At 64.5% G+C, this 66183-nt stretch overlaps 3 protein-coding genes across 10 annotated transcripts; all 3 read left to right on the top strand.

Moving 5' to 3' along the window:
• Positions 1-1170: 1170 nt before the first annotated feature.
• KLF16 (KLF transcription factor 16) lies at positions 1171-12555 on the top strand. The gene is made up of 2 exons (XM_047842925.1): positions 1171-1770; positions 10341-12555. The coding sequence occupies exons 1-2, from the start codon at positions 1305-1307 to the stop codon at positions 10640-10642; spliced, it is 768 nt and encodes a 255-aa protein (XP_047698881.1). The 5' UTR covers positions 1171-1304; the 3' UTR covers positions 10643-12555.
• Positions 12556-18356: 5801 nt separating this feature from the next.
• REXO1 (RNA exonuclease 1 homolog) lies at positions 18357-40957 on the top strand. 4 transcript variants are annotated; one of them, XM_047848768.1, is made up of 18 exons: positions 18516-21058; positions 22016-22129; positions 22261-22436; positions 30045-31774; positions 32815-32919; positions 33691-33904; positions 35907-36070; positions 36490-36621; positions 36784-36907; positions 37639-37752; positions 37904-38041; positions 38161-38274; positions 38406-38479; positions 38745-38855; positions 39309-39424; positions 39519-39657; positions 39781-39901; positions 39996-40957. In XM_047848768.1, the coding sequence occupies exons 1-18, from the start codon at positions 20964-20966 to the stop codon at positions 40082-40084; spliced, it is 3870 nt and encodes a 1289-aa protein (XP_047704724.1). In that variant the 5' UTR covers positions 18516-20963; the 3' UTR covers positions 40085-40957. The 4 variants fall into 4 exon arrangements, with proteins under 4 accessions (XP_047704726.1, XP_047704724.1, XP_047704723.1 ...); XM_047848767.1 differs by having other exon boundaries at positions 22016-22436; XM_047848769.1 differs by having other exon boundaries at positions 18516-21771; positions 22016-22436.
• A 2397-nt stretch (positions 40958-43354) lies between these two features.
• On the top strand, positions 43355-61903 carry ATP8B3 (ATPase phospholipid transporting 8B3). 5 transcript variants are annotated; one of them, XM_047850628.1, is made up of 28 exons: positions 43355-43675; positions 44854-44912; positions 45376-45467; positions 45908-46021; positions 46871-46969; positions 47193-47254; positions 47677-47749; positions 47853-47923; positions 48335-48417; positions 49679-49837; positions 49926-50014; positions 50474-50664; positions 50790-50998; positions 52704-52735; positions 52825-52981; positions 53363-53554; positions 53642-53754; positions 54252-54416; positions 54506-54617; positions 55473-55548; positions 55780-55897; positions 56095-56485; positions 56592-56815; positions 58852-58935; positions 59092-59331; positions 59533-59671; positions 59963-60090; positions 61216-61903. In XM_047850628.1, the coding sequence occupies exons 2-28, from the start codon at positions 44864-44866 to the stop codon at positions 61801-61803; spliced, it is 4050 nt and encodes a 1349-aa protein (XP_047706584.1). In that variant the 5' UTR covers positions 43355-43675; positions 44854-44863; the 3' UTR covers positions 61804-61903. The 5 variants fall into 5 exon arrangements, with proteins under 5 accessions (XP_047706584.1, XP_047706582.1, XP_047706581.1 ...); XM_047850626.1 differs by lacking the exon at positions 43355-43675 and adding an exon at positions 44047-44150 and having other exon boundaries at positions 52885-52981; XM_047850625.1 differs by lacking the exon at positions 43355-43675 and adding an exon at positions 44047-44150 and having other exon boundaries at positions 53366-53554.
• The last annotated feature ends 4280 nt before the right edge of the window (positions 61904-66183 follow it).

Here is a 66183-nt window from a genome sequence, read left to right as displayed (position 1 = left end):
CCCTCCCCCCCCCCCCCCCCCCAGCCTCAGACTGCTGGCTAGGCTGACCCCGGCCATCTGCGTCCTAGCCGCTGTCGAACTCCCTGGCCTGGACGTCCTCAGGGCTTCCACAGGCCCCACTTTTCCCCTCCGAGTCCCAAGGATCCCTGGCCAGCGTCGGGGAACGATGTTCCCAGCCCTTGTGTACCGCCGGGCCAGAATGCTCTGCCTCGCCGAGGGGTCCCGAGCCCGGCCCTTTGCAACCCCACCCGTCTCCTCTTCCCGATGCCCCGACCCCGCTCCTCCTCCAGCGGACACCGGCCTTCCCCACCCGTGAGCGGGGCGCAGGAAGAGAGACGAATGCAGGTTCACTGGGCGGGGCGCCCCACTCCTCCCTTGTCCAGCCGCGGGGCTCCGGGAAAGGCGAGAGGGATTCCCGCAGAAGGGGGCGAAGGAACGAAGGGGAGCGCGGTCCGGCAGGGCCCAGGTCGGGGGAGAGAAGAGGGGGGGGAAGGGTCGCGCACGTGGCCGGGGGGCGGGGCTGGCCGCTTCCGCACCCCCACCCGGCCACGTGGGGAGCGAAGCCCTCCCCCATCGAGAACGGGGGCGCGCCCGGGGCCGGGGTGGAAGCGTCCGGGGAAGGGGCGGGCTCCCGCCGGCCGCGCGCCCTGGCGTGGGGTGGGCGCGCCCGCGAGGGGGCGGGGCGCGCGCCGGGAAGGGAGGGAGGGCTGCGCCGGGAGGGGGTGGGGCCGTCCGGGGAGGGAAGGAGGGACGTGCCGGGACGGGGCGGAGCGCTCCCGGGAGGGAGGATCATTACGGGGGAGGGCGGAGCTTGCCGGCGTGGGGAGGGGGTACTCCGAGAAGGGCCCGGGGGCGCGCGCCGCGGGTTACGGAGGCGGGGTCTCTGGCTGGGGGCCCGCGTGGGGAGGGCGCGCTTGGAGAAGCAGGCGGGGGCGCGCTCCAGGGCCGGAGTGGGCGCGCCGGGGGCGGCTCCTTCGGCCCGGACCCCGCCCCCGGCGGCCGCGCGCCGCTGGCAGGGCGGTGGAGGGCGCGCCGGGCGGGGGGCGTGGCCGCGCGCCCCGAGGGGGCGTCCTCCGGGCGGGGCGGGCCGCGGCCGCCCCCGCGGGCTCCGGTGCGTCAGGGCGCGTCAGGCGGGGCGGGGCGGGCCGAGCGCGGGCGGCGGCGGCGGCGGCGCGCGCCGGCCTCCTCCTCCTCCTCCTCCTCCTCCGCCTCCCGCACTCGAGCAGCCGCCGCCGGCCGGACGGGCACCGCTCCCGCCGCCTCCTTTCAGCCCGCTCGGCCCGCGCCGCGCGCCTTTGCCCGGCATGTCGGCGGCCGTGGCGTGCGTGGATTACTTCGCTGCCGACGTGCTCATGGCCATCTCCTCCGGCGCGGTGGTGCACCGCGGGCGACCGGGCCCCGAGGGCGCGGGCCCCGCCGCCGGCTTGGAGGTGCGCGCGCCGCGCCGCGAGGCCGCCCCACCCGGGCCCCCGGGCCCGCCACCGCCGCCCCCCGCCGCCTCCGGCCCGGGCCCCGCCGCCGCCACCGCCGCCGCCGCCGCGCCCCACCTGCTGGCCGCCAGCATCCTGGCCGACCTGCGCAGCGGGCCCGGCGCCGCCCCGGGGGGCGCCTCGCCCGCCTCCTCCTCCTCGGCCGCCTCGTCCCCGTCCTCCGGCCGCGCCCCCGGCGCCGCGCCCGCCGCCGCCAAGAGCCACCGCTGTCCCTTCCCGGGCTGCGCCAAGGCGTACTACAAGTCCTCACACCTCAAGTCGCACCTGCGGACGCACACAGGTGAGCCCCGCTCCCCTGTCCCGCGCGCGCGCGCGGTCTCCTGCGCCCCTTCCCCCTCCGGGACCCCAAAACTGCGTGGCGCGTGGGGGGCGGGGAGGGGGGCGCGCCCGAGCCGCCGCCGCGCCGGCCGGGCGGGCGGGGCCTCGGTGGGTGGGGCGCGCGCAGGGGGCGTGGCGGCCACGCGGTCGGGCGGCGCGCGGTTGGCGGGCGCGACGGTGGTGGCTGCAGGCGCTCTCGGGGCGCGCGGCGCGATGGGGTCCGTGGGCGGGATCGGGGCTCCCGGACCGTCCCCTCCCCCCCTCGGCTCCGTTTCTCCTTAATTTCCTGTGGCGTTTGGGTCTGGGGAGTGGATACTGTGGTTGGAGCACGTAGCTCTGAGATGGTTGTGTTTTCCTTTCCCTGTCTCAGTTTCCCTATCTGGAGAGGGAGGTGGAGCCGCGCCGCCGCCTCCGGGGTGGCATCGAGGATTCACCCCCGAGGGCAGCAGAGCGCCTGGCGCGGGAGCCGGGGTGGGGGGGGTGCCCGCGCGTTTTTTTTTTTTTTTTTCCTTATGAGTTTTAATACGGCGGAGGGCGGGGCTGAGAGTGAGGGTTGGGGCCAGAGTCGGGGTGGGGTGGGGAGAGGGATTTGAAAGGGGACCCTTGAGGGAGTCAGGTCCTCATCGCGTTTGGAGGCAGGCTTTGGGGGAGGGTTCAGCGACATTTGTCACCTCTCACAGCCGAGCGGGGGGGGGGGGGGGGTGCGGCGAGGGGACGCCTGGAGGAGTCTGAGGCAGGGCCGCCGTCATCACCCTGTCACCCCCTCCCTTGTCCCCCTCTGGGTCCACCACCCTCGACGCTGAGAATGCTCTCCAGCTGGGAGTTTGGGGTGTCAGGACGAAGGTGGGTCTTGGTGGCTGGCCTGGGCTTGAGTGTGGAAGGCGGTCCTGCCCTGGCGGTGGCCATCTGGCCACCGGCTGTGAGGATGTACTTCGATTGCAGCCCTGCCCCTCTCCAGCACGAGGCCTATTCTGGAGCTCAGTTTTTTCATCTGTGTAAAGGGCTCACGAAAGTCTGCCTTCTGAACGTCACTGTTTCTCGTGTCGCAACACTGGCTCTGCGGACACACTCTCATTGTGGAGAGAGGGCAAGAAAGCAGGGCTGGCCATAGTGGTGTGGTGGGGACATGGTGGGGCAGCCTCAGGCCATTTGCAAGGCCTCGGATGCCAGGCGCCCTCCTCCCTGCTCTGCCCCCCTCCCCGCCTCATGTCTTGTTCAGTCCCCATCCTGTCCACAGGGACATACAGGCTCTGCTTGCTAGTGGGCGTAAGGCAGGACAGGGCAGCCAGGGCAGACTTGAGGGGGGAGGGTCTGTATTTCCTGCAGGATCCTCTGTCCTTTTCTGAGCAGTCCCTGGGTGTTACCTACACTTTGAGGCACTGAGGCGTCGGTGAGGGACACCTGGGGGGCCGTGAACACAGAGAGGCATCTTTATGTGGATCTGAGGGCAGATTCCTCTCTGGGTGGGGGGCTGGGGTCAGGGCAGAGCTCTGGCTCCTGCTAGGTGAGTTTGCCTGTCTGAACAATGGGGGTGCTGGAGCGGGAGACCAGCCAGAGAGGGACCTTGTTTCTCCCACTGTATTCCTCCGCCTGTCCTAGGTAATTGTTGCCTGGCGAGGCTCTGGTGCACTGATTTGCTTTTCCCTTCTGGGTCGGTTGAAGGGGGTGGCCAGGCCACCTCCTACAGCAGCTCCCAAGAGACCCTCCTCTAGGGTGTCCTGGAGTGCTTCAGAGCCTCCATGGGCCCCCAGGCAGTGGCGGCCGTCTCCCTAAGCCCTGGGAGAGGAGGGACTCCTTACTGGGCCCAGGACGCCAATGTGGTCATCCGTGTTTTAAACGAGAAAATTGGGCTCATCTGGGGAGTGTCCCAGGGGAGGGTGGCCTCCCTGGATGGATCCCTAGTGCCAGTGCGAACTGTAACTCCGGGTATCCTCTCCCAAAGCCCTCTTTCATAATTATGGTGTGGGGACCCAGAGAACGCAGCTCCTGGGCCAACCCTGCTATTCCTGAGATTGGAAATCCTGGACTTAGGCACCCCTGGTGTTCTGTTTCTCGAGGGTTCCACACACTTGTCTGCTTAAGACTGTGGGTTCAGTGTATCTGGGACCCCCACCCCCCCCACCCCGGACCACAGAGCCCCGCGTAGCTTTTCTGGCACCTAGTTGGGGGTGGGGGGAGTCGCTGCCGTTATACCTGGCTTGGGGGTGGGGAAGCCATGCCTGTCCCTGGTGCCCCAAGGCTAGCTTGGTGTTGCCCATTCACAGGGGCTGGCCTGGGGACAGATGTGACGAGGAACAATAATTAGAGGTCAGCTGTCTGCCGATTGTCCCCAGAGGCCTGTCTCCCCTGCTCTGCCTGAGGTTCACTCCTCCTCTCAGTAAAGGGAATGAACTCCAAACCCAGCCTAGCTCCATTTTACAGATGAACAGACCGGGATCAGGTGCCTGGCCAGGGTCAAGTGTGGTACCCCCACCGTCCCTGCTCCGCTTGGCTTGGGGGTGGTGAGGCTGGGAGGGCAGTGGAGTCTTTCAGAGGGCCACCCAGCTGCAGGGGCAGGGCTGTCCTGTGCTCCCCCGGGGCCTGGCCTGCAGCCCCGGCACAGAGCTCTCCTGTGTGGGGTGGGCAGGCACTTCGGAAGCTTCAGGAGAAGTTGACGCTGTTGCTATGGATACGGAGATGAGAGGAGATGGGGCGGGGGTGGGAGGAGAGGCTGGCTGGCTGCTCCCTGCTCTCCCAACCTCCAGATCCGGACTGCTCCCCTGCCCCAGAGCCCCCAGCTCTGAGCACGCGGTGAGCCCTGCGCCTTCTGGGGTCTCAGGCTCCTTCCTGGCAAGAGGGAGTCAGATCTGGAAGTGGAGCTTCTAGGCCAAGGTCTGATCCCCGGGGCACAGCTGATGCCATTCTCTGTGGGGCGTCCTGGGCACCTTGGGGAGTTCCGCAACATCCCTGGCCTTGCTCACTCCATCCCAGGAATCCCAGGAACGTACCCGGTTGCGACCATTGACAGATGTCCCCTGGGGGAGTTGCAAGGTCATCCCCCAGGAGAGACCCCCTGTTTTACTCTAAAACCCTCTCTCCTTAAGTTTGAGGAAAATCAGGTAAGGGTCCAGTGTGGTGCAAGGTACTGCGGGGAGAGCCCAGTCCCTGTGCCCTTATATTCTGGAACCTTGGGAGGGGGTGACAGTGGCAGTGATGGAGGAAGAGGCTTCTCAGCTGATAGGATGGGGTCCTGTGGGGCAGGAAGGGGTGTGTCCCCAGAAAGGGGACCACACCCTGGCCTCAGGGGATGGGGGCAAGGGCCCTGGGGCATGAGTTTTGAGGATGAGGTGGAGAAGTGAGGTGGGGAGGGTCAGAGCAGGTGAAGGGTTCCATTTAATCCCAAGGGCAGGGTGGAGGGTGGGCAGGAAGGCAGGCCCGGCTTTGCAGAGGAAAATCCGTTTATGGAGCAGGGATTAGGGTCCCGGGAGAGGGGTTGAGGAAGGCTGTGGTAGGGGAGGGAGAGGGGTGGGCCAACCCACAAACCGGGGCCAAGTAAGAAGCCCCAGGACCCGGAGAGTAGGAGGTGGCTAGGGTGAACCCTAGTTTTTCTGACTGAGCAGCCCAAAGGGGGGCAGGGCAGCAGAGGTGGTATTCTTTGCTGAAGAGCCCCCCCGCACCCAGGGGAGAAGTAGATGGGGAAACTGAGGCCAGGAGGGGAAGCAGGCATCGCCCTCCCAGGGCTGAGCCGACGTAGACCCCACCCTCTCCCCCTGGCAGAGCTGTGAGCTCCTTTAAAGACAGGTGGGGTTCAGGAGACTGGTGGCTTATAGGGGGCAGGGTAGGACACTGCCAGGCCGGAGGGGGTGGGGGTGGCCTGTGAACTCCCTCCTGTAGCAGGCAGGGTGCAGAGAGCAGCTGGAACTGACTTTAGGTGCCCATGCTATAACTGGGGAGCGCGGGAGGGCCCCCAACATTGTGGGGGGTGATAACCACCCCCGCCCAGGCTCCCTGATAAACGTGGCCCAGATGGCCTGGGAGCAGGGAAGCGATACCAGTTCCAGGAGCCAGCCGCCAGGGGAGTGAGGGCTGGAGGGCCGGCCCTCACTGTCACCCTTGCCCAGCACTGTTCTCCCCATCACACATGCTGGGGGGGTGGGGGGTGGGGGGGTGGCTGGGGGCAGTGTTACCCTGTCATCCCCAGGCACCAAGAGCCCCCATGCCAAGGATGCCCGTCTGGGTGCCAAGCGGGTGATGGCAGTGTGGGTCTTCAAGGAGGAAGGGGGGATGAGGGGCTGCACGTGGTTGGCCCTTTAAACAAATGGTAGTGGGAGCCCCCACCTGGGGGGGTGGGGGCAGGGCGGGGAGGAGGGGTGAACCGCATGATGAACCAACAGTTAAGCCAGCAGCCCAAGCTTGGCTGGGAGCTCTCCCAGCCGTAGACTCTCTCCACAGATGCGTTAGGTGCCCATGGCATGCCAGGCCTGTGCCCTCAGCTTTGCAGTCAGGTGAGGGGGCAGATATCACACCTAGGAGATGCTAAGCACAAGGTTATTGAAGCTAAGAAGGGGGACAGTGAAGTGCACCAGCGGGGTAAAAGGTAAACACTTTCGGGTTTGATCCTGGATCAGGGAGTAGCTCTGGGAGTTCGGAGGGCAGAGCACAGACTGGGCGGCTCAGCCCCAAGCCTATGGGCTACTGCGCCAGTCCAGGCAGGAGCTGGAGTCTAGAGCCAGGGTGGGGTCTGGAGATATTGTGAAGGCGTTACTGATGGGATTTGCTGCCCGGTACCACGCAGGCCAAGGTGAGGGATAGAGAGATGACTGGGGGATGCCTGCCTTAGTTTTCGTGGCAACAGCACAGTGCTTGAAAGGGGAACCCTATGGGAGGAGCTGGGACGAGGGGTGGGGTAGGTGGGAGGCCTTGGCTTTTCGGGGGCAGGGCCCGGGGGTGGTTAAAATCACAGAACATGGGGCGTTTTGGTGGCTCAGTCAGTTGAGCGTCTGACTCTTGATCTCAGCTCAGGTCGTGGTCTCACAGTTCCGGGGATGGAGCTGACCGCACAGAACCTGCTTGGGATTCTCTCTCGCTTTCCCTCTGCCTCCCTGTCCCCCTCGCACACTCCCTTTCTCAAATAAATTAAGGAAATAATAATAATAAAATCCCAGAACGGGGCACCTGGCCGGCTCAGTAGGTGGAGCATGGAACTCTTCGTCTCGGGGTGAGATTGAGCTCGGGGTGTAGAGATCACTTAAAAACTATGAAATAAAATCGCAGAATAGACCAGCCTCCCGTGGGCTGGTCTTTGTAAAGCCATAATGGCCACTTGAAGGGGACCCCCTGCCCTGCTCTCCAGACCTCAGCATCTATTTTCCACCTTTCTGCTGTATTTCCAGAACTGCTCTCTGGGCTCTTTCTGGACTACTCAGGGGCTGTTTTCAGGTAGTCTCAGCTGCTCCCCGACTTCTGTAGCTCTTCGAGAGTGCTCCCTCACTCGTCTTCCCCCATTCAGTCTTCCTGGTAGGTGGGCGTTTGTTCCGGTCAGCTGGCAGACACCCCTCCCTACCCCTAGGGATGACCTCAGGAGGTCACGGTGAGGTTAGTTGTCAGAGCCCTGGTCCTTGGCCCCTGGCCCTGCGGGGGGGGGGGAGGGGGGCACCCACCCCACGCAGGCCAAGCCGTCCTGGCTCAGGGACCACCTTTGCTCTGTCCTGTATCAGGTCTCAGGACCTCTTGGCCTCCGTTTTTCTGAGCCTGCACGGCACTGTGGTGGCCCCAACTGTCCCGAGGTCACCCCAGCCCAAGTCAAAAGGTTATGTCCACCAGGGCCCCGCCCACCACATCTTCCTCTAGTCCCTGTTCCAGTCTGCTTTGGGGCAGCCGGTGGCCGTACCTAGGGTCCCCTCCGGCTCTGAGCTTCTCGATTGCTCCCCACCAACCTCCTGGTTAGTGGGCTGTGGGAGGGTGACAGGGCCTGGTATCTTGCAGGCATTCGCTCGACGTTTGTGGGGGCGGCGGGAAGCCTCCGCGCCCAGGTCTCCGCCACCCGCGTGTACACGTGAGCGCCCCAGCAACTGCGTGTGGGGCGGGGCTGGCGGGCGTCCAGCCGGCGGCAAGTCGACCCCGACCCCCCTCCCCCCTCCCCCCCCCCCCCCCCCCCCGCCCTAGAGGGAGCGGGACCACGTGAGCGAGGCCGGCTGGGCTGCGGATGTCCCCGCCGCCACCGAGCTACGTGCGGCAGCTGTGTTCCCGGCGGCTGCATGTGTCCTGCCCCAGTGGGCGCTGGCACCGCTCTTGCAACCTGCTCATCGCAAAGTAGAACTGCCGGAGGAGGGGAGGCTGGGAGGCGGGTACTAGTCCCGCCGCCCGAAATGGGGAAGTGAGCCAACTGCGGGGCGCGCCAGCAGCGGGATGCCCGCCCCCCCCTCCGCCCCGCCTGCGCCCTGCAAGATGGCGACAGGACTGCACGCCCCTCGGAAGGGGCGCCGCTCCCCCTGGCACCGGGTCTGGTCTAAAGCCAGCAGCCCCGCCTCCAAAACCGGACTCCCCTCCCCCAGACTGCAGCCCCGGGGAACTGTCAGATCCAAGCCTTCCGCCATCCAGGTGGGGTAGGGGTCCTTTCCGGGCTGTTTTGAGCTCCGTGGTTCCGTAGACGATGCCCTTGCTGAGACCCCTCCCCCTGCCTTCTGGATTGTTCCAGGGAAGGGTGCAGCCCCAGAGATTTAGGGTCTGCGAGGTCTTGGGCATAGTTGTGTAACCTCCCCTCCCCCCCAGGGGTAGGTGACAAGCTCACCTGGATTCACAGTCTCCTGGGGCATGCGCCGCCCCAGGCGTGAGCCTGAGCCACAGGCAACCCACAAGAAATCTTGGGGGGACCGCTGGACTCCACCTCCTCCTTTGGTGCTGGTGGTAGCCAGGAAGAAGGGGTGGGGGAGGGGAGGTTTTGGTCCCGCTCTTTCCTGGGCCCTGGGAGATGGCAGGAGCCCCTCTGCCTCTTCTGACCCCTACTCCCCTCCCCCATCCCTCCCCAGCGGTTCTCCCCGGGACAGTCCCTTAGCTTTCAGAGCAGAGATGTTCCTGGCCTACCCTGTTCCCCCGACGGCCACAGGTCTGTCCCGTGGGCCCTCCTGCTGGCTCCTGGTTACCTCCACCATCGGTCCTGTTTGGCGAGCCTTTCTCTGATCCTAGACCGTGTACCTTCTTCTGGGTGTGTTCCCTGAGACAAGGTCAGCCTGGGTCACTGCAGGGCCAGCATGTAACCCAGGATGTGACCACCCTGACCGCTCTGTGGCCTCCCCCAATCCCAGCGCTCTACCTTCCTATGTGGGGCTCCATCCAGTGCCACAAAGGGTATAGCACAGGGGTGCGGGCATCACGGATCGGTGCCCACATTCTGTCCACACCCCCACCACACACACACTCCAGAACTCGTGGACAAAGCAACGCCTGGGGAGTCCAGGGTTCCAGGTGCCGGGCGCGGGGCGCAAGGGTGCAAGCTCCAGGATGCTTATCACCCCTTGGCCTGGGGCATGGCGGGGTCCCCGGTGGACCCTGCGTAGAGGTGGGGCCCTCGGCGCTCCCGGGTCGGCCGGGGAGATGCGGACAATACTTGCTGGGGTTCGGGCTGAAGCGTTCTGGGGCTGAGACCCCAGACGCGAGGGGTGGGTGGGGACAGGCGCTCGGGGCTGGCAGCGCCGTTCGGTTCACGGCAGGATGGGCGAGGCCAGCCGGGGAGGTGGGAGGGGTCTGCAGAGGAAGTTGCAGGGTGGCGGCCCGCCCCTCCCCTCACGGTCTGTTCCGCGGGGGCGGGGGCGGGGTGAGGCCAGTGGCCGTGGCCTCCAGGCCCTCCCCTTCCCGGCGGCCGTCTGGGCCTGGGCCTCGTGCCCTCCTCCTCCCTCTGCCCCTGTGTGGGGCTGCAGGTGGCCCTAGAGGCCCTTCACGTGTTCTCCATCCATAGAGGGGCCACAAGGGTCAGTGGGTCGTTGGGCCACGGGAATCCGCCCAGGCACCCCCACACCGACTTTGCGTCCGGGGTGGTCATTTTCAAAAGGAGGGGGCCAACGGGTTGTGAACACCTGAGAGCCTCCGGTAAGCTCCAAAGGAGAGCGGAGGTGGAGGTGGGGACGGCGGGATCCATTTGCATCAGGAGAAGCCCCTGCAAAACCCCGCATGCGTTCCGAGCAGGCGCGCACGTGTGTGTGGCTCGTGCACCGCGAGACCCTGTCACGGATGTCACGGAGGCGGTGCGGTGGTGCCGCGGGGGCGGGCCTGGAAGGGCTCGGGCTCCGCACGGTCTTCTTTTAACGCACGGAAACTGCTCGTGGAATTACTGCGAGTTCATAGGAAAGAAAGGGCAGGAATACTAATTAGGGGTTCTTGAAGTGAGTGGGGCTTTCCTCTGCACATTTCCACGTGTTGAATTCACGCCCGGAGTTCAGCCTCTAGAACGGGGCGGGGGGGGGGGGGAACGAGTTGCCCCGTCCCCCGCCCCCCGCCGCCCCCCCCCCCCCCCCCCCCCACTGACCATGCTGTCTGCCCTCTGCTTCCTCTGCCCAGGTGAACGCCCCTTTGCCTGTGACTGGCCTGGCTGCGACAAGAAGTTCGCGCGCTCCGACGAGCTGGCGCGCCACCACCGGACGCACACCGGCGAGAAGCGCTTTCCCTGCCCCCTCTGCTCCAAGCGCTTCACCCGGAGCGACCACCTGACCAAGCACGCGCGCCGCCACCCCGGCTTCCGCCCGGAACTGCTCCGGCGCCCGGGCGCCCGCAGCACCTCGCCCAGCGACTCGCTGCCCTGCAGTCTGGCGGGCAGCCCCGCGCCCAGCCCCGCGCCCAGCCCGGCCCCCTCTGGCCTGTAAGGGCCCTAGTCCAGCCCACCCTGCCGCACCCCTGCTGGGCCTGGGCCTGGAGCACCAGCAAAACGCCTGCTGTCCACAGCCCGGGGCGGGCCACGGACCGACAGCCGGTGTCCCCGACACTGGGGGGGGGGGGGTGGCCCTTGGGAGGGGTGGCTGGGGCCCCGTGTGTGTAAATAGCCATGTCGGATAACTCTCTTCCTATGTGTTAAACAGGAACCCCAGGTGGGCAGCCGGCCGGCACTCCCCTCCCCCCATCGCCACCTCCCTGCTTCGGAGAGGGTGGGTCTGGGGGAGTGGCCCAGGAAAGGGGCATGTAACCAGTGCTCAGACTTGGCCCCCCAGCCCTCCTCTCCAGGTTGGGATGATGTGTGCAAAGAGCCATAGATGAACCGGGGGTTCCCGCGGCCCCACCCCCACCCCGCCCGGGGCCCCCCACCCCACTGAAAGCCATTGGAGACGTTCAGGGAATTGGGGTGCGGCTCCAGCCGCCCCCATCCGGGTATTCAATCTCAGGTGTCCACAGATTCTGCCCTGCCACCCGGCTCCTCAGCAGTGGGGGCAGGGTGGGGAGGGGGGAGGCCGGGAGGGGGGAGGCAGTAGGGTCCAGGTTTTGCTCCTAAAACTGGGGTAGGGAGGGAGAGAAAGGGGTTCTTCCAAAGAGCATTTTGACTCTCGTTTGGGGAAGGTGGATAACACGGGCTGGGGCAGATGCCTGCTTATTTATTTTCCTCTGTCTCTGCTGGTAGGAAGGAGGGGGGCAGTGAGCGGCCCCCTTCTGGGTGGGTGTGTGAGTGTGTGAGTGAGGACTGCTCCCTTCGGGGTAGAGTCCCCAGCATTGGCCTTCCGTAGCATCACATGACAATCAATCCCTCCTGTTTGGGACCATGACAGTCATTGAGCATCGGGCAGCCCTTCCCTGCAGGTGCCCCTGGACCAGAGGTTGAGGTCCTGCTTTGCAAGGGCAGGAAGCATGAGGGCTGACCCCTGAACCCCATGGGATAGCTCGCTTTTTTGGACCGGATAGAATATTTTTTCAGGCGCCAATCCCTTTCTTGATCTGGGCCCCATGGGTGGTCCATTGTCCTCAGGGGGTGTGGGTGTTGGGGGGAGGTCTGTATGATCCCTACTTATGGTAGGGAGGGGTAAGCGCCATGAGCCCTCCTGGTGTCTTCCCACTGTGGCTTCGGTTGGATTTCATTTTGGGTAGGGACTGAGGGCCGTGCCCTAGAATGGGACAGACCCAGGGTCCCTGTCCCAAGACCCTGAAAGGACCTATCGCCCACTGTTGGCTGCAGGAGGTTTTTGGCACCCACGTGTGTTCCAGAACCCTTCTGTCTCCCCACTGGGGCCTGGGGATCTGGATGGCGGTGTGGACTGGACCTGCCTTGGCAGGATCAGGGGGTGGGTGCCTGGGGTCCTGGGGAGGAGGCCAGGGAAGCCCTTTGGAGCTGGGCTGGGAAGGGTCTTCTGGCCCAGTCTCTGGGCAGATCTTGGCAGGGCTGGCCCATTCGTGCCCTTAAACCCTCCCTGCCAGCAGTGTTGGTGAGATGCCTTAGTCTGTGGGGGCAGGCTGGGGTCCCATTTTCCTTTATGTCTTTATGGACGTCCTCCTGATTGTCCCATCCCTGGCTGGTGCCTGTCCACAGGACGTGAAGTGTGGGTCTGAGGGCCCAGGAGGCCGAGGACGCGTCCCTGGCCCCTCTCCCGTGTCCAGGGGTCTGGCCAGACCTGTGCCCCTCCTCCCCCAAGGAGCTGGAGGTCACTGGGACCTGGTTCCAGCCACTTCGCTGTGGCATCTCAAGGGGAGGGCCCCAAGGGACTCGTGCTGTCAGGTGGCGCCCCCCCCCCCCCTTACCCTGCCCTGCCTGGCCTTTTCCTTGTATTTAATTAAACAAGCCCTTTTTTAAACCCGACTCTGGTGACTGTGTGGTCTTTCTCACCTCTGGCCTTCAACCGGAGAACTCTCTGAGTCTCTGTGTCCCACGCAACAGGGTAGCCCCCAGGTCACTAGCGTCCCGCTGCAGAAAGTGAGGCAGCGGGGCCCTGAATCCCGGGACCTGGTGGGGGCATGGGATGACGCCCCCTCAGCCTTAAGGCCTGGGGAGGGGGCTGCTGGAAGCAGAGCGCGCTGCCGTCCCGTGTCACCCACGCCTCTCGCAGCTGCGCCCCCCTCCTTCCCGCTCGGTTACCCGGCAACCGAGGCGCGGTGACACGGCGCCCGGGGGCGTCCCGCGCCCGCCCCCTTCCGGCACCGGGAGCCGGGCGACAGGGGAGCCTGCGCCGCTGGGGCTGCTCGTGGGCGTGACAGGGCTCCTCCCCAGAGGGTCCCCCGCCCCCGCTGTCTGTGCCCCGCCTGGCCCCTGTGCCCAGGGGGCTGCCCACGTTCCGCACGCCGGCCGTGTGCCAGCTCCCGACTGGAGGCGGGGGGGGGGGGGGGGGGGCCTTGGTGAGGGCTTGGCGTCCCCGGGAGCACCGAGAAGCCGATGAGGGTCTCGGACCCCTTCCTAGGAGATAGACACCCAGATTCCAGCGGTCTCCCGAGCCCCGAGGGCGGGTGTGGCTTGGGCGGGGAGCCAGACCCTCCCCAGGGCCTCCCCGGAGTCCGTCCCCGGGGAAGGCGGAGGCTGCGCCCTCTGGCGGCCGCCCCTGTCATTGCACCGCCGGCTCCCGCCGCGCCCTCCTCGGGGTCCGGGGTCGGGCCCTGGCGGCCGCGCAGGTGGCCCTCAACCTGGGCGCGGGGCCCTCGCCCTTTCTCGAGGTCGGCCTCCCTGTTGCATCCCCCTGGCTCCTGCTTCACTTTGTCCCCCTTTCTACTGGCTTCTGCCCCGCAGGCCCGCCGACGTTGCTCCTTGGACCCCTGTCCCACTGTCCCTCTCCAGCTCTTCTGGCCTTTCTGCCCCTTTGGGCAGAGTTCCTGGAATTCGGGGAACGCAGCCCCTGCCTCCAGTCTCTCTTGGACACCATCCCACGTGCTCCGAACAGCTCGAAGATGTCCCCCTCCTGCCTTCTCGACACTCCCTGGTCATGCGGCCTCGGGGACCCCTGACCCTCCCCGATGCCCCCCACCCCCACCCCAGGCTAATGTTCCCCTCTGTGCTTCTTGTATGCTCACCTCCCCTGTGTGCAGACGATACTCCCTGGTCCGACACCAGGACCTCACCCTCAACTCCAGACCCTGAAGGTGCCAACTCTCACCCCCAGGCCGCCCAGTCCCATCCCCACCTCCGGCACTGGTACCCCCATGTTTCCTGGTGCGGAGGCCCAAATCCTTGACCTTGACTCAGTCTGACTACCACACCCATTTCCATCAGGAAATCTCCCCGGAGTTTTCAGAGCACATCCGAAATCTGCCCACTTGTACCCGGTCCTGGCGTCCTCCCAGTCCACCACCTCGTCTCCTCAGGCAGTCTCCCGCACCCTGGTCCCCGGGGTCGCGCGGTCCCACCGTCGCCCCGCCCCCGTCCGCCCTCCCCTCAGCGGCCACCAGAGGACGGTCGTGAGCACCCGAGTCAGGTCCCGCCCCCTAATGCCTGCAGCCCTCGGAGGCTCCCACCTCCCTCCGCGTGAAAGCCTAAGTCCTCACGGAAGTCCCCAAGGCCCTGTGAGACCTGCCCCCATCCCCTGCATCCCTTCCATTCCTCCGTGTTTCCCGCTTGCCCACTCTGCTCCAGCCACGCGGACCTCCCCTCGGTTCCTCCAACACGCAGGCCTGGTGCTGCCCCCAGGGCCTTTGCACAGACTGTGCCTGCTGCCTGGAATACCCTTCCCCCTCTTTAGAACTGTTCATATCCCACCGTCCTCAGAGGACTACACGGACCACCTCTTAGTCCCCTACCCTGTTCTACTCCCCCCCCCCCCCAGAGCACTTAAATCATGCTATATCATTTACTTATTTCCAATTGTCTGTCTCCCCCACTGAGAACACTACTCCCACCAGGGTCAGGATCTCTGCCTCGTTCACCGATGTTTCTAGCACTGTGTCTGGCAGATAGTAGGTACTCGGTGAATATTTGCTGAATGGATGACCAAGGCCATCCTCGGGCGTGGATGGAGACCAGGCCGGCTCTGGCAGAGGGGGGCCCTCGCTTCACCTCGCACGCGCCGTCAGACCACTCTCAGGGGCTCACCCTTCTGTTATTGGCGATGACAGGTGTTGAGAGACCCCTGCGTGAGGGGCCTCGGGGCCCCAGGTGGCCGCTGGACCCAAGGGTGGCCAACTGTTCATACAGAGGCTGGGACGGCAGCTTTTAGGTAACGTCTCCCCAAGTTTTAAACATGGGCGGCAACAGATTTATATCGTTTGAAAAACTAGTACAGCACTCAAAAAACCTAGTCCCCAAACACGCACATTGAAAACAAACACACGCTGCACAGCAGCACAGAGCACAACGCCCAGAGACGCGGCAGCCAGGTGCCCTTGACAGGTGAGCGGACATGACCGTGTCCACCGCGCACGCGCACATCCCACGGCCGGGAGCAGGAGGGAGGCGCCCACACCCGGCGCCCCGCGGACGGGACCCCGAACACAGGCGCGCCGCGGGACAGACTCTGAACACACGACGCTCAGGGAGGGAACCAGACGCGAGAGGCCACACGGGGTGTGAGTCCTCGTGTGTGAAACGTCCAGAACGGGCTCGTCCACGGCCAGGAGGGGGGCTCGTGGGGGCCGGGGAGGGGGAGGGCGTGCTGGGGGAGGTGATGGCTGATGGAGACGGGGTTTCTTTTTGGTTTCAGAATATTCTGGAATTACACAGAGGTGATGGTTGCACAGAACAGTGAATGTACCAAATGCCCCCGAATTCTCACTTTTTTAAATCAAGTAATTATTTTTTTTGTAATTTTTTAATGTTTATTTTTAAGAGAGAGAGAAAGTGCCAATGCAGGAGGGGCAGAGAGAGAGGGAGAGACCGAGAATCCCAAGCAGGCTCTGTGCTGTCAGCACAGAGCCCCACAAGGGGCTCAAACCCACGAACCATGAGATCATGACCTGAATCGAAATCAAGAGTTGAACGCTTAACCAACTGAGCCACCCAGGCGCCCTATTAATTTATTTATTAAAGTTTATTTAGTTTGAGAGAGAGAGAGAGAGAGAGAGAGATTGCAAGTGGGGGAGGGGCAGAGAGAGAGGGAGAGAGAATCAGAATCCCAAGCAGGCTCCATGCTGTCAGCAGAGAGCCTGATGCGCGGCTCAGACTCACAAACCGTGAGATCATGACCTGAGCTGAAGTCGGATGCCTAACCGACTGAGCCACCCAGGTGCTGAGTTTTCACTTTTAAAATGATTAATTTGGGGGGCACCTGGGTGGCTCAGTTGGTAGAGCATGTGATTCTTGACCTCAGAGTCATAAGTTCAAGCCCCATGTGGGGGGTAGAGGTTACTTAACAATAAAGTCTTAAAAAATAAAATGATTAGTTTTGTTAATGTGAACTTCCCCTAAATAAAAAAGGGGAACGAATCGGGGAAGAATTTGTCCAGGATGCCCTGTTGTCCCATCCACCCCTGCCCGCATTTCTTGTTTTCAGTCACTAAAGTCTTATCCCAGTTAGCACACATCACATACGGTTTTCCGCACCCGCCTAGAACTGAGGACACATTCCTTCCTTGAACATTCATTGATCCATGTTACAGATGTGTGTTCAGGTCCTGTGTCCAGCCGGGTCCTGTGGTCACGGGCCCTGGCCCTGAGGTTCCCTTAGTCCGATAAGGGGTGGGAGGAGGCAGATGTGAAAAAAAATTTGTTCGCTGTCGGGGATAGAAAATGTTGTGAGGCTGCCGTGGCGGGAGACCCTCGGGGAGAAATGTGGTTGTTAATTGGAGAAACCCCACTTCATCCTCCTCCGTGGCTCCCGACCCTTTGTGGCTCCCCATTGCCCTCCTGGTTTGGACAACAAGCACCCTCGCACGTTCACAGCCGCAGGTTGCCTCTTGCCTGGACACTTGCTCAAGAAAGAGTGTCTGTGCTCAGAATCCCCCCCGCAATATTCCGTGCACCCTCCACTGTCAACGCTTAATGCGTTGGAAACCAGGGGCTCTCGGTGATATGGCCAAAGAGGCAAGGGCTCTCCGCCCTCAGGGCCCACTGACCAGCCACCAGACAGACTTCGGACAAAAATCAGATCGTGTCCTCTGGAGAGTCATCTCTGACTCTCTCCACCCCACCTGCCCTCCATTACTGTCCTTCTTAGTCAATTAATTTGTAATTGCGGTAAAAATACATAACAAAACGTTCCCTTTGAACCACTTGTGAGAGTACAGTTCACTGGCATTAAGCAAACGCACACTGCTGTGCAGCCACCCCCACCATCCATCTCCAGAACTTTCCATCTCCCCAAACTGAGACTCAGTCCCCATGAAGCACCGACTCCCTGTCCCCGGGCCTCTCCTGGGCTCCCACCATCTACTCTGTCTCTGTGGACGGGGCTCCTCCAGGGACCCCCTGTGAGTTGGGCCACACAGGATGTTGTCCTTCTGTGTCTGGCTTCTGTCACTGCGCACAGTGTCCTCCGGGTCCGTCCACGTGGTGGCAGGTGGCAGGACGTCCTTTCTTCTTCAGGCTGAATAACAACATTTCATTACATGGACAAACCACATTTTGCGTACCCACTCACCTGTTGGTGGATAAGGGCTGTTCCCATCTCTTGGCTGTTGTGAGTTATGCTGCTGTGAACAGGGGTGTACAAATACCTCTTCAGGACCCTTCTTTCCATTCTTTTGGATATACAACCCGAAGTGAGATTGCTGTATCATAGGGTAGCTCCCTTTTAAACTTTTTGAGGAACGACCGTACTATTTTGGCCGCACCATTTTATAATCCCACCAACATACATAGTATGGATTATAAATATGTTTACATATATACTATATATAAGTTTATATACGTGTGTGTGTGTGTGTGTGTGTGTGTGTGTGTGTATATATATATATATATATATATACTGTGTGTGTTCATATACATATATGAACTTGAACTCAGGACCCTGAGATCAAGAGTCACTCGCTCCACCGACTGAGCCAGCCAGGCGCTGCATTCTTACAATTTTTCATTAAGATGTTGTCCTAACCCTCCAGGCTCCAGGGACCCTCCCCTCCCCACCATATCCCTCCTTTGTCCAGGTCAAGGTAGCATCTAGGGTAGATCTTGGTATACACTAGGCACGCAATTTTATGTGAACACATGAATGAGTGAGAACGGGATTCTTGTGGGTCCGGGACAAGAGTCCAGCGGGGAGAAAGGAAGCACTCATTGACTCAGGTCAGCTGCACACCAGGGCGGAGGTAAGCTTTAGGGGTAAACGGAGCAGGTTCCCAGGCACAAGACGCGCCTGTAGGGCTCGCCTCGTCCGGCAGGGGGCACTTCAGGGCAACGTGTTCCTAAAACGCAAATTAATAGCAAATGCATGACAGCTGGTCCTGACGGACTTCGTTGTTGTTGTTGTTGTTGTTGTTGTTTTTGATCAGGCGCGCAGTAGACAGCCCAGGCGCCGTCGGGGCCTCGGGCTCAAGATGGCTTTGCTGCCATAGCTCAGGGCCGGGCGGCGGCGCCGGCGAAGCCCCTGGAGGCCGCAGGCGGGGCCGCCCGCACCCTCCGTCCCTCCCCCCGCGGCCACCTGTCCCTGCCCACGGGTCCGCGAAGCGCCTCGGTTCCTCGAGGGCTGGAGTTTCTGATCAGGCGCGCTGCGGGCAGCCGCTCCCGGGGTCCCTTGCGTCGGCGTCCCGGGGGCCTGCGGGGGCCTCGGAGCAAGATGGCGGCAGCGGGGTCCGTGAGGCGCGGGCGGCGGCGACCGCGGCGCCAGTGAGCGGCCCGGGGGCCCGGGCGGCTCCGGGCCGGGGTCCCGCTTCGGGACGGACCATGCTACGCTCCACCGGTTTCTTCCGGGCCATCGACTGCCCCTACTGGGCTGGGGCGCCCGGGGGGCCCTGCCGGCGGCCCTACTGCCACTTCCGGCACCGCGGGGCCCGGGGCCCCGGCGCGCTGGTCGGCGGTGGAGCGGCGCCCCCCGCGGCAGGTAATGCCCGACCTGGGCTTGGCTCCCCGACCCGGGGCTAGACTCCACGGCTGGGACTTTCCCGGCTCCTCCGTTCTCGGCCCAGACCCCTCCCCGGACGCTGGTGGGCGTCGTCTCGCCAGCCGGGACCGGGACCACCCACCCCGGGGCCCGGTGCAAGTCGCGGGGTCTGTGCGAGCCTCCGTTTCCACGAGCGTACGGTGTAACCGTGAGGGGGCATGCCGTCCTAGAGCTGTCGCGAGGGTGCAGTGAGCTAGCGCAGGCCGAACGCTGAGCACGGGGCTCGGGAAACGAGCGCGGCTGACACTGGTCCGCAGGCCCAGGACTCCCCCTGCCTTTACTCGCACCCGAGTTTCTCGCTGGGGTGACCATCCCCGCCGCGCCCCCAACCCCAGGTGCTGTGGCAGCTCTTGTTTGCTGCTGCGTTGCGTTCCCCCTCCGCGCCTCCAGTAGTGGGGTCGGGAGGGTCTTAGGAGCACCTACTGTGTGTCGAGCCCTGTGTCAGACGCAGCTGGACAGGGAGTAAGCCAAACCCGAGGGCCTGGGACGGGAGGGCGGATAGGCTCCCAGGAAATTACCTTCTTTTGGTTGGGCAGAGAATGTTAGCGGGCTGCACGTCGTATCCTCGCGGTGATTGTCATTGTCATGGCAGAGTTTGGTGAAAGCTGGGAGCGCTTCTTGCAGGAGGTGTGGGATTTCAGCGGAGACTTTAAGAACGGGGAGGGGTGGGGGGAAGGAGGACATCACAGGGAGAGGCTTGGAGGGAGGATTAAGTGGTGTCATTCCTTCTGAGGGAAACTCAGGCTCCCGCTGGTGATCTCTGTCCTTCAGGACTGGCTGTCCCTTTCCATCAGACCCAGACTCCCTCATTCAGCCTCAATTTCAAATACCCTCTCTGTCTTTCCCCAGGAAAAATGTTTTTTATTTCAGAACCGTCTTCGAAAGAGGAGTGCGCCGGCTGGGATTAAATAACAGGCCTGTTTTCCCATTTTGCCAAGGAAAGAATCGTAGGGTTTTTTAAATTTCTCGCACGAATTTGTTTAGCCCCCCGCACCTGCAGCTGACGGTTTGCAGACAGCCAGATGCGAGCGTTCATTGTCTGGCTCCCCACCTGTTCTGGGCACGGGGCATTCAGAGCCGCGAGCCACGGGCGCGGCCGTCAGGAACCTGCTGTTGAGAACACCAAACAGAGGTGCCCCCTGGTACCTCAGCATCGGGTCATTATCACTCCCGTCTCTCGTGGGGGCCAGGAAGGTGGCGGACAGCACGTTGGAGGCATCTGGGAGTCAGCGCCCAGCTCACGTGTGGAGACGCGGTTTCTTGACTCCGTTTGTTTGCCTCTTGGTGTCCTACGCATTGCTTTGCAAAGAGCCCCTGGGTTTTGGGTTTCTCTGGGTGAGTCCAGAGAGGGCCGGCCCACTCCCTTTTGCCCCTGACGTTCTGACTTGGCCCCAAGTCTGCATGTTGCCTTCCAGCCTTCCGTTCTGGGGTGTTGATTTCTGTCCTCGTGTGTCCCTCCCGTGGTAAGTCACTTTTCAGATTTCTTTCTACGTCAGGAATGGCCAGTTAGTTTCCTAAAGGATCATTTCTAGGAGCCTGTTTGGTGAGGAAGTCCTGTGGCCCCACTTGCTGTAGGGGAAAAATGCAGCTGTCTACCCCTTTCCATGGTGGGTCTGCATTTTCTTTTTGCAGGGAAGGGAGGGAGGAGAGAGGGGAGGGAGGGGAGGGAAGGCCTGCTTTCTGGTAGCGCCGCCTCTCCTGCAGAGGGGCAGGGCCAAATCCCAGCTCAGCCTCTTCCTTGCCGTGCAGCCTCTCTGACCCTCTGTTTCCTTCTCCGTGGCATGCTTCTGGGGTCGCTGCCCTGTGAGGACGCCAGGGGAGAGTGTGTGCCTAGTCCTTTCCCTCCCTTCCAGCTTCCCCCTGCTCCAGATTTTGACAAGCTCAGTTTCCTATGGGTCGGAAGAGGCCGCAGCGGTCCAGATGTGCACAGGGAGGCGCTCTTGCCAGGGTGGGCTGGGCCAGCTTTGCTTGGACTCATTTTTAAGCAACAGCGTTGCTAAGGTGCTTGGTGGACGCAGCCTGCAGGTGGGGCGTTGGGGTCCCCGTGAGGCCCAGCACCTCCAGTCTTGGGCCGCTGGGCGCCTGAGCCTTTTGGCAGAGTCTGAGGCCCGTGAGGGGCCGGGGCAGGGATCCTGTTCCTTCCAGACCTTCAGCTCCAGCCCCGTGCCTCCCAGTGTGGGATTCAGGATCCCCGCCTCCGAACTTCGGTGTGATATTGCCCAGTTTCGGCAGCACGCGCTTGGGCAGGCTCTCTATGACTCTGAATGGTAGGGATGATTGTCCCCATTGTACAGATGAGGAAACTGAGGCCCAGAGATGGGAAGCCACTCTCCTGTGTGCACGTGGCCGGTAAGTGGGGTTATGGGATTGAGTTTGGGCAGTCAGGCCCTCGCCCCACCACCACCTTCCTCCAGTTTCTGCTGCCCAGCACCTGCGTGTCTCGCACACGCCTGGGCACCCACTGTGTGTCAGGCTCAGCGCTCTGCGCTCTGCCCTGGGGCCGGCAGGTCACAGCGAGTCTTGGGAGACACAGAATTGTGACATCTGAACACGAAACCTGAGGACAGGCTGGAAGGCAGGAGCGGTCACGGCCGTGGCAGGGGTGGCGGCTCTCGGGGCAGCCCTGCCCCTGGGCTTCAGATTTAGGCCCTTGAAGGCCCTGCGTGGTCTGGAGCCCCGAGAGCGAGCACCGCTTCTGTAGGGCAGCTCTGAGCCCACAGAGTCCTGCAGAGGAGGGGGCTAGAGCCAGAGAAATAGGGCCTCCCAGCAGAGGGTGGGTTCTGTTTCCTCCGCGAGCGGACTCGGGACAGGAAGGGCACGGCCTCAACGAACAGGCAGCCCCCGAGGCGTGGCCACGCTGCCCCTCTGCTGCTTCCTCTGTGGGCGGGGTGCCGGTGGGTTTCAGGGGGCGACTCCCCCACCACGGAAGTGTGCTTTCCTGCGTCCGGCCCGTCAGCGCTGTGAGCGTTTCTGCGCCCTGAGGCCGCGGGAGAACCCCAGCAGAGCCTGGTGTCTGGAGGCCTGGCCCGGCCGAGCAAGGACCCTGCACCGTTTGCTCGCTGGTGGGCACGTGGGCTTGAGCTGGGCGTCCTGCGGGGTCTGGGTGGGAGCTCTCAAGCTGGTTGGAGGAATAGGAGTCCCCCGTCCTCGGGGCCAGGCCTGCCGTGGGGGGTGTGCTGGGCGCCCCCGGTCGTGACGCCCCTACCCCAGCTGCAGTGACAACAGACGTTCCCCGGTGTCACCCCGTATCCCTTGGTCATGGGCTGATTCTCACTGCAGCCACTTTACTTTGTTTTTCAACTTCAGCCCCTGCCGCTCCCCAGATGCCACAGCCCCCAGGGGCCCAGCCGCGCAGGCCTCCCACGGGAGAAGCCGTTGGTACTCTTGGCGGTGCTTCTGCTGTGCCGTTGCTGGTTTTCTGTGAGGATGGCATTAGAGGAGAGATGTGGGGGTTTTCTGGGCCCCCGGGTGCGCCCTGCCTGTGGTTTCAGGGGCAGAGTCCCAGCCGGTGAAGCCTGCACGTTACCTCTGTTCAAAGCACTTCTTTTCAGGACTTGGGTAACGTTTGTTTTAAAAACATTGGACGATCCCCAAAAATCCGAAGAAACACATGGAAATTGCTGCAAATCCGTGCCTCGTGGCTTGCGGTGTTCCCCCTGGCCTGAGCTGGAGGAGGCCTGCTGCACTGGTGACGTCGGATCGTGTTTTCCAAGGCTCCGCAGCCCCGGTGAGGAGAGGGGCCGTCCTGGGACCGAGTCCCCAGCTTTCCACACCTGGCAGTCCTCTGGATGCCCGAGGAGCCTTAAAAAACCTGCCTTCGCGCCCCGAGCCGGTCTGGAGCCACACACCTATCGCTGCGTCTGCACATAAAGCTGCTTATGGCCCTGTGACCCTGCCCCCAGGGGACTCGGAGTGGTGTCTGGGGAGGTCTGTGGTTGTCGGTTTGGAGAAGCTCCACCCGTTCGTGGAGCGGGTGGGGGCGCCCCTCCCCGCGGTGCTGAGCACCCAGCCCCCGCGTGGGGCTGGCTGCGGGGGGCTCTTCAGGGGCTTCGGGGAGGAGGTGCGGCCAAGGCGGGGGTGCGCCGCCCCGAATGAGGGCATTCCTGGCTCCGCTTTCTGTTGTGCAGAGAGCCCGTCTGGCAGGGGGCCTCCCGCAGGTCAGCGGTACCGCCTGGGCCTCAGTTATCCCTTCCGTGAAGCGAGTAATGACACGGGCCCTCGGTGGACAGAGCTGCGGGAACGTTCTCCCCTCTGCAGCCCGTATCCCCTTTGCAGAACAATCCTTGGGGCTGTCGAGGGGTGTGCGCACGGGGATTCTTTCTGCTCCGTGTGCGTGGGCAGTGGGCAGACTGGTCGGTGTGATGTGGTGCACGACAAACAGCCGGGCGCTAAGAAGGAAATGGACAGCGGGTAGGAGGCATGGGGCTCACCGGAGCCTGGAGCCCCCCGGGCGGACTGCCGGGGAATCAGGGAGACGTCTCCTGGCCACCGCTCTCCTCCTTGGCGATAGCTGCGTCCTCCAGAGTTTCTGCCGTTGGCTTGTGCCTTTTGAGGAAGCGGGCACGTGTGCTTGCCGTGTGAGGGCCTCTGGTCTGGCGGCCCCCCCAGGCGCTGCAGGTTTCTGGAAACGGCCACGCGGAGCACCTGGGGGAACCTGCTTGTTGCTGTAGTGTGCTGGAGAACAGGGTGGGAGGCTGATGGGGGGCCCAGCTCGGGGGGTGGGGCTTGGCCTGGACATGTGCGTACACACGCAGGTCTACCTGGGTCTTGGGTGTCTTCTGTAAAATCAGGAGCCAGCCCCAGGACCCTGCAAGGGCTCTTCCGGATGGATCTGAATTCAGTACATACCTGGGGACCAGGATGGGGCACCGTGGAAGCAAAGGGTTGGTGTCCAGCACAGATAGGGGCTGGGGTCTGGGGAACTGGGGGTTGCAGGGACATCGGGCGGGTGTCCCCAAGCAAGTGGTTGCCGAGCTGGGTTTTGAAGGGTGAGTAGAAGTTTGCCTGGCGGCTGGAAACAGGGGTGGGCATGGGGGTGGGGAGGTGGTAATCCCTGGTTGGGACTGGGAGACAGTGCAGTGAAAGGCCTGGAATCTTCTGTCCTGTGGTTTGGGGGGACCTGGGGCGGGGGAGGGAGGCTGCTCGCCAGCATTGCTGCCATCCCCCGCGGCTCCAGCAGGGGTCAGTGTTGCGACACTGATTCTGACTCCTCCAGCACGGGCCCCTGAGTACTGCTGTGGTCTGGGAGTCCACCCCACAGACTGGGAGGTGGGGGTGGGTGCAGGGGACAGGGGGAGGCAAGACCCAGGAGGTAACAGGGAGGGCATGTCCGGGTAGCACTGGGACCGCTTTCACTCCAGGCACATCCAGGTGAAGCTTGTCCCTATGCGTCCTAGTTGACGGTCACACAACACTGTTGTTTGTCCTGGGAGACCTGTGTGCTCTTCTCCAGCGGAGTGGCCCAGAGGGCCCTCAAAGAGCAGGAATGTGGGTGCTGTTTCAGGAGACAGGGCCCAAAAGCTCTGGGGCCCCCATCCCCACGCACCCATGAGCACAGGCCTGCCCAAGCAGCTGAGTCCCACCTCTTCTGCAGGGACAGTCTCGGAGGGCTGCCTGGAGGAGCCGCTGAGACAGTCCATCGGGCTCTGGGCAGGAAACTGTCCAAATATGCGGGTGGGGGAGGGGCTGGCCCACCTGGGAAATCTGTCCTCATCACTCCCCAACCCCCCCCCCCCCCCCCGCCCAGCACCTTCCTGGGGGGTCAAGTAATAGAAGCTACTGATGCTGATGGGTGATGTTGGTGTGTGGGCTCTTAGGGGACACAGCCGGCTCCCCCTGTGTCTTCAACCCACGTTCCAGGAATGGCCGTGATGGGCGTGGCCTTCCTTCCCTGCCAGCTTCACCTGGAGCATCCAGAGGACACTGTTGCACGTTCTAGGCCTCCCAGGACCTCCCAGGAGCCTGTGTTGTGGAGGAAGGTGACCCCAGGAACATCCACTGGCCAGCGTGTTGGAAATGCACCAGGGCCAGAGGGAGAGAACTGCTGAAATCATGTGTTCGGACCCTGAAAGCGATCTGCGCCTGCCGTGGACCGGCTGTGAGGGCAGAGGGGGGGCCGCAGTGTCCCGTGCCCATGGTGGCCTGGCCGCAGAAGCAGAGGGGGCGCCGCAGAGAACGGGCCACGGTCAGCTGCACCCCTGGGAGGCCCGTTGTTGCCACTGCGGCCTAGTCCTTCGAGGGTGCTGTTCTGTTGCGTTTTTGTGCTCGTTAGGGATTTCTGGGTTCTCTGTTTTTTTGGCCTGTGCTGTATGCTTCCCTGTGTTTTTGCCACATGGTTGAGCCCCGTCGTATTTAGACTCCGCGACTCCACGTGGGTACTGCTGTCCTGGTCCTCCCAGGATCAGGCCCTGGGGAGAGCGCGGAGTGCCGAGCGACCGGTATTCCCAGGTGTGCCTGGGGCCCTGGCCTCGAGCTTGCTTCTGGGCTGGGGGCTTTAGAGCTGAGGGGAGGCTCCAGGGGGCAGAGGGCAGTGAGGAGAGGCCGTCCAGGGGTCGGGCCGTCCAGTGTCATCAGCCCAAGGTGGAGGTGGACCCCAGGCCCCGCTCCCCAGGCACAGCCCAGGTGTCCCTCACGTGCACTCTCAAACACCTGCTTCTGTTGGCTGTCACGGTTCTCTTCCTGCGTGTCCGGGGTGCCACAGGCAGCCACAGGCCTCTGCCCTCTGCTCCGGAATGAGTGAGCGGCCAGGTACTTTTTCCCTGGGCTTCAGGCTCCTGCTCTGTCCAGTGGGGCACTTGGATGTCCAGGAGTGGGGTGTGGGGGGCCCCGGGAACAGAGACTCTGGGCCTGGAGGGGAGTAGTGACAGCCAGCCCCTCTGAGGACCTGGGGACTGCCCTGCCCCCCATAGGGGTGGTGAGCGCTCAGAACCGCTGTGCCTCAGTCGGCTGTCTACCCTGCATTCCAGCCGAGCCAGCCAGGGCTGGCCACCAGCCAGTGTCCTTTCTGCCACCGTGGTCTTCTGGGGATGTCCCCCCTTTCTGCGAGGCCTCGCCCCCTATGGAGTCCTCAGAACGTGGGTGGGTTTAGTGTCTCCACTTAGGCTCCACACAAGCAGCCAGTGTATCCCGCTTATCTCTGGTGCTGTAGGGACCGTCTCCTCCTGTGTCCCCGCCGCCCCCATGTGGGGTCAGCCGGCTGTCACCCCACCGCCAGCGGGGTTGGAGGAGAGGCCCGCTGATGTCTTATCAGAGCTCAAAGCCGGGGTGGGACCGCTGTGCGCTGTGTGCTTATCGGCTTTGGACCTTGGGCCGAGTAGAAGGCGGGGAGCGGCGGCGACGGCCAGCCCTTCAGAAGGTGGCGCCGGCTCTCCTTTCCGGAGTGGGGAGAGGACCCAGGCTTTGGGGTCAGACCTCTCCAGCTGGGCGGGGCTGGCAGCTAGGCTGGCCAAGACTCCGGCTCCTTATCTGTGGAAGGAGGGCTCTGTCCATGCCTGAAGTTCCCGGTGGGGCTCACGGACCTCCCCCCGTGTGGCCTCCGTGCTTGGCCGTCTCGTCGAGTCCGCGTGCGTTGTGGACGGGAGGCTGCGCGGTGTTGTCCGGAGTGGAGTGAGGCGCAGAGGCGCGGGTGCGGCCAGAATTGGGTGTCTCCCGGCAGGGGGAAGGGTCGGGTGACTGGGGCCGGCTGCCCTGTCCTGCTGTTCTCTCAGCCCCTTGTGGTCTCCATAGCGAGCCTTGACCCAGCCCCACGTGGGCTCTTGCACTAAGTGACCCACAGCCCTGGAAAGCGGGGGTCTGGCCTTCCCTTGTGGGGATGGGGAAGCAGGCCTGGTGTCCACCATGCTGGAAGCCTGTCCTAGAGGCTGGTGGTCAGAGAGGGTGTCGGGCCTCCACGGCCGGGAGAGCCAGAGGAGGGAGGCTCTGTCCTTCAGCAGGGCAGGTCTGGTGGACGCGTGGCCTCCGAGGGCACAGAACCGAGGCTCAGGCACCGCCAGGGGAAGACTTGGCCTGTGTGGGCTGGCGGCCGGGGTGGGAAGAGGCATTTGGTGACTTTCCTTTTCCAAAAATCAGCCCAGTTGATCTTGCTTTTCCAGGGGCAAACCCCCACGGGAGCGCTCTTGGCTCCCATCCGGATCAACCCCCTGATCATTGGAAGACGCCTTCCACGGTGCCCTGAGGGCCGGCCTCACAAGGTGCCACCTGCCCAGAGCCTTCTGCTGTGTTCCTGCAGGCGGGTGGGCAGTGCTCCCACAGGCGGGTGGGCAGTGCCCCCAGGGCACCCCGCGGCTCGCAAAACATTTTCTTGGGGAGCTCCTCCAGTTCCCACAGGCTCCGCCAGGGACCTGGCCCTCCGAAGCAGGGCGGGGCAGGGGCCACGTGCCTGGGGAACCGGTAGCTTTTGCTCTCCCCTCCCTGAAGCCTCAGGTAGCCTTGGCTGGGGCTCAGCAGGCGCCTGCCTGCAGGGACTGAACTCTGGGCTCCCTGTGCCACGAGGTTGTAACGGAGCTCCTGGCAGCTGCACTCAAAGCTTCTAGACCTGTCTAGAGACCCTCAGGCTGTTGATGAAAACTTACAGGACCAGTGGGGAACCAGAAGCCCCACAGGGGCAGGCTCTTGGCCTTGACCTTCTTAGGCCCACTGAGGGTGTTGCTTTTTGCTTTGTGCTTGTGAAGGCAGCCTCCAGCTGGGACTGAAAGTGCCCTGTGTTGGCAGGGCTCATACTGAGGGGCTGGGTGCTTGCACTGGGCTCAGCCGGGGGCTGCACCCCCTTCAGAGTCTGAGCTGCTGGGACCCCAAGTGCACTCGCCCCTTCCCGGTTGAGAGGCCAGGATGCTTGGAGGCTAGAGAGGGTGGAGCGAGCCGGTGTGACTGCCCTTACAATGCCGGTACGGGCTCCAAGGTGGAAAACGAGACGGCCTCCCTCCTGGCCTCTCTGCCTCCGGTCCCCCAGAGCTATGGTGGCCTCAGGCTCTTTGTGGGGCCTCCTCTCTCCCTCCCTTGGGGGGAAACCCTTCCTTTCAAAATGTAAAGTGGCTTCATTACTTGGAACCGGGCTAAGGGGCCCCTGGCTGCCCTGCATTGTTTGTAGCCCTTTTCCCTGGGGAAGGGTAGGGAAAAGACCCCCCCCCCCCATCGGTGCCTCCCTGACCGGCCCCTGGGGGAGGGGCATTGCCGCCAGGTGGACCCTAACTCCCATCTCCCCCACCAGGGGGAGGACTCTTAGCCAAAGGAGGGCAGCGTGGGGAGTGAGGTAGGCCGGGCCGGAGGCCCCTTTGAGACCCGCCAGTCCAGCCCCTCCAAGCCCCTGGTGGACGTGCCCATTAATTGCCCCCCAGCTTGTGGCTGGTCTGGGCACTTCCGCTTTGCTGGCAGCCAGGACTTCTGCGGGGAGGAGAGGGCAGGGCACCGTCTTCCCTCTGTTCACTCAGGGGTCGTTAGGCCGGGGCGGGTCTCCCATTGGTGCCTTTGGACTGGTTGGGGGGTCAAGGTGGGCTGGGAGGGAGGCCCCCCTCTGGGTGGTCCCTCCACCTCTTACCAGGGGCGGCTGTGCGCCCTGCCCCCAGTCTCCCTCCCCCGTACCCTCTAGTGTTCAGCCGTGAGGTGGGGGGCATGGAGTGGCTGCTCCCCCCCCCCCCCCCGCCTCTGGTTTTGCCTCCCTGTCTGTGTCTGAAGCATTTCTGTCTGCTCCCTTTCTCCTGAGTACGACTTAAGATATGGGCTCCAAGGCAAAAGGCAAGCCACAGGCCGCAGTCTCTTCCCTCCCTCGGGCCCCAGGTGGCCCCAGCGCTGTCCCCTGCAAAGCTCCCTGTCCCCTGCAGGCAGGCAGGCAGGCAGGCAGCCACACGGTTTGGTTTCCTTTCCTTTCTCAAGTTTCCTGGGGCCACGGTGGCCGGCACCACCCGGCACCACCACCCGGGGCCCGAAAACAACACAAGATTTCCTTACCCGAAGAGGTCAGAGGTGCGAAATGGGTCTCACCGGGCTACATCCAGGTGTGGGCAGGGCTGGTCCTTTCTGGAGGTTCCAGGGGAGAGTCGCTGCCACACGGTCAACCACAGGGCATCGGATCTACGGACATATTCTTCGGTGACGGTGTAGAATTATCTCCGGTAAGGTCTTTTAAGTTTGTGAGGATAGTTGACCTACACTGTTACGTTACTTTCAGGCATACTGCTTAGCGGTTTGAAAAGTTTGTACGTTACGCTAGGTTTTTTTAAACATATTCTACGCTTTAGATGGGATTTCTAACAAAGTCTCTGAATTCTGGAATACGTCAACACGGCGAACTTGAATCTGGTGTATTGTCCCTTTCTTGGAACGGTGGGCTTCATTTGGTCACATTTTATGGAGAATTTCCGCACCTCTGTCCATGAGGGAGAGTCTCTGGTGGGTTTCGTGCCGACGTTGGTGGCACTGGTCGTGCTGGTCTCGTAGACCATGCCCTGGAACCTGGAACAGAAGCAGGATTATCTGTCTCACAGCCGCCCCGGGGGTGGGGGGTGGGGGGTGGGGCATGACTGTTCAGACTGATGGAAACGTTAAAAGGACGTAAGGGGGGCGCTTGGGTGGCTCAACTGGCTGGGGTCCGACTCTGGATCCCAGGCTCGTGGGTTGAGGTGGATGCTGGCTTGCTCTCCACTCTACTTGGCGTTCTCAGAATGCGATGTGACTGTAAATGCTTTTTGCCGCTTTGCTCCGTGGGGCCGCGGCACGGACAGCATTCTGCCTTCCCTGTCCCCTCACAATCGTGTGTGGGTGTCCTTCGTGCCTCCGTGCTCCTTGATGGTGGGTCCCTCGGTGGCTCCGTGCTCTCCTGGCGCGTGCACGGCCCCGTGGACGTAACTGCGGGGAGCAAGTTTGTGGGACAGAGCCCTAGGGGTGACACCTCTGGGGTGGCCCTGACCCAGGGGAGGTGGGCGAGGGCCGTGGCTGCTCCCTGCCTGGCCGGCCAGCCTTCCGCGCACACCCTCCCGGCTCCCGTCCGTAGGAGGCAGCACGCCGTGGCTTCGGTGTGGGCCAGGTCCGTGGGACTCCCGTTCTCACGCCAGCTCCTGGAGCTGGTTGTCCAGTCTGTGAGGTCGCCACTGCCCCACCCCATGCCGGGAGGTCTGTGGACGAGCGGCGGTGCCCCCGGGGGCCCAGTTCTGCCTCCTGGCCAGGCCGGCCTCCCTAGGGCTTTGCCAGAGGCCCCGCCCCCAGTTGGTTCTGCTTCTCTGCTCTTCCCCGGCGGCCTCGGGGGCGAGGCCCCGGCTGAGGCTGTGGCCCGACGTTGGCCCGTGTGGCTGCGGCTTCTTCGGGGGGCCTGCTCACTGCCGTTTTCTCCCGCTTCCCGTTTCAGGGCTTGGATATGACCCGTACAACCCCGAGCTGCCCAAGCCCCCCGTGCAGAGGGAGAATGGCGCCCTGGGCAGCGGCGGGGAGCCCCGCTCGGACATCCTGGAGCTGGAGCTGGTCAACCAGGCCATCGAGGCGGTGCGCTCGGAGGTAGAGCTGGAGCAGCGGCGGTACCAGGAGCTCCTGGAGACGGCCCGCGAGCACCGCTCGGCCGAGGCCCCTGCCGTGGCACCCCGAGGCCCCGCCGCCAGTCCCGCCGCGGGCCTGGACGAGGACGCCTTCCCGCTGTCCTTCGATTACAACCCTGGCGGCCGCCCGGGCCTGCTAAGCCCCGATGCCGGCTACCAGCCCACTCCCCTGGCCACCGCCGCCGAGGCGGCCGGCAAGTACTCGCTGGCTGTGGATCGCGCTCAGGGCCACGGCGGAGGGGCTGGCGGCGCCTTGGAGTACGTGCCCAAGGCTGTGAGCCAGCCCCAGCGGTACAGCCGCCCTGTCCCCAGCGGCAAGTACGTGGTGGATGACTCCAAGCCGTCCACGGACCTGGAGTATGACCCTCTGTCCAACTTCTCTGCCCGGCTGCTCAGCAGGGCCAGCTCCAAAGATGACCGGGCCCCCAAGCGGCCCCGGGGCTCCCGGGGTAGCGAGCCCTACACGCCCGCCCTCAAGAAGCCCTGCGACCCCTTTGCCGGCTGCGACGCCAGGTTCTCAGACTCGGATGATGACGCCGCCGCTCCGGGTGATGGGCCGGTCACCACGAGCCCCCCGCGAGCCCAGGCGGGCCCCGAGGGCAAGGCCCCCGGGAAGCCAGCCTCCAGGGAGGGCCAGGAGACCGAGGAGGGCAGCCTGCGCGAGACCAAGGAGATGGCCGTGCAGTATGACGTCGAGGACCTCGGGCAGCCCCCCAAGGGTCCCGGTGGGGAGCCCGGGGCCAAGCCTGTTTCCCCGGCCAGGGTCTCGCAGGACCCCAGCGGCCCCAAGGAGGGGAGACCCAAGAAGAAGAGAGGCGGGGCCCTGCCCGCCCCTGGCCGCAAGGACGGTGTCCGGAGGAAGGACCGGGGTAAAGATGGAGAGCAGGGGCGGCCTGCCGGGAAACCCTGTGCAGACCGGCGGGGCGCGCGGGCCGGCAGCCCCCGGCACAGGGCCAAGCAGCCGGAAGGGACCAAGAAAAAGCCATCTTCGGCCACCCCGGTGGCCAGCTCAGGGAACAGCCGGCCCGACCGCGGGGGTGCCCACCAGCTGCCAAGCAGGACGGGCGGGAAGACGCCGCCGGGGAAGCTGGCCGAGCGGAAGGCCCGCTCGCTGGACGAGGGTGCCTCCCGGGATGCCCCCAAGCTGCAGAAGCGGGCGCTCAGCCACGCGGACCTCTTTGGGGACGAGAGTGAGGATGAGGGCCTGGGCCCGGGGCCCGCGGCACCCCCCGCCCTGCCCTGCCTCAGCTCCAGCTCGGACTCGGACTCGGACTCGGACTCGGACTCGGACCGCAGCCTGGGCTGCTCCCCCGCTCAGGGGCCGCGCAAGCGCCTCAAGGCCCCGCAGCCCCCCTGTCCTGCCCCCGCCCCCGCCCCCGCCTCCCCCTCCGCCTCCTCCTCCTCCTCCGGGGCCGCCGGGGATGTGGACTACTCAGCTTTGGAGAAGGAGGTCGACTTTGACTCCGACCCCCTGGAGGAGTGTCTGCGCATCTTCAACGAGTCCACCAGTGTCAAGACAGAGGACAGAGGCCGGCGGGCCCGGCAGGTGGGCCCTGCTGGGGGGGTGCTCCCCTCCCTCCCCGTCCAGGAGCCCCTGCTGGCGCCCTGCTGCCCCTGCACCTTGTCCAGAAACAGAGCGCCAGGTCCCCCAGGCAGGGCCCGTGGCCACCGAGGCCCCGAAACCAGGGAGACTGGGCAGAGTTGGGGGGGGGGGGCAGCTCCCCTCTCCCTCGCCCTTCATCTCCCGCCCCCCTCCTTCCCGCGATCTCTCTTCCCCTCCCCCCACTTCCCTCTCTCTCCTTTCCCCCCTTTCTCCATTTCCCTTCCCTCTGCCTCCCTCCCTCCCTCCCTCCCCCTGTGCCCCTCTCATCCCCCCTCCACCTGCCTCCCTCTCTCCACTTTCCCCAGGCTACTCCTGTCTTCCTCCCCTCCCCACTTCCCCCCCTTTTCTCCTCCTCCTCCTCCTTTCCCACCTCTTTTCCACTCCTTCCCTCCCCCCTCCCTCTCCTCTCACTCTCCTCCCCCACCCCCCAAACTCCAGTGCGCCCACGTCCCGCCACCAGAGGGTGCTTGCTTTGAACAAAGCCAGAGGGGCTAGTCCCTGCTCGGAAACCTGCAGCTTCTGTGCGGGTCACAAGATCGGGCCGCCTGCTTGGTCCTTCAGTGCTCTGCTCTGTTCACAGACCTTTGAGGTGTTGCTGTTCAGATTTTTTCCCCTGTCCCCACATTTCTGAGTTGCCCCGTGTGAGCTGGCGAGGGAGGGGAGCAGGAGGCAGTGGTTGGTGCCGAGACCACCTTGGCCGGGGCCTGGGTCACACTCGGGCTGGGTGCGTCTGCAGGAGTCGCGTGCAGGACTGGCCGACACTGGGGTTTCCCCATCTGTGAGTGGGCAGAGCACGCCTCCCGGTTGGGGGTGTTTCCAGACCCGGTAGGCCCTCCCTTGACTGTGTTCCCGCTTTCCCACCTCACTCTCCGTGCCCTTTCTGAGTTACATATTCGCGGCGGGGAGGGTAGAGGAGTCGCCGCGCTGGTGTGGGGGTGAGGTCTGAGGGAGGAACCTCATCGAGGGTTGAACGTGTGTTTCAGCCTCCCAAGGAAGAGAAGGTCGAAGCCCAGGGGCATTCGGGCCTCACCACTCTGTTCCCGGGGCAGAAGCGGAGGATTTCTCATCTCTCCAAGCAAGGCAAGGAGGTAAAGCCCACTGCTGGGCCCTGAGGGGAGGCTGGTGGGAGAGAGAAGGCCCCCGGCCTCTGCCGACGGCTTCCTCTGGCAGGCGCGTGCCTGGCACTCCCCATGTGGTGGCAGAGACGTGCTTGGGGCCCACCTCCACTCTTCGGTTCGGTGCTGGGGGGTGGGGGGGGTGGCGCGGGGCACGGAGGGGCACGGGGGGGACTGCTGGCTGTGAGCTGTGCTGTGTGATCTTGGACCGGTGGCCCGACCTTGCAGAGCTGGATCCCACCCCAAAGAGAGAAACAGCTGTCGGTGGCATAGGGAAGGCTGGGGCAGAGGACCGGGCTCTCTGCCAAGCACCTGGGAGCTCTGGTGGATTCTATCACCAGACCCTTACCCTGGCTAAGCTGAAGGCCAGAGAAAACGGAATCAAGTGGGATTGGATTAGCGTGCCAATCCAATCAGGGGCCTAATGAGTCCCACCCACGCCGCGCCTATATCAGGGCCAAGGGCAGGGCCTAGGCATTCCGAGGCCAGGAGCCAAGAGAGCAGGGCAGCCGAGGTGCCCTGGGACAGCGAGGCAACATGAGTTTGAGGGCTAATGCGTGGAGCTGGCTGGTTCCTGCCAGGGTATCTGAGCACTCAGAGGAGGGCGCCGGGGCCGCGTGCCCGGCCCTGGCCCCGGAGCCCCTGCCTTCCTGTCCGTGGCCCTACCGTCAGCCTTTTGCCCCGTGTGGCCTGCTCTGGGTGCTCCCAGCATACAGACCCCCCCGGGAATTTGTCATCACCCAGGCAGAGCCCGGGAGGAGAGGCCCAGCGCCCCCTGCCCGGCCTCCCACCGCCCAGGAGGTGTGCTACCGGCGGGCCCAGCAGGCCCAGAGGGACTCCGCCGCCTGGCTCCAGGCCACCCAGCAGCCGGCCGAGAAGCCGTCGTCCTCCGTCCACATCTCGGCCCCCGGCGAGAAGAGGAGGATCGCCCACGTCCCCAACCCCCGCCTGGCTGCAGGTGAGTCCCGGGGCACAGGGGCTCGGGGGTGTGACAGGAGCCCAAGGCCAGGCTCTGCTTCTGCCAGCGATGGTGAACTCCAGCAGGGCCCAGCTGGGGCCTCAGTGTGCTGGTCTGTGGAACGGGGATAAAAGTTTCCCTCCACTGTTAGCAGGAGGCTAACTCAGGCCTGATGCAGTGCCCAGCGGCTCCGGGCCTTTCCCGGCCTTGGTGTTGGTAGCCTTGGGCTGGCTCTGGGGGGTCTGCGGGGTGCCTTCTTCCCACCCCTTGTCTGTCTAACAGACCCAGAGAGTCTGTCGTGCCGGCTTCCTGCCTCCCTCTGAGGCCCTGACCCAGGGATCTCCCTGTGACTTCCACTCTGTCCCTGCCTGCCTGGTCTTCTTGTCCTTGCCTCCCCCGGGCTCCTGAGTGGGGGCACCAGGCTCTATACCGTGATACCGGGAACGGGGCTGGCCTCGGTGGTCTGTGGGGCTGGGGTTAGTGAGGCTGTGGCCCCGGAGGCGCTCAGCTTGGTCGAATTGAGCCAGCTGGTCTGGAGGCCCCTGGGGCTGTGTTTCCTTCTGTCTTGTGGGTGCTTCCCCCGCTTGGTCTTGTGCGAGAGTCAGGTCAGACCTGCGTGGTCTGACCGGCAGGACACTCGGTGGCAGCTGGAGCTGGGGAGGTGTGAGGGGGGCCCCTGGCTACTTGGCCACCTGGAGGCCCCGTTCAGATGCACGTTCAGCTTCTCTTGGGTTGTAGAGGCCCCCTGCCATCTGACCAGCTTCGGGGGGCACGGGGGGCGTCCTTGCTGCTGGTTCAGATACTCCCTGGAGTCACCAGGGCCTGAGGGGTGGGCCCCACGAGCCAGCCCTCCCCTGCCCTCCCCTGCCTCTCCCTGCCTTAGGATAAACTGTCTGGATCCTGCTCCTTCCCCTCCCCAGAGCTCCCGAGTTAGAACTTGAGGGCAAGAAGCGTGCACCGTGGATCTTCAGCAGCGGTTTAGCTGCAGGGACAGGAGAGGACCCCGAACTGTGTGGATCCTGGGTCACCCTCCGTGGCTCGGGACAGTCCTTGCCACAGTCCTCACCAGACACACTCGGGGTGGCATCGACTCGCAGATGGCCCGGCACCCTTAGACCTAGTGGCACGCTTCCCGAGCTGCGGGGGGTCACCCGAGGTTGAGGAGTCCCCCCCCGGTGCCTCGTGCTGGCTTTCCTCCCCATGCACACCCCGGGTGCTGCACAAACGGTCCGTGTGTGAATGAACCTAAGAGCTGTCTTTCCGTTCCGGAAGGGCGCGCGCTTTCCGCCCACTCTGCAGAGGCCGGCCCTGGCGCGGGATGGGCCGCGGCCGGCTTGTGGTGCCATGGTCCCTCCAGGAGGCCGGGGACCTGGGCCCCGTGCTCTGCTCACCCGCTCCCGTTCTTTTGTCGGCACAGAAGCCCCGTGCGGGCGCGTGCGCACGCCCGCACCCCGGCCTCCGGCCCCCACCGCCTCCCCGGAGCCCTCGGAAACAGCCCGGCAGGCGGGTGCCCTCCTCCCCGGGGAGGCGGGAGACTGTTTGGTTTGTGACCTCATCAAAGGGAGAGGCAGAACACACAGGCAGCGGAGGGCCGGCCCCGCTGGTCACAGTGACTGGGCCGGGGCCATCCTGTACTCTCTGGTCTGCAGCCCAGGAGCGAGGGCCTTTCCTCAACCTCATAGGTCAATGCCTCGGAGTCGGGGGCCGGAGCATGTGGCAGAGGCTTCCCACGCGCCCTGCCACTCGCCGGGCCGCCCCGGCGGAGACATTGCCTGAGCCGGCCTCCGAAGCCCCATTTGCGTTCCCCCCTTCTCGATGGACTTGCCCGAACGCACATAGAGCCTGATGTCATTCCGTAGCCCGTGCCCCACAGCCCGTCCCGTCCCCCTGTGCTCCGAGATGCACGTCCTGCTGACGCTGAACGACCGCGGCTGCTGGGTGCTGTGCAGCTCGGTCATGGGTGTGCTCTCTTCCTGCTCTCACGTCCCCTGTGCCCCGCCAGCCCCCACAGGTGCCAAGAGGACCCTCGCCGCCAGCAGCGGCCAGCCTCCCAATGGCCCCGAACCGGACGGCCAGCCCCTGAAGGCGCGCACGCTGTCCGGCATGGCGTCCAAGACCACCGCCACCGTCACCCCCAAGCGTGTTGCCCACAGCCCGTCTTTACAGGTGAATTCCCGCCCCCCCGCCCCCCCCCCCCCCCCCCCCCGGGTCCCCTGCCGCGGGAACCTGGGCGCCTGGCTTGCCGACGCCCCTGTGCCACGTGGGTGCTCCTCCCCTTCCGGCTCCCTCTGCTGCCTTTGCTAACAGACTCCCCTCGCCCAGGGCGGCTTCAGTTCGACACTGAGCAGCGGGCACGGTGCCATGTACCCCCCCGCCCCCCGCCACGCCTGCCCTCAGTTTCCCCTTTGGCCAACGCTGCCGTGGCCGTGCTGGCCTCAGTGAGCCAGGGATGAGCTCTCTCAGGCCCCGAAGCCCAGAGTTTCCAGCAGGGTCCATCCTGCGTGTCGGTGTCCCGTGGGTTCTGCGATACACATCAGGGGACCAGGCACGGTATAGGCCGTCTGTGATGGGTCTGTCTTCTCTAGAGTTTAAAGAAGCCCATTATCCCAAAAGAGTTTGGGGGCAAAGTCCCCACCGTCATCCGCCAGCGGTATCTCAACCTGTTTATTGAGGAGTGTCTCAAATTCTGCTCTTCAAACCAGGAAGCCGTAGAGAAGGTGCGTGACCCTGGGAGGTGGCCGTGGGCCGGCTGGGGGGACAGCGGGCTGGGGTGTGTGTAGGGGTGGCCAGGTCCTAGGCCGAGGGGCCGGGACCTTCCCCCCCCCGCCACCCCCCGCCGAGCACAGGGCCACACAGGGCTGTGGTGTGTGTGTCCTCAGGCGCTGAACGAGGAGAAGGTGGCCTACGACCGCAGCCCCAGCAAGAACATCTATCTGAACGTAGCTGTGAATACCCTCAAGAAGCTCCGGGGCCTGGTCCCCAGCTCCACACCTGGTCTCAACAGTAAATCGGGGCGGGGCGGCCAGGGTGTCACGTCTGCGAGATTCGGGTCTGCGCCTCTAGCAGAGGGCCACGGGCTCCCCCGACGTGCTGGGGCTGCTGCCCACCCGGGCCGTGGGAGCGGTGGGGCGGAGACCCCAGCCGCCAGCTCTCTGCCGCTCCCGGGGCCGGGTGGGGGGCAGACGGGGACGAAAGCCTGCAGGGAACGTTGGTGGCGGGTGCAGGCTCCCGCTTGTCGGGCCTCTGTCGGAGACGGCCTGGTGCCGTGCCCTCAGAGCAGCCTCTTCTCGCTGTTGACCACGCTCCTTAGAGAGCCGGGTCTCTCGAGCCGAAGGCCACCAGCTAATGGGGCGGCCTCTTCAGAGGCGGAGCTCGGTGGGGCCCGCTCTGTGCGTTAAGCTCGGGGTGGGGACGGGGAGGACGGTTCAGGACTGCCTCTCGCGGGCACGCTGCAGTGTCCGACTACAGGCCTCCCGGCTCTCCTGCTCTTGCCTTGGCTCCGGCCCCGGCCCCTCCACCCCCTACAGCTCCCCCTGGGCAGGTTCCAGGGGCCCCAGGAAGCCCGGGACTTCCAGGCCATCTGCAGCCCGTCCCAGAAGAGTTGCGGTCACAGGAGGTCAGGCCTCTCCTGACCAGCGAGGAGCAGGCCAGGGGACGGGGCAGTATGGAGGGAGAGGGTGCGCTTGGGGGGGACGAAGGAGGCTGAGCGTAGTTCTTGTCCCTCCCCCTTCCAGGAACCAGCGGCCGGAGGGTTGTGTCCCACGAGATGGTGCTGGGGGGCAAGTTGGCCACCAAAACCAGCTTCTCACTCAGCCGCCCGAGCAGCCCCCGGGTGGAGGATCTGAAAGGTGACCTGCCTGCCCCTCCCACCCCACCCCCCACCCCCGGGCCACCTGGGGGCCCAGCAGTGGCTGCCGAGGCCGAGCTCCTGCCCCCCCATCCCCGCCACGGCCGTCCCGGCCTCCCTGTGGGCTGACCACCTATGCCCGCTGTCCCCAGGGGCCGCCCTGTATGGCCGCCTCAAGGAATACCTGCTCACCGAGGACCAGCTCAAGGAGAACGGCTACCCCTTCCCTCACCCCGAGCGGCCGGGGGGCGCAGTCATCTTCACAGCCGAGGACAAGAAGCCCAAGGACTGTGAGTGGCCTTCAGCACCACCTGTGCTCGAGGAGGGGTAGGGAGACGGTGGTGGCTCCGGGAGGGCCGCGTGGGGACAGGGAGTGGCAGGGCCTGATGCTTCCCCTCCCGCCCCGTAGCCGCCTGTAGAATCTGCTGCCGCTGTGGCACCGAGTACCTCGTGTCCTCATCCGGCCGCTGCGTGCGCGAAGAGGAGTGTTACTACCACTGGGGGCGGCTCCGCCGGAACCGAGGTGAGCCCCCCCCCCCCGCCCCCCCACCCCCGCCCCGCCCCGCCCCAGCCCCGCCCCAGCACAGCGGGTGTCGGGGCTGTGCCTGGGGCACGGGGGAGGCCCGGCCCTGACCGCTGCCACCTCCCTTCCAGTGGCTGGCGGCTGGGAGACTCAGTACACGTGCTGCTCGGCTGCCATCGGCTCTGCCGGCTGTCAGGTCGCCAAGGTAGGTCTCCTGGGCCTGCCGATGCTCCCTCATCTCGGGAAGGGCCCCCAGCCTGCCTGGAAATGAGGTGCAACCAGGGCCGGCCCCCTGATCCCCCGTTTCTGTCCTTCGATCGGTCCGCCCCCGACTCTGGCGGTGGCCTTGGAAAGAGGGGGACATCCCCTGGAGAAAGCCCCGCACCAGCCTGGCCCCTCGAGCCTGCCGCCCTCACCCACCCTCCCGTCCCCTCCCCTCCCCTCCCCTCCCCTCCCCTTTCCGCCCTCAGCAACACGTGCAGGACGGCCGGAAGGAGAACCTGGAAGGCTTTGTGAAAACTTTTGACAAAGAGCTTTCGGAAGATGCTCACCCGGGCGTTTATGCCCTTGACTGTGAAATGGTGAGCTGGCTGCCGTGGGTGTTCTGTTCGGTGGTCGTCCTGCTGCTGCGCCCACAGCTTTGAGGTGGGGGTGGGGGTAGGGGTCTTAGGATAGAGAGCAGGTAGAGGGAGGAGCCGGGAGCAGAAGGGGGGTCCTGCCAACGCCCCCCCCCCCCCCCCGTCCCGCCCCCGCCGTGTGCCGGGCTGCGTCCGTTGCCACTCCTCGAGGCCTTGCCGGCAGCTTCTGAGAGAGGGCTCCTCCCCCCACCCCCACCCCCCCCCCCGCCACCCCCCACCTCCAGCCAAGTAGACGCTCTGATCTCCCTCCTCAGCCCACGCTGCGGGCCATATGACACGGCCCTTGCTGGGTAGTGGAACGCCGGCCACAGGCCTCGGGGACCGGGGCGGCCTCGTCCTGAGAGCGCTGGGTGCGGGGCGGGGCGCACGGTCACGGGAGCCCTCTCGGCCCCGCAGTCCTACACCACATATGGCCTGGAGCTGACGCGCGTCACCGTGGTGGACACAGACATGCGGGTGGTCTACGACACCTTTGTCAAGCCGGACAACGAGATCGTCGACTACAACACCAGGTGTGGCCGCCCCCCCCCTCCCCAGCCCCCCCCAGGAGCGGGCACCCGCCTCCCTCCCTGGCTACCTTCAGGCTCCCCGCTCCGCCCACGCCAGGTTTTCAGGGGTCACTGAGGCTGACCTTGTGGACACGAGCATCTCGCTCCGGGATGTCCAGGCCGTCCTGCTGAGCATGTTCAGCGCTGACACCGTCCTCATCGGACACAGCCTGGAGAGCGACCTGCTGGCCTTGAAGGTACTGCCCGCTCCCGGGGGTCCTGGGAATGGGAGCTGCGGGGGCGGGTCTGAGCCCCAGGCACCTTCCTACCCTGGCCCTCCCGGGGCCCTGGACCTGTGGTCTCTGCCCGCCCGCCCGCAGGTCATTCACAGCACCGTGGTGGACACGTCCGTGCTCTTCCCGCACCGCCTGGGCCTCCCCTACAAGCGCTCCCTGCGGAACCTCATGGCTGACTACCTCAGACGGATCATCCAGGACAATGGTGAGCGGCCGGTGGGGAGCGGGGGCGGGGGGGGCGGGGGGCGGCGGCCGGGCCCGGGGGCGCACCCACTCTGACGCGTCCATCCGCCCCGCAGTGGACGGGCACAGCTCCAGCGAGGACGCCAGCGCCTGCATGCACCTGGTGATCTGGAAGATCCGAGAAGACGCCAAGACCAAGCGGTGACCGCCGCCTGCCCGCCTCTCCCGCAGCCCCGGCCCGGCCTCTACCCCAGGCCTCTTCCAAAACAGTGCAATAAATCTCGAGAGCTAACCCTGTCCACGTCGCCGAGACATGGAAACAGAGAGAGCGGGACGAGCCGGCGGCACAAGAGCCCCAAGCCGAGACCACCTGGAGCCCTGACACCCACCCCCCGCCTCCCGACCTGGCCCCCTTGCGCCGCCCCCGCCTCTCCCCCCACCCCCCCCCCCAACTCTGTCCTCCGGAGACTGCTGCTCATTCCCAGACGGGACCGGGACAGACCCCACCCGGCACCCAGAGGGCCCTGCGGAGTCCCTGGCAGCCAGGCCTCCCGCCCCTGCCCCTTCTCCTGCCGGGCAGGCTTTTCACGGGTGTGTTTGAGACAGGGGTTGTCTTTTTTTATTTTGTATTGTTATTTTTATTATTTGTAATTTAAACCTGGCGATTCGCACAGTTGTCTTTCCCCACCGGAAAAGGAAGACCCTGGTGCTGCCTTCCCCGTTGGGGGCGGGGGAGCGGGGCGGGGTGGGGAGAAGTCGGGGGGCCGGAAGCCGGCACCTTGGCAGCCACCAGGACGGAGAGTCCAGTCTGGCCCGGCCGAGCGGGTGGAAACTGGCCTCCCCAGACCCACCTGGACTCCGTGACCTCTGGGAACGAAGCCAGCCCCTCCGCCACCCCCCAGGGCCTCGCCTTCGGGACCCCTCCAGGGCCCACCAGCCTCTGGACCCTGTCTTCCTGCTGGAGCTCCGCCCTCCCCCCCCAGGGGCTGTCTGTAAAGGCCTGCAGCCCCCCCTAGGGCCCTGACCCCTGGTCCCCTGACCCGAGGCAGGAACAGAATAAATGTTTGTATGGATTTTAGATCTCATGGCGTCTGGTGGTGTTCTTGGTGCCTGGTGAGGCTCCACACTCAGCTGCCCCCAGGGCCGGGTCTGCCCCTAATTGGGGAAGTGGAAATGGAACCTCGTTCATCTTCCCGAAAACCATCTCCTGCGGTCCCCGGGCCCGTCACGCTTCTGGCCCCCTTGGGGCTCTGCGATGGTGGAGGTGGTGACCCAGTCCTGTGAGCGGAGCTGGCTTGGCTGGCTGTCTTGCTTATCTGTGGGGTGGGGAGCGAGGAGCCCTGGAGAGCCACCGTGCTGTGTCTGAGGAGCTAACGCGGACAGGGAGGGTGGCCACCTGCCCCCTCCCCAAGTGCCGGCCCGCTGCTCCCGGGAGGTGCTTGTGTGCACGGGGCTCAGTGATGCACTCGGCCTGTCACTTGTGCCTCTTGGGGGTGTTGAGGTCTCCACGGTTAGTCCATTTAAGACACAAAGTGCAGCCAGAGATGAGCCCGTGGAGGGGCAGGTGGGGGGCGCCCTATGTGTGGAGGCAGGAGGGCTTTTGGAGGAGGGCCCCTGCCACTCCCACTTTGGCTTCTGCTAAAGGCCAAGAGGGCAGGGTCCCAGGCTGAGGACACGGCAGCCTCTACCCCCGAAGCGCCCGGGGCCAGCGCTGCCGAGGACTGGGTGCCCTCCAGATCCTGAGGGGCCCTCACTGGGGAGTGGTGACTGAGTCGGGGCCCCCGGCCACTGTTGTGTCCCCCTGAGGCTGTTCTGACCATTTGACTTTCTCCCACCTCTTCTGTAAACAAGTAACTTTCTAAATAAATGGTGCAGGGCCATTTCTGTTTCTGTGTGGTGTCGTTCCCTTTCCCCAGAGCATAACGAGCCCCCCAGGGAGACCCAGAGGAGGGGTGCAAGCTTTCAGCTGGCCGGCCAATGAGGCTCTTGGGGCTGCAGGGAGGGAATGGGTTCCCCTGGGTCCTTCTCATTAACCACTGGGTACGGGCTGGGTGTTTGTTGAGTGAATGAATAAGAGGTTTACCAGTGCCCATCCCCCCGCCCACCCTCAAAGGCCAAGGAGGGTGTGCAGACCAGGCTTCCTAGGAAGAGGGAGTGGGGAGGTTGCTGCTCTGACGGGGGGGTGGGGGGGGGTGGTCACAGCCTGTGTGCTGTCCTCACCACCCCATCGCTCCCTCATCACCAACATTTGCTCATAGGTGATGCTATGAAGGGCCCCAGTGCCAAGTGGAGAGGGGAGACTGGGCATGGAGTCCAGCGCAGGGCAGAGGGGGGAAGGTGGTGACAGTGTGAAAGTGCCCAGAACCAACTACCTTCCTAATTTCCATATTTCCCAGAGGATTTCTAAGAGTGAAAATATGAAAGCGTTCAATCATCTCTTGTGTCCCCCCAAGTTTGCCCCTCTCCCTGAGTCCCCACTGCTGGGGACCCTAGCTTCAGCAGTCCCCCCACCCTGGCTCAAGCCCCCCCCCCCCCGCCCAGCTCCCCCAGCCTCGTGGCTGTCTCCCACCCCTGTCACCTTCAGGAAGGCCCTCAGAGCCCTGGTTGCCCGCTGGGTGGGCTCACACCGGGCCAGAACTTCGTGGGCTTCCTCTAACGGTCTCTTTTACCTCCCCCAGCCCAGCACCTAACACTGCACCTGAGCTTAGAAGGTGCTCATTAATGGGTGCCGGATGAGGGAGTGAAAACCCAGGACGCAGCTCAGACCTGTGATTACCTGTGCGTCCTTCCTGTGTCCCTAGCCCCACTCTGGTCCCGTCCAACCTCGGCCAGGACCAATCCACTCTACGGAGGGTCTGCTTTACAAGGTTCCGCCCCTAAATTAGGGGCCGATTAGTACCCAGGCCCGAATCGAGGCCCCCCTATCCCGCCCTGCGGTGCAAGGTCCCGCCCACTGATCCTCCCCAGTCCCAGCCTGCCCCTATCTTGACTACCCTCAGCTCCTTGCAAAGACCCAACCCTGGATCTGGGCCTGCCGCTCCCCACCCCCTCACCGCCGCGTGCCACCACTCCAGAGCCGCCCCCCCCCCCCCCCCCCCCGCCAAGCCTCCATCTCTGCCGGGTCCCCACCACCCTGGTCCTCTCCGTAAGTCTCCGCCCCGCCTCGCCCCCACCTTGACTTCTGTCTAGGTTCGCCCGGTGAAACCCCGCCTCACCTCCTGCTCTCTGCAAGACCCCCACCAGCCCTGCCCCCGATCCCGCGGGCCCGCCCTGTTTCTCAGGACCCCGCCCCCCCGGCCCGCCTCGGGCCCGCCCAGCACGACAAAGCCCCGCCCCGCATGACAAAGCCCCGCCCCCAAGCCCACCCGGGCCCGCCCCTCGGGCCCGCCCAGCGCGGCAAAAGCCCCGCCCCTCGGGACCGCCCAGCGTGACACGGCCCCGCCCCCGGGCCCGCCCCCGCGCCGCCCCAGCCCCGTCCCGCGCCCGCGCCGCCCGTTTCAGGCCGGTTGGCACCCGGCTAACAGCTCCGGCACGTCCGCCGCCCTGGCCGCCCGAGGACCACCCGCCCCGGCCCGCGCGGGTGAGCGGCGGCGCTCCCTCTACCGTGCGTCCTCGGGTGCCCTCGCACCCTCTCTGGACTCCGCCCCGCCTGAGGGCGTGAGGTCGCGGCGGCCGCGGCGGGGCGTCCCTGGAGGTTCTCGCGGAGCGGAGCCCAGTGGGGGTGCCGGAGCGCCCGGGGTCCTGTGGAGGCCCCGGCGTCTGGGCCGCCGCCGCTGCGGGATGCTCGAGGCTTCCGGTGAGCTGAGGGTGGGAAGGAAGGGGAAGCCAGCCCTGGTGGGGGGCGTCTTCCTGTGCCCCCCCCCCCCATAAACGTGGGGTGGATTCTGTCCACCTCAGCTTTCCTCCGACCCCGTCTGCCCTCCCCTGGGTCTCCCGGGCTCTGGGTCCCACTGGCTAAGCCTCGCTCGCCCTGAGCCTCACTTTTCCCCATCCGGTGAATGGGCACTGGCCCCGCTCAGGCTCCCGGGAGCAGCAGAACTGGTTGTGAGCCAGGTCCTCCCACTCGGGCCCTGGGGACACGGTTGGCTCGGATGCCAGCCGTCTTTGCCCTGAGAGGTTCTGAGTTCAGCAGGCGGCCCAGACAGGGAGGGAAGCAGAGGAGGGAGGGGGAGCAGGACTGGGATGGGGGACGCCCCAGGTAGAGGGGGAGCCCAGAGGAGGCGCCTGAAGAAGTGCGGACGGTCTGAGAAGTACGAGCTGAGACCAGAACGGTGAGGACCCACTGACCGCGCATGCGGGGAAAGCCCCTCCAGGGGGGACAGCCAGCCCAGTGCCCGGAGGCGGGGGGCTGCTGAGTGCTGGTGGCTGCTGTGGGTCCCCTGGGCAGACTCCGATTCCTGGCGTCTAAGGGCAAGGGCAAGCGTGAACTAGACGGTGGGAAGGTTCCAGGCTCCGTGGGAGGTCTGGGGTCGCCTGCATCTCCCCCGTCAGGGTTAGCCGCCCCGAGACCATGCTCAGACCTCTCTGGGTAGCTTGGCCCTCGTGTACGTGAGATCTAACATATAGCCCTGGGGCCCCATTTAGTCACTCAGCAAACACTGGTGAGCACCTCAGTGGGCTGGGTGTGCCGGGCGGGGATTGGGGCAGGAGGGGCGGCAGGAAGACCCGGGAGGACGTGGGTGTGGGCCTCCCAGGAGAGCTGACGGGGGCTGGCGGGGAGCAGCGGCCCGAGGTAGAACCCCTCACCCCAGCGATGGGCCGTAACGGGGGAAGACGAGGCGACCTTGGGTTGCTAGCGTGGGAGCTGCTGGGTGTGAGGCTGTCGCAGGTTTGGGGGGCAGCCGGGGCCCCGCCAGGCCTGAGGACGGCCAGAGAAGGACACGTCCGGCGGCTGGAACGTCAGAGCCCTGGGACGGGGCAGAGAAGCGGGCACCGTCCGGGCTGCTGGTGCGACCTGGGGCCCTCTCCCCGCAGCCCCACCAGCATGGGCAGCCTCGCCTACCGAGAGGACCTCGAGGAGGAGAAGAACTCCGGTGCGTGTCCTGGGTCCTGGCGAGGGGGCCGAGGGCCATCACGAAGTGCAGTGGCTGAGGGGGGCACCGAGGAGGCCCAGTGTGGGTGCTCGCCGGCTGACGGTCCCAAAGCCGATGACCGAATGCTAGACTCAGGATTCGGGGCCTGTAGCCTTGGACACCTTGGAGCCCGGTGCTGGCCCCCAGTTTAGCGCTCTGAGGAAGGAGTGGGTGTGAAGGGGTCTCCCAGAGCCTGTTCTCTTCTTGGCCTAGGGACTGGCCCAGGGCGGCGGGACGAGGGGCGCTCCCCCTGAGTTTACTGTGCGCGGGGGGCCGCGGGCCGTCCTGTTTGTTTACCAGCTCCCTGTCCGTGAGCTGAGTGTCCCCAGGGCTGGGTCCCCCCGGGGCCCCTCGGGCCCTCCTCTGGGGTGTCGTTAGCCTGTGTTTGCTGCCCTGCGTGATGCCCCGCTCTCTCTGGCTTCAGCGTTCACCTGGGAGCTGGAAGCCAACAGCAGGGACTACAACAGCCAGTTCAAGGAGAAGTCTTTCCTGTGCTGGCAGAGGAGGAAGTATAAGGTGGGCGCCCCGGTCTCTGCCCCCCTCCCCCGCAGCACCCGCCCTGAACTTCAGTCCCCAGGACTGTAGCACCCCCAGCTGGGTGCTGGCGCCACCCCCCCCCCCCGCCCCGCCTTATCCCACCCCAGTTTGGGTTAAGTTATATTAATACGAAACTTCTAAAGTGCAATATGTTCACGGGGCCCCACCTAAAACCTCTTGCGTGCGCCTCGCTTTGGAAAACCCTGAGCTCACGGCTCTGCTCCCCGAGTCTTTGCGCCCAGGAGGGGCTCGGTCAATGCTGGCTTAAGGCTTTGCCTCCCTTGGGCACTCAGTAAACTCTGGCTCAAGACCTTGCATTCAGTAGGTGCTCAATCAATGCTGGTAGCGGCCAGAAGGCGGGGCAGGCGGGCGAGGGGCCTCCCGGCCGGGCAGCAATCCCACGCTGGCTGTCTTTCCAGAGCAATGTCATCCACACGGCCAAGTACAACGTCTTCTCCTTCTTGCCCCTGAACCTGTATGAGCAGTTCCACCGCGTGTCCAACCTCTACTTCCTTTTTATCATCATTCTCCAGGTGTGGAGGGGTCAGCCGCCTGCCCGCATTGCCTCCTCCAGGGAGCCCTCCCTGACTACCCTTTGTCCCATGGCTCTGTAGACCCAGGGCAGTTTCACTGTGCATTTGTCTGTGTGGTTTGTGGAGCAAGGTCTGTCCCCCCACGCTCATTGCTGGGTCCCCACTGCACAGCCCACGGCCTGGCACAGAGGAGTGCTCGATACATGAGGAATTATGGGAGGTGTGTGCGTGGCTCCTTCAGGTCAAGGAGGGCACGCCCCCCCCCCCCGCCCCGCCCCCGTCAGGATGGACAGCTTCAGACAAACCGCCTTTGGCCCCAGCCCTCCGAGCTAAACCCAGAGGGCAAGGAGCAATCAGGGGTCAAAGCGCGTTCTCAGGACCTGTGGGGGCCCTTCCCACTGTCTGGGCCGTCTGGGTGGGGCACGAGGGGGGCCGGCATCCAGCCTGGACACCTTCCTCTCTCGGTGGGTGGGCAGTTTCCAGGGAACCCTGACCCAGCATCTCATTCTGTTCCGAGTAAAGATCCAGTAAACGTTTATTGAGCACCTACTGTGTGCTGGGCACCGGGGACCCAGCAGTGGCCCTGACGCGTGTTTTCAGGTGCCTCGGGCAGGCAGGGGTGACATCAAACCATGGGGTAGGGACCAGTGATGGGGGCCGGGGCCAGAGGGACAGGAGGGTGGTTGTCCCAAGGTCTGGGGGGAGAGGGGCCTGGCCCTGGGCTGGGGTGGTCAGCAGGTGGACACGGGATGCCAGGCTGCAAGGCTGGGTGTGCCGGGTGGGAGGGGAGCGGGAGGCGGGCAGGGTGGGGCCTGGGGGGCGGCCGGCATGACCCGCCCTCCACGTCAGGGCCTCCCCGAGATCTCCACGCTGCCCTGGTTCACTCTTTTTGTCCCGCTCATCTGCCTCCTCGTCATCCGGGCCACCCGAGATCTGGTGGACGACATCGTAAGTGGCCGGGGTGCCTGGCGAGTGGAGGGGGCCGGCTGGGTCCTCAGAGCCCTGGGTGTGGGGGGTGCTGGGCTGTGGTAGGTCGCATGAGAGACCGCCAGGGGCGTGGTGTGGGCAGGCAGAATCTGCCTTCCTGCCCAGCAGCCCTTCCCCCCGGGGTGGCGTGGGGGCCCGGCTGGGGGCGGGGCCGTCCCTCTGACCCGCTCCCCTGTCAGCCCAGGGGCGACACAGAAGCGACAGAATCATCAACAACAGGCCTTGCCAGATCCTGGTGGGGAAGAGGTGAGGCCTCGTGGCCCCGTGTATGTGTGGGGTCCATCCCGGGGCAAGAGGCCCCCAGCACGGCTTGTCGGGACCGGGGACAGGCCAGGGAGGAGCGCCTCGCAGAGGGCCCGGAACCTTCTGTGTTCCTGGACATCCTGGCTGAGCCTGACAGCGGCCCAGCCGGCACTACTTAAGCGCCTGCTGTCTACCAAGGCCGGGACGGGCCCTGTGATGGGGGTTCAGCTGAAGACGGGGGCGGGGAAGATCTGAAAGGGCCTGGGACCCGGGGCTGGGGGACCAGGAAGGCCGGACCTCCAGGAGGACCGGGGGCGGGCGGCCAGGACCTGCAGACTGGAAGCCCCGCTCTCCCGGCTGGGGTGGCCAAGGCTGGGCCTGGGAGGGACCCCCCCTCGCTGCCACCCCCGCCCCCGCCCCTGCAGCTTCCTGTGGAGAAAGTGGGAGGACCTGAATGTGGGAGACGTGGTCTGCCTGCACAAAGACAACATCGTCCCGGTGAGCTGGTGGCCGACCGCAGGGGGGCGGGCTGCCTCCTGCTTGCCTTCCTCCTGTGTCCCCCCTGAGCAATGCTGTTGCCACCCACCCCTCCCAACCCCAGGCCGACTTACTCCTGCTGGCCAGCACCGAGCCCAGCAGTTTGTGCTACGTGGAAACCGCGGACATCGATGGGTGAGCCGTGGGCCATCCCTAGGGGTCTGGGGCTCTGGATGCCAGAACTTCCCCAGCGGCCGAAGAGTTAGGTCATCCGCCCCGGGCACGGTGGCGGGGTGCCTGCGAGCCAGCTGGGCCAAAAAGTTGGGCCGGAGCAAGGGACCTACCTTTGTGCCGACATTTCTGGAGGCCCTCGTGTGCGCCAGCCTGAGCGTGAGAAGGCCTAGGGCGTGGCCTCAGCCCTGCGGCAAAAACGCTGTGCGTCCTTGGGCGAGGCCCTCTCCCTCTCTGGGCCTCGGCGTTCTGGTCGGCAGCCGGCACACCGTCGGTGCTTAGCGAGAGTGTCTGAGGGACTCTGGGAAGGGCTGCGGGTGCCTTGCCCTGGTACCGTCCATCCGTACCTTCACCTGGTCCCCGTCTCATCACCAGGGAGACCAACCTGAAGTTCAGGCAGGCCCCGCCGGTCACCCACCACGAGCTGACCAGTATAAGGAAGATGGCATCCTTCCAAGGTGAGAGGCAGCAAGCAAGGAACAGCAGACACCCCCGCCCCGTGTGGGCCTGCCCCTCTGGGCAGCGGGTGCAAAACTTCTCCACCTCGCTGGGTTTTGGGGCGTGGCAGTGGGGTGTCTAGGGGGCGTTGGGGGTCGGGATTCATGTTTTCATGGCCCCTCAATCAACGTGACTTTGGGGACATTCTCTCTATTGTCACGATACGCAGGGCGGCATCTTTTCAGGCTTTACGTTTTATTTATGAAACACGGCCGCTTCGAGTCAAACAGTTTTGGTGGTTTAATTGAAAAGGCGGCCTGCGTACATGGGCTCGCGATTCGCCTGCACGGTGGCCCAGCAAGGGGATACTTTATTTTTTCCTGTCTCGTTGCAAAGGCAGGCTGCTCTGATTGGTTCGGGAGCCGAATCTCTGTCCTGAGCCACAGCCCCTTCGCTCCTGACATCCACGCACCGGCTGCCTGCCTGATACCTGGGGGAAAGCCTCGCTCGTGGGGAGGGTGGCTGCACGTGTCCCCACCGCTCCCTCCAGGCCCTGACCTGACTGAGCGGTGCTGCAAGGCATGGCCCCATTTTTCAGAGGAGGAGACTGGGGTCAGAGAGGTGGCAGGAGGCGTGGGCTTGCTCCCTGCCAGGGTCCCGGTCCACACCCCACGGCCATTTTAACCCTGCGCTGGTCCAGCCTTTCATCCTGCCTTGATTTCCTCGCACACGAGCGGGACTGGCGGTGGGAAGGACCTCTCCCACCACCTTCTGGAAAACGACGGTGCCTGCATTTGTCCCCTGTGGCTTCAGGGAGTTGGATGTCGGTGTCCCTTTCTTCTTTCCCTCCTTACACATTTATTGAGCACCTGCTGTGGGCCAGGCGCGAGGCTGGGCCCCGGGGCCTCAGCGTCACCAAGACCAGGCTGGCACCTACCCCCACAGAGCTCAGGTTGATGATGTCGTCCCAGGGTTGTAACCACGCGGAAGGGGGCTCAGGGAGGGAGGGCTTCTCTGAGGAGGTTGAGTCCGGGGGGCCGGGGGCCGTGCACCCAAGACCCCCGCGGCTGGAAGGGGCCGGCTCTGGAGCAGGAGGAGGCTGCCTGGGGGTGGTGCAGGGGTGAGCGGGGCCGGAGTGGGGCAGGGCGGGCCCCGTGGCGGGTGGCTGGGGCCGGAGGGGGACAGCGGCGTCCCCCCCGCCCCAACTCAGAAAGGGCAGGCCGAGCCCCCCCCCGCAACGAGCCTGTGGCTACCTGACCTCCCCCCCCACGTGGCCCCCAGGCAAGGTGGTGTGTGAGGAACCCAACAGCAGGTTGCACCACTTTGTGGGGTGCCTGGAGTGGAACGGCAGGAAGCACCCCCTGGACATCGGCAACGTGCTCCTGCGCGGCTGCAAGGTCCGGAACACGGACACCTGCTACGGGCTGGTCATCTACGCCGGTGCGGCCCGGGGCGGCCCGGGGGGGGGGGGGGGGGGAGGTGCAGGCCAGGAGGACGGGCGGGCGACAAGGAGACGCAAACCCCACAGGTTTCGACACCAAGATCATGAGGAACTGTGGCAAGATCCATCCGAAGAGAAGCAGGATAGACCGTCTACTGAACAGGCTGGTGGCCCTGGTGAGGCACCCGAGGCCCCCGCCGTCCTCTTCCGGGCCTCCGTTTCCCTCCTGTGCAAAAGCACGTGCGTCCTGATCCTCAGACGGGTCTGTGGGCCGGAGGATCTCTTGTTAGGATGAGGGCCAAGTAGTGACGTCCTCGTGGCCCCAACTCTGACGCCCTCCAGGCCCACAGGAGATAATAAGATGGCCTGCGCTCAACTTAGGCGGCTTGCGGGTTTTGCCCGATTAGTTCTCTTTTCTGAAGTTGTTGTAATAATAATTGAAACAACAGCTCACGAGGCCGACAAAGAGCCTGCAAGTTCCCCTCCCCGGGTACGCACCCCGCCCCCCCCCGCAGCGCCCCTGCCCCGGGGACCCGTCCCGCCCACCCGTCCCCACTGAGTGCCCCTGTCGGTGAGTCCCCGGGGCGCCCCTGTGTCACCCGGGGTCACCCGCATGCCCACCACTTGCCTTCCAGATCTTTCTGTCCCTGGTGCTGATCTCCGTGGCGTTGAGCTTGGGCTTCTGGTTCAAGGCGAAGGAGTTCAAGGCCAAGCACCACTACGTGTCCCCCAGGCACGTGCAGAGCGTGGCCGCCGAGACCTTCCTCACCTTCTGGGGCTTCTTCATCCTGCTCAGCGTCATGGTGCCCATGGCCATGTTCATCATGTGAGGCCCTGCCCGTCTCCCCCCACCCCCGCCCCGCCCCGCCCCTTCCTGCCCGTCTCCCCCCGCCCCTTCCTGCCCTCCCCTCAGGAGCGGGGGGCGGAGCTGTGACCCGGAGTGTGTCGCAGGGTCGAGTTCATCTACCTGGGCAACAGCATGTTCATCAACTGGGACGTACAGATGTACTACGAGCCCCAGGACGTGCCCGCCAAGGCCCGCAGCACCAGCCTCAACGACCAGCTGGGCCAGGTGGGGTACGTGTTCTCGGACAAGACGGGCACGCTCACGCAGAACGTCATGACCTTCAAGAAGTGCTGCATCGGCGGCATCGTCTACGGTGGGTCCCACCCCGCGGGTCCCGGGGACGCCGGCCCCACGCCCTGTGCTTCTGGGCCACGGAACTGTGGCCACGCGGCATCGTCCCACGTTGCCCACAGAGCGATACTGTGGGCCTCTCGGCTCACCCGGCCCCGGTCGAGACTCGGGCCGGCCATTGCCCCGCGACAGCAGCCTGCGTGTGGACGCGGGACGTGGGGTGTCAGCGTCTACACGTGTCACGGAATAGGATTCTTTCGTTTTCACAGACAGACCTCTCCTTGGGGACGCTGAATGTGCAATTTCTTTATTTTACTTTTTTAAGTTTATGTATTTTTGCGAAGCAGGGGAGGGAGAACAAGTGGGGGGGGGCTGTGGGGGGGGGGAGAGAGAGAGAGAGAGAGAGAGAGAGAGAGAGAGAATCCCAAGCAGGCTCAGCACTGTCAGCACAGAGCCCAACCCGGGGCCCGAACTCACGGCCTGTGAGATCACGACCTGAGCCAGAATGGAGAGTCGGATGCTTACCCGACTGGGCCAGTCCTGATTTTGGAATTTCATTAACATTTTCACGTGGCACGAGATGATCGTCTTTCGATGTTTTCCCAGAGATTTAGAAATGTGAGAAACATTCTCTCTCTCTCTCTTTTAAAAAAATGTTTATTTAATTTTGAGAGAGAGAGAGACAGAGAGACAGAGTGTGAGCAGGGGAGGATGAGAGAGAGAGGGAGACACAGAATCCAAAGCAGGCTTCAGGCTCTGAGCTGTCAACACAGAGCCTGATGCGGGGCTTGAACTCATGAACCCGTGAGATCATGACCTGACCCGAAGTCGGACGCTCAACCGAATGAGCCACTCAGGCGCCCCTCTCTCTCTCTTTTTAAAAAATATGTATTTATTTTTAGGAGAGCGAAAGCAGGGGAGGGGCGGGGCGAGGGGGACAGAAGATCTGAAGTGGGCCTCGCGCTGGCAGCACAGGGCCCGATGTGGGATTTGAACTCACAAACCACGGGATCGTGACCTGGACTGGGGGCAGGTGCTCGACCAACTGAGCCACCCAGACGCCCCAGAAATGTGGAAACCATTCTTGGCTCGCAGACCACGCAAAAAGTGGTGGGGCAGGGTCCTCTTGGCCGTCATAAAGTGGGGGACGTGGTTTTGGGCAGGACGTGACAGAGCACCCACCGGGGTAGTAACGGGAAGACGGAAATGGGCCCATGCCCTCTGGGAAAGCCCACCCCACCCTCAGCCGGGGTCTCAGGGGTGATAGGGAGCAGCGGGGCCTGTGGCAAGCAGCATTGGCCCCAGGCCAGGTCTTCTGATGTTTCTAGAAGGTCTGTGGACCCAGGGTGTGTGTGTGTGTGTGTGTGTGTGTGTGTGTGTGTGTGAGAGAGAGAGAGACATCACCCCAATCTTTCAAAGTAGGCAGGCAGGTCCAAGTTGTAAAAAGACACCGTGAAGAGATCAAACAAAACGCCTGCATGAGGCTGGGCTCCACCCCGGCCGTGCTGCCGGGACCTCTGGAAGCCATGCCACTCTTTTCTCTCCTTCGTGTAGATGGCAAAGCTGTGGCCGGGGGGGTCCTTGGTTGTTGGGGTGTCGGGTCCAGAGGCCCGGGCCCGCTTGTCTGGCCATCTCCAGTGGCCCCGGGAAGCCTGCCAGTGTGGGGCGGGCGCTGCGGGATCCCCGTGGGCGCGGCGGCTGGGGCCTGAAGCTGGGTCTTTCCCCAGGCCCCGACGACGAGGAGGCGGCCCCATGTAAGGTGAGCCCCGGCCGCCCTGCAGCGCGGGATAGGGGTGGGGGTGGGCAGTGGCCCACCCAGAGCCGGCCTGTCCCCTCCCCACCCCTCAGGGGAGCCCCTACCTCTGGAACAAAGTTGCCGACGGCAAGTTCCCTTACCGGAACGCGGAGCTCCTGCGAGCCGTTCGGGGCCGCACGGACGAGGCGGTGCGAGAGTTCTGGCGTCTGCTGGCCATCTGTCACACTGTGATGGTCCAGGAGAAAGACCGTGAGTGCGCCCACCTCCTGTTCCCTGCCTGGGGCGGTGCTCCGGCCCTGGGGCTCCCGAGACGCTCCAGCCCACTCCCCAGGGCTCCCTTCTTTGGGCTTGGAGGGTGCTTAGGCCCTGTCCCAAGCCCCACCTCTTCTGGGCCTAGGGGTGTCCAGGCCGGAGCCTCGAGATCTGTTGCCGTGGGAAGGGGGGGGGCCCTTCGGACCGGGGTCCACGCACCTACCTCCCTCTGCCGGGCTTAGAGCTCGTACCGGCCCGAGAGACCACCGTCCTGTGAACGTCTGGTTTCCTCCTTTGCGCTCTGGAGATGGGTGGCGGTCCCGGTGGAGGAAAGCTCTCGGGGGACACGCCCGCCCCAGCCGCGGTTCCCTCCCCCAGCAGACCAGCTGGTGTACCAGGCGGCATCCCCGGACGAGGAGGCGCTGGTCACGGCGGCCCGGAATTTTGGCTATGTGTTCGTGGCGCGCACTCGGGACAGTATCACGGTGATGGAGCTGGGGGACGAACGGGTGTATCAGGTCCTCGCCATGATGGACTTCAACAGCATGAGGAAGCGCATGTCGGTGCTGGGTGAGTGCTTGAGCCCCGTGCGGGGGCGGGGGGGGGGGGGCGGGCAGGGGAGAGTGTGTGTGGGCAGCCTGGCCTCTCCCTCTGCAGTCCGAAACCCCGAGGGCGCCATCTACCTCTACACCAAAGGCGCCGACGTGGTCATCTTTGAGCGCTTGAGCAAGAAAGGCATGACAGAGTGGACCACGGAGGAGGCCTTGGCTGTGAGTCCCTGCTGGGTGGGGGGGGGAGAGGCTGTTGGGGTAAGGCAGGGGGTGAGGGGCAGGGAGAGGCCGGCAGAGGAGGAGAGTGTGCAGCAGAGAAGTGGCAGGCACCCAGGCTGGCCACGTGCAGTTGTCCAGGTTGTGTGCGGTACGGACATTCCAAAGCCCAGGGATCAGGGGAAGGGTCAGGGGCTGTCGGGGTCCCGGGGAAGGGTCTGGCCGGGCTGTGCTGAGGGTCTTGAGGAACAGTTAGAAATGGCCATGCGAAGCCAAAGCAAAGGGGGGGGCGGGGTTCCCGACAAGAGGAAGGGCAGGTGCAGCGGTGTGGAGGCAGGACAGAGCTGGCTACGGGATGGGGGTGGGGGGCTGAGCCAGAGCAGCCCCCCTGGGGGTGGGGGGCAAGGTTCGGGGACCCCAAGCAGGGAGCAGGGCCGGAAGAGTGTCAGGGAGGCAGAGTGGCGACGGGTGGTGCCAGGGCCCCCCCACCCGGCCCCCAGTCCTTTGCCGAGGAGACCCTGCGGACCCTGTGCCTGGCCTACAAGAGGGTGGACGAGGACACATACGAGGAGTGGCGTCAGCGGCACCGCGAAGCCAGCCTGCGGCTGCAGAACCGGGCCCACGCCCTGCACCAGGTGTACGAGGAGATGGAGGAAGGCCTGCAGGTGGGCGGAGCGCGGAGGGGGGAGGGGCCGGGCCGGGCGCCCCGCCTCTGCCAGGGCGCTGACCACCCCCCCCCCGGCCCCGCCCCCAGCTGCTGGGAGCCACAGCCATCGAGGACAGACTCCAGGACGGCGTCTGCGACACCATCCAGTGTCTCAAGCAGGGGAACATCAAAGTGTGGGTACTCACAGGGGATAAGCAAGGTGAGTCCCCGGGGCGCCGAGAGAAGGGGATGGATGGGTGGGTGAGCGCCCCTCACCTGCCCGGACAGGCCACCGCCCTCCTGTCCCATTTGTCCGGGCTCGGCGTTGCCCTCCGCGTCAAGCCGGGAAGGGAGGAACGGGCACGATTAATGCTGGGGTTCCCCCCCCCCCCCGACACCTCCGTCGGGCGGGCTGGCCCTGTGCGGAGGCTTCCTGAGTGGCCGGGTTGCCCCTGTGTGACAGGTGGGCGGAGCTGGGCTCAGAGGGCTGGGAGCAGGCGCTGGAGGTTGCCCAGTGACTCGGGGGCAAAGTGGCGTGGGCCCGCCGGTCCCTTGGTCCTGGAGCCCCGAATCTCCTTCACTGCCCTGTGGGTTCTTTGTGGCCCCCGGGGGCCGCATTGGGACTTACGTGGGCACCAGGCACATGCACACAAAATACTTGAAATGACGTCTTGCAGCTGCGTTGGGATCAAGACAAATATCCGAGCTGGATCACAGTCATTATCATTATGTTTTCCTCTGATTTTAAAAGAAATTAAGTCATTTGTGTGGGTTCCAAGAAGGGCCCGTGGGGTCTAGGCAGGCTATGCCCAATGACCTCTTGGCCCTGCGCCCCACCCTCCCTTCCTCCAGGAGCCCAGCCCCGGCCACGCACCAAAGCGGAGCTCCCTTTGCTCAGAGCGGCAGCCAAAAAACTCAGGGCTGGCTGCCATTGGCCGGCCTGAGTCACGGGCCCTCTTCTGAACCAATCCCCGTGGCCAGGGGGCGGGGCATGCTGATGTGGTTGTGGGGGCCCGGGTCCACGCAGCAGGGTGGGCGTGGCCCCCAAGGGGCGCTGAGCTGGGCTGGTTTGCAGAGACGGCCGTGAACATCGGTTTTGCCTGCCAGCTGCTGTCGGAGAACATGCTCATTCTGGAGCAGAAGGAGATCACGTAAGAAGTGGGGGGCGGGCGGGCGGGCGAGCCGGGGATGGGGAGGGGGCCGCACCCACGGCATACGAGCGGCCCCGGGGGGTCTGCGGAGTGCCCGAAGCCGCTGCCCGGCGGGACTCCCGGAGCGGGGGACCCCGGCACGAGGCAGGGGCGTGGGGGGGGGCCGGGGGGGGCGGGAGGCCGTGCCTTGCGGCGGCTGACCACCCTCCCGCCCCCCCCCCCCCCCCGCAGTCGGATCCTGGAGGCCTACTGGGGGAGCAACGATGGCCTGCTGGCCGGCCAGGGCCCCCTGCAGAGCCGCTTCCTGCAGCAGACCAAGGTGGCCATGGTCATCAACGGGGAGTTCCTGGTCAGTGTCCGCTCGGGGCCACGGCAGCGCCCCTGGTGAAGGGCAGGGGGCTGGGAGGCGTACAGGCCGCGGGAGCTGCTGGACGGGGCGAGGCGGAAGGGGCCGGAGCAGGGCTTGGGGCCGCGGGGCCTTGCCCGGAGCGGAGGGGTGCCGGGTGACGCGCCCCCGCCCCGCCCCGCCCCGCCCCCGCCGGCCAGGACCAGCTGCTGCTGTCCCTGCGCAAGGAGCCGCGGGCGCTGGTGCGGGACGAGGACGTGGACGTGGACGTGGAGGAGGCCTGGCAGGAGCCTGGCGAGCGGACGACGAACTTCCTGCGCGCCCAGAGGGTGTCCCTGATGTGGCGGACCCTCGGGACCCAGCTGAGGGGCACGGGGTTGGGGCCGCGGGTCAAGGACTCCGGCGCCCGCGACGGCCCCGAGGTGCGGCGCGAGCGGGCCTTCGTGGAGCTGGCCGCCCGTTGCCAAGCGGTCATCTGCTGCCGCGTGACGCCCAAGCAGAAGGCTCTGATCGTGGCGCTGGTCAAGAAATACCAGCGCGCGGTGACCCTGGCCATCGGGGACGGCGCCAACGACGTCAACATGATCAAGAGTGCGTGGCGGGGCGGCAGGGGGGCGGCGGCGGGGGCGGGGGCGGGGTGGGGGTGGGGGGGTGGGGGGAGAGCCCGGGCTGACCGGCCGCGCGCGCGTCCCCGCAGCCGCGGACATCGGCGTGGGGCTGGCGGGCCCGGAGGGCATGCAGGCGGTTCAGAACAGCGACTACGCGCTGGCCCAGTTCTGCTTCCTGAAGCGCCTGCTGCTGGTGCACGGCCGCTGGTCCTACGTGCGGGTGTGCAAGTTCCTTCGCTACTTCGTCTACAAGACGCTGGCCAGCATGATGGCGCAGGTCTGGTTCGCCTCCTACAGCGGCTTCACCGCCCAGGTTTGCAGCCACGCGCGCCGGGCGAGGGAGGAGGGGTCCTGCCCCCGCTCTGTGCCCAAGGGCTCCGGGGATGCTTGGCGAATTGGAGCTTTGAAGCCGGGGGTGGGCGTGGGGGTGGGGGTGGGGGGCAGGTGCTCCAAAGTCCTTCCTTCGAGGGGAGAAGAGGAGGATTTGAGCCACTGAGAGGTTGGGGGCTGGGTCCCTGACCGCAAGACTCTGGAGCTTTGGAAGGGGAGTTTTCCCTGCGTGCCAGGAAGCTGTCTCAAAATAGACGGCCCGAGAGAGGGAAGGAGCTCCCTGTCCCCCAAACCCCAGCGTGTGAGACGAAGCTTTACGGGAGGGCGCCGTAGATGAGTAGATACTGCTTGGCTGCTCCACTTTTTCGTGTACAGGTATTTCTTCGATGCTTCTGTAAGCTGGAATGGTCTTAATTTGCTTTGGGGATTGCTCACCCCAGCAGGTGTATGGAGACAAACTTTGCTGGTCTGTTGGTTGATTCTAGGAGCTTCCTTGTGGATCCTTGGGGAGTTTCTGCATATAGGATTGTGTCCTCTGCAAAGAGAGAGTGTTACTTCTTGCTTTTCTTCCTTCCTTCCTTCCTTTTTCTTCCTTCCTTCCTTCCTTTCTTTTATAATTTTTTAATGTTTATTTATTTTTGAGAGAGAGAGAGCGCACACACACACACACACATGCATGCACACCCCAGTGGGGGGAGGGGCAGAGAGAGAGAAGAGAGGGAGACACAGAACCCGAAGCAGGCTCCGGGCTCCGAGCTGTCAGCACAGAGCCTGACACGGGGCTCGAACCCTCAAACCGCGAGATCGTGACCTGAGCCGAAGTCGGACGCTCAACCGACTGAGCCCCGCAGGCACCTCACTTCTCCCTTTTCTGTTCGAGTAACATTTATTTCCTCTTCTTGAGGAAATTGCTCTGGCTAGGACTTCCAGCCCAGTGTCGAACGCAGGCTTCCTCTTTTGTTCTGGATCTTCGTGGGGGCGGCGTTCACTTTTTCCACATTTGTTCCTTCTCCTCTGTTTATTCAGTACGGGCGCCTGTCAGTGTAGACTCGCGGATATTGCTTTCTTGTATATTTTGTCGCTGACATCGTCCCCAATTTGTCCTTTTGACGTGCACCTGGTCTTTTCCGACTACACCCCCTCTTTCCGGTGCTACCAGAACTGCCCTGCTCATTTCCCCTGCCCCGACCCTGCGATCAGCGGGTTCCATAAGGAGCCCCGGTTCTTGGTAGTTAGACGCCAAGATCTAAGTGCTTGGTGTGCTCGTCGGTCCTGGGATGCTGCAGGATTACTCTCTCAGTTGACAAGAGCGGGGAGGAGGACACATAGCGACCTCGTAGAGAGGCGCCTCCGTCTCTCTGTCTTGTCTGTGTCTATCCCTCTGTCTTTGTGACCACTGGAAACGGAGTCCACAGCCATATGTTTGAGTCCAGTCCCACGGGACCGGGCTCCGCTTAGCCTTTTCCACGGACCCACTTTGTGATTCTTTTCTGCCCCAGTGAGAGACTTGGTTCTTGTAAAATGTTTGCTTGTTACTTATGCGTTCGGTTCCAGCACGCACACGGAGCGGGTTTTGGAACTGAAGCCCTGATTCTGTCAACTGGATTGGATTGGTCATTAGGGGGGCTACTTGTCCCTGAGGGCTCTTCCACGCGGTGATCCCCCGAGACCGGGAACGGCCAGAAAACACATTCTCTAGCCGTTTCCAACCCCCCCGCCCCCCGTAGTTCCGCATCGCAGCCATCCAGCTAAAACAAGGACTCAAAGGCGAAGTTTCGAAACAATCAGACTATGTTTTCCTCTCTGCCTCGTTCTCTTCCGGCCTTTATCAAGCCTCCTGTGACCCATCCCTGGCCTTAGCACCAACCTTCATCGTGCCTTGACTTCCCAGCTCACCTGGCATCCTCCCCAGGGGGTCCAGCCAGCTTGGGTGGGTCTCCTCGGGTAAAGACACGTTTCTGTTTCTGGCCATTTGGCTCCTGAAGGCTGACCACGTTCTCCCTCCCCCTCCCGTGCCAGCCTCTGTATGAAGGCTGGTTCCTGGCACTCTTCAACCTGCTGTTCAGCACACTCCCGGTCCTCTACATTGGTCTCTTCGAGCAGGTGAGCCAGTCAAGGCCTCGCTTCCTCCTTTCCGGTAGATGCCCCTGTCTCTGCCCTACGTTCCTCCCCCTGGGGGCCGGGAGCGGGGCTGGGGTGGTCCCCCACGCGCCACCGGGTCCCAAGAGCCTGCCCCTCCCCCCCGTGCCCCACCCCCAGGACGTGAGTGCCGAGCGGAGTCTGGAGCTTCCCCAGCTATACATCGCGGGCCAGAAGGACGAGCTCTTTAACTACTGGGTCTTTCTCCAGGCCCTTGCCCATGGCACGGCCACCTCCCTGGTCAACTTCTTCGTGACCCTGTGGGTCAGCCACGACTCGGCCGGGCCCACCAGCTTCAGTGACTATCAGTCTTTCTCTGCGGTCGTGGCCCTGTCGAGCCTGCTGTCCATCACCATGGAGGTAGGCGGGGCCACCGGCCCGTCTCCCCCCCCCCCCCACCCCCAGTGGGGCCTTGGACGTGAGCCACTGAGATGTCACTGCTCAGGTGACCCTGCCAAGGGCCTGCTGTTCGTGGGCCCTGGGGACTCAGCCCCCACCCGCCTCCGCGAGCCCTGCCCTGAGCCTCCTGCCACCACCCTGGCTTGATCTCTCCCTGTTCAGGCCATACTCATCATCAAGTACTGGACAGCCCTGTCTGTGCTGGCCATACTCCTCAGCTTCGGTTTCTACATGGTCGTCACTTGGGGCTGCCAGAGTTTCTGGCTCTTCCAAATCTCCCCTGAGACCTTCCCGTTCCTGTGTGAGCCCCCGGCAGGGGATGGGGTGGCGGGCCCTGGGGGACGGGTGCGTCCATGTCAAAATGTCTGCTTCGTGCCTCTGTGAGGCACTGTCTTCTCGGCTGTGTGTGTGTGTGTGGGGGGGGGGGGGGGTGTCCCGTGCAGGGGGAATCGGTGCCTTTTGGGAATCTGCACAAAGGTGTCCGGGGGTGGAGGGAGAGGAGGGAGAGGTGGGGTGACAGGAGGAGGGGCCACCAAGCAGGCTCTGGGGAGGCTCCACCCCGGGCCGGGCTGTGACCCTGTCTTGTCCCCAGATGCTGACCGCAATGTGCTGTCCCACCCCTCCATCCTGCTGGTGATCCTGCTGAATGTGTCACTAAACACCCTGCCTACACTGGCCCTGCGTGTCATTTACCAAGCCCTCGAGAAGCCACGCCCCAAGGTGAGGGCTGGGGTCCCCATCGCACATTCCCGGGACCCCACCAGGCAGAGCCTGTGCCCGGAGCAGACACTCCCGGACATGCGGGGCTGGGGGTGGTGGGAATGGAGACCCAGGTGCATGGCCAGGGCCCTCAGGGGGACCAAATGACAGGCCCCAGGCTCCCCAGGGAAAACCACCCCTTCCTAGGGTGGGGCTGGCCAGGAGCACGACGAGGCGCACTCCAGCATCACCGGACTTCTGCCCAGATGACTGGGGCTTGGGGGTGGAGATGACAGAGGAACCAGGAAATGGCTTCGGGAAGAGAAGGGACTTAGAAACAACCCTGGGTCCACGTGTGGATGAAGCGTAAACACAACGTGTCCCTCCACACGCTGGAATCTCGTTCAGCCTGAGAAAGTTAGGACATCCTGCCACCATGTGGATGGACCCGGAGGCCACCGTGCGCAGGGACAGGAGCCGGACACAGAAGGACACGTCCCGCGTGACCCCACGCACAGGGAGTCCCCAGAGGAGTCCCGTCCACAGGGACAGAGAGTGGATGGTGGGAGCCAGGGGCGGGGAGTCCGTGCTTCATGGGGACAGGGCCTCAGTCTGGGGAGATGGAAAGTTCTGGAGATGGATGGAGGGTGGGTGCACGACGGTGTGACTGTGCCTGACGCCTCTGAGCTGTGTGCTTGGAGACAGTTAAATGGGTACATCTCGTGTTATGTGCATTCTGCTACCGTGCAAAAAGGCGTGCGTGGGAACTTAGGGGCTCACGTGACCCTAAGAACCCAGAAGGGCAGGCTGCAGCCGGGATGGGCCCCAGAAGTGACTGGAATAGCGACCAAACAGGCGGGACACCCGGCTGTCCCCGGCTCACCTCTCCTGGCTTTGCCACCAGAGGGCACCTGAGGCACCTGGTGGCGGCTGGTCCAGAGTGGGGTGCCGGGGAAGGAATCTGATGGGTTGGCCCAAAGTCAGCCTGGGAGGGGACTCTAACCGGCTCTGCTCAGGGAGGGAAGGCCTGGTCGATGGGTGGTGGCCGAGGAGGGGCTCTGACTGCCCCCACCGGCAGCAGGGACCTGAGAGCAGTGGGCACGGCGTGGGAGCCTGCTGACCGCCGCTTTCCTCTGGGCCGGGCAGGAGGTGGAGGAGGCCCCGAGCGAGGACATCACGGCGGTGGAAGCTGCGCCCTACCTCCGCCGGGAGTCGCGCAGGCGGCGCTCCAGCTACGCCTTCTCCCACCGCGAGGGCTACGCGGAGCTCATCACGCAGGGCACGATTCTGCGCAGGGCGCCGGGGGTCGACAGCGACATGCTGATGGGCCAGATAATCCTGTGCCACGAAGAACTGTCCCCGAGCATCCAGGAGTCCCCCCGGTGCTCCAGGAAGATGTCGTTCCTGGGGAAGACGGGGCACCAGCACCGGGGCAAGGTGTCCTCGAGGGACGGGGGACGAGCAGCCCGCCGTCCTCAGATCCCCGCCGGCTCCCCGCGGGGGCTGGCGGTCCGGGGCGTCCCAGGAGAAGTTGCGGGGGGAGCGGGAGGACTCACGGTGGTCCAGGGGGAGCGCGCCGGGGCCGTCGGGGGCTCCCCCGCCCCCCCAGCAGCCCGCGGACGAGGGGGGCAAGGTGTGCCCTGTGGGGTGACTGCCGGTGCCCGGGGAGGGCGCAGTGGCGCCCGAGGCGGCGGGGCAGCCCCTCCCCGACCCCCGACCCCCGAGGAGCAGTGACCCGCCCCGCGTCGCACCCGCCCGCAGGCCTGCGCGGCCTTCCCCGGGGGGACTAGGCTCCACGTCCCTTTCTGTTGCTAATAAACCAGGGTCCACCTTCCCCAGGGCTGCGCCAGGCTCTTTCCTTTCCTGCACCTGTCGCGTCCGCGGTCCCGCGACCGGCTTTCCCGCTAAAACCCCGAATACCGACCTCTAGTGGCCCAGGCGGGATTTGCAGGAGGAGCCCCGCCGCCGCCCCGGGGCGGGGGTGGGGGGACGCCGCGCGGCTGGGGGCGGGGGGGGGCTTCCACGCCCTCGGGGTTGGGGGTGCTCCGTGGACCCGCGAGCGTCCGGCCCCGGGCAGCCTCGTCCCCAAGCAGGTGTCTTCCCCTCTGCTTCGGGGCGCGTCCCCACGGGGCGGCTGGGGGGGGGGGGGGGCGGCCCAAAGACAGACTTCCTCCCCTCCCCGCGCCCCACGCCTCCCCTCCCTGCCGCCGACACACACGTCCAGGTGAGTGAGTACAAAATAATTTATTGGAGAAAAACAAAACAACAAATCCAGCACAGCAGTGGTTAACAATGACGATGATTTTTTTTTTTTTTTTTAACTTTTAAGCCTGTCACCTGAGGGTGGGAGGGACAGGGCTTCTGTTCCCTCTAGCATCTAGCATGGGGAGGGGGGGGAACTTTGGATGATGCAGGTGGTGGCCTCCCCCAAAGCCGCCCCAGTGTCCAGTCTTGATTAAACACTCAGGGCCAAGCGGCCTCTTGGTCCTCCCTCACCCCTGGCTGAAGAGAAGGCCCCCCCAAAACCAGCCCTCTGGGGAGGGGGGTGTCTGCCAGGACCACAGTGGGGAGCCGGGACCGAGGGGCAGGTGTGGTTTACTCTGGGAAATGGCCCACGTTCCAGCCGGCGCTGGGCTGGGTAGGGGGAGCCCTGGAGTGTGTGTGCCGCACCCCTGCCCTCTGATCTGGGGCCTCGGGTCCTTGGGGTGAACCTCCCTTCGCTACCCCAGGCCCCCTTCCCCCGCTGTCTTGGGAGGCGGGCTCTGTCCTGGTGTGAGCTCAGCCCAAGTGGAGTCACAGGCAGGGATACTGCCCCGGAGCCCGCTTTCACGATTTTTGGGGGGGCCTCTCTGTTCTCCAGGGTCCCGACGTGGGCTGGGAGGGAGGGCTCCACAGATGTGCGCCCCCCCCCCCATTTCAGGCCGGAGGGAAGGGGGCTGAGGAGGCTGAGGGTGTGGGAGGAGTCCGGCTGGGGGCCTGCCTGGGGGGCAGCGGGTGTCTCGAGAGGGCCCTTCGGATATCAGAAGTTGGGGTACACCCCGGCCCCGCTCCCCCTGGGCGACAAGACTCGAATTGGCTGATTGTCTCTCTCCTGTGAACAAGACACTTGGGAATTCATGCTAGCGTGAAACCAGCCGGGCTGGGGGAGGGGGCAGCGACACCCTCCTGCGCCCAAGAACCAGGAGCAGGAGGCCCAGGACACCCCCCCCCCCGGCTGGCACGGGCAGGTGACATGTGGGCTGCGGGAGGTGGAGACGGGGGTCTGGGGGTCCGCTGCCTCCTCCACCTTCCCGTCCCCCTGAGGCCTCGTCCCCCTCCCGCCACTGGACACAGATCCTTAGAAAGGGGAAAACGAACACAGAGCAGCGCGAAGAAGCCCCGACCGAACCCGAACTCGGCACGAAACACAACCATGCGACACGGAATCTTGGGGCCCTGAGCGGCCCCCCCACCCCCCGCCCCACCCCGAGCACAGTAGTCATGCATCAAATCAAATTCCACTGTCTTTTTTTTTTTTTTCATTTTTCTTCCTTTTTTTTTTTTCTTAAAGTACATTTGAACACAGGACACATAGAATAATAAATACTCTTATAAGACATGACTCCAGAAAACGAGAAACAACACACCAGAGAGAAGAAAGGTGCACCTTCTCTCTTCCTGCCTTCCCTAAAGGACTCGTCTGAATAAGAAATCTGTAAACGCCGGTCCGCGCTCTCCGCCTGCCTCCCACGCTTGCTGCCTTGCCCTTGGCCTCTGACCGCCCGGCTCTCACTGCCCTGACATTCAATATGTCTCCCACGGAACTCTTCAAAGAAACGACATACCATCGTCTGCAAAATTATAATTTAACGGTATAAAGCTTCAAGTCACGTATTCCAAAAACTAGCTAAGGATTTTTTTTTTATCACATAAACTATACATTAAATATTTTGAGGTATTTCAGAGAAAATTGTCAAAGGCTCAAAGGAGCTGTGCTGGGTACGTCATTCCCTGCGTGGAGAATGGTCTTTGGTGACAACAGCTGGGCGTCAGGGGGAGGGTGGGGGGAGGGCCCGCTGGAGGGGGGGCTACTACGGAGCTGGTGTGTGCGTGTGTGTGTGTGTGTGTGTGTGTTTGAAAGGGACCCTGGGATCTGGGGCTGCTTCTGTGACCCGGGGCTGGTGGGACTTGACCCGATCTGACCACAGGTCACCGCAGTGAGAAAGTTCCACAATCAGAACGGTCCCAAGCCGGTTCCTAACTTTCCAACAGGGGACAAAACAGAGACAGACCTCTGGCCTCTGATCCTTGCTTGAGCAAATGACTTGCCCAGCACAGAGGGTGGGAGAAGCCCTGTCCCCTGCCAGCAGGAGGTCTGTCCAGTGGGGCCCAGGTGATAGTGGGCACAGAAGGAAGGGGTCACGTCCACCCAGACTCCAGTGCCCAGCGCCACCGCAGAAAGGACAGCGGTGTGCGTGCGTGCGTGCGTGTGTGTGCGCGCGTGAGTGAGTGTGTGCGCGTTTGGGGGGACGGTTGCTGAGCGGGGACAAGGACTCAGGATTCTGCCCCAACACCCAAAGGTTCTAGAAGCATCACTCGGATCAGTTGCTTCAAAAGCCGGGAGAATAGTGAGTCGATAAGGACAAGAGAACATTTCACACACATCTTTGGCTCCAGAAAAAGGCACTCATCGACCTCAGTATCCTCTCTCCCTCTTTCTTCTCTTCTCCCTGTCTCCCTCTCTCTCTCCCTCTCTCTCTCTCCTTGTCTCACTCTCTCTCTCTCTCTCTCTCTCTCTCATTGCTAGGGAGCGGGGCGCACCTGAGGGCACACCTGGTCCCAGGCGGGGCATTTCAGCGTCCAGCACAGGTCCTTGGGGGGGAATCTTTGGTATCAGGCGTGATTTATCCAATCACAGACAAGAACGTTTGAGTGAGGTAGCCTTTACCTGGGGGGGGGGGGGGCATTTCACTAGAAATGTCTTTTGCATTCTCAAGGGGGGAGGGGGTGACTACCTCCCTGGGAGGCAGTGGCCGCGCCGGGGTTTGGGGGGCGAGGTTCCTTCTAGCCTCCAGGTCCTGAACCGTGGGGAGTGGGGTTCTTGGGATCCAGCTGCCGGCCAGCCTTGGAGGTCACCTTGGAGGTCACCAGGAAGGGAAGAGAGACGAGCTGGGGGTGGGAGGGGGGGGCTCATCTTCATTTCTGACCCTTCCTTCCCCCTTGTCTGTCATTTTTTTTTTCTTTTTGGCAAAAACAGGAGCAGGCAGGACCCCACCTTCCTCAGCATCGGCTTCAGCTCCTTGGAGAGAGAGTCGCGAGCGCGGGCCCCGCCCCCTGCCTCCCCTGCAGGCCCGGCGCCGCCCGGCGGGGATTCCGTGCGTGCGGGTGTCTCCTCCGTGGAATCGGTTTGGTTTTTTTTTTTTGTTTTCCTGTTTCCCGGGGTCTGTCTCTCCCCTGCGTGTCATCAAGGTGCCGAAAGGTAAAGTGAACTGGCGGGGGGGGGGCGCCGGGGAAGGGAGGCGTCTGGAATGTACCCGCATGTTTGAGCTCGGCGGCCCTCCTCCGGGCTGGGACGGGGTGGGGGAGGGCGCCCGCCCATGGGCGCCGGCGGCCCCCGCTGCTGCGACCCCTCCCCAGACGTTAAGGCAGCGATTCTTGGCACAAGGAACCCCGGCCGCCGGGAGGGGGTGTGGGGCGAGCAGCGGGGTTCTCGGCTTGGGGGGGCGGTTCTGCCGGCGGAGGGGGGCTGGTCTCGGTGCGGGTGGGGGGGTGGCGGGGGGCGGCGGGGGGGGGGCGGGGAGGACCCAGCCCCACGGGCTTTTGGCGACTCGGGAGGGGGCGGGGTCCGGGGCGGGGTCGGTGGGGGGACGGCTGGGGAGGGGGGGGCTCCGCCGGGCCTCCCCGCGTGGGGGGCGGGGGCCGGGGAAGGAGGGGGGGGGCTTATTCTTCGAATTCCTTCTGTTCAATACCCGGTTTATTCTAGTATGTGCTTCTTGACCCGCTTTGGGGGACGCCGCCGCCGCGAGCCTGGTTTTCCTCCGCGGCCCTCGGGGCGCTGGGGCGGGGGGGGGGCTGGGGGGGGGCGCGGCGGGCTCCCTCGGGCCTGGAGGGGGCGGGGCGCAGGGCGGAGGGGCC

Source organism: Prionailurus viverrinus, chromosome A2 (assembly GCF_022837055.1).
Source record: "Prionailurus viverrinus isolate Anna chromosome A2, UM_Priviv_1.0, whole genome shotgun sequence".
NCBI lineage: Eukaryota > Metazoa > Chordata > Mammalia > Carnivora > Felidae > Prionailurus > Prionailurus viverrinus.
This window is presented reverse-complemented; position numbering and strand designations above follow the sequence as displayed.

What these genes read in the sequence shown, in the direction of transcription:
- ATP8B3 (XM_047850625.1), top strand. Translation starts at nt 44,062, where the DNA reads ATGGGGGACGCCCCAGGTAGAGGGGGAGCCCAGAGGAGGCGCCTGAAG. An exon ending in ACTCACAGGGGATAAGCAAG is followed by an intron (nt 54,618 to 55,472) that starts GTGAGTCCCCGG and finishes GCTGGTTTGCAG; the next exon opens with AGACGGCCGTGAACATCGGT. An exon ending in CTGGAGCAGAAGGAGATCAC is followed by an intron (nt 55,549 to 55,779) that starts GTAAGAAGTGGG and finishes CCCCCCCCGCAG; the next exon opens with TCGGATCCTGGAGGCCTACT.
- REXO1 (XM_047848767.1), top strand. Translation starts at nt 21,026, where the DNA reads ATGGGAAGCCACTCTCCTGTGTGCACGTGGCCG. An exon ending in CCCACAGCCCGTCTTTACAG is followed by an intron (nt 36,071 to 36,489) that starts GTGAATTCCCGC and finishes TGTCTTCTCTAG; the next exon opens with AGTTTAAAGAAGCCCATTAT. An exon ending in GCGACCTGCTGGCCTTGAAG is followed by an intron (nt 39,658 to 39,780) that starts GTACTGCCCGCT and finishes GCCCGCCCGCAG; the next exon opens with GTCATTCACAGCACCGTGGT.
- KLF16 (XM_047842925.1), top strand. Translation starts at nt 1,305, where the DNA reads ATGTCGGCGGCCGTGGCGTGCGTGGATTACTTCGCTGCCGACGTGCTC. An exon ending in GCACCTGCGGACGCACACAG is followed by an intron (nt 1,771 to 10,340) that starts GTGAGCCCCGCT and finishes TCCTCTGCCCAG; the next exon opens with GTGAACGCCCCTTTGCCTGT.